Below are 72,089 nucleotides of genomic sequence, written 5' to 3'. Positions count from 1 at the left end.
TAACTCCTAAATCTCAATTGATTCAATGTTACTGCTTTATTAAGTCTTATTGTTCAGATCTGGAATTGATTCAATTTGCACATGAATATGTACTGTCATTTCTTTTGTGTCTCTTAATTTAGGGTTATCTTTTACTCGCTCACCTAATCAGGTTTAAGAAAGCTTTTCTTGTTTACTTTCTCGGGTTCAGTAATTAAAATATAACAATTTATTGTAAAAAATATATATTTATATCTAGTAATTTCATCAACCAGTCTGTAACATTTACTTGTACAAATTAAGGTTGAAAGAGGATTATACCTTATAAAGTTGTCTTTTCTCTTGTTTTTAATGTTCTTTCAGTTTGTTTCTCATGACTTCATTTTTTTTGGGATTTATCTAATCTCTTTTCATTCATACTTTCAGATACATAGAAGAAAATTATTCTAAAATCCGTGATGTTGAAAGAGAACTAGCAAATCTTACAATGGAGATGAAACTCACTGCTGGGCCTAAAAAAGCAGGTTGATGTGTTTTTGCCTGTCTGAAATATTTCTTCATTTATGTGTATTTTTCTATAGCGGACTGATTCTTATATTGCAAAATGCGTGGTACATACCTTCAGCCCTTGAACATATGAGAAAGAAAATCGAAATGTCAACTGAGAGAATACGTATTGCCAAGCAGAAGGAAGAACAAGCTCGAAAGGTTTGTGCATTCTTCATCTCTCTCTCTCTTTCTCTCTTTCTTCCAAGTGTAAGTGTGCTTGCATCAGGATTCAGGCCTTATATCTAATCTTTTCTTAATCGAAATAGAGTTGTCAGTATTATAGTTCTGCCTGTTTAGGACAGAGGTTAATATGGTAACATGACGTAGATTGATATAAGGCCTGTAATTGTAGATTGATGTAGATTTTGGAATTTACATACATAATGGTTGTGGTTTTATTTGAATCGATTAAGGCCTAAATTGATTTTTTTGGATTTGGTGGAGACTTCTGAATTATTTTTCAGTTTCTTTTACAATCCATTTTACTAGAAAGTACATTGACTTCCGGCTTCAGTTTTATCAGCTCTTTTATATGTATTTTAGACTTGGGAAGCAGCAGTAAAGGCTTTGACTGATGAGGAAGCAATGAAGCAGAAGTTATGTGAGGACTTAAAAAATCTGGTATACTTCTTTGCAGTAGGTGGATAATCATGTCATGCATTAATGCACAGTGCAATAATTGGATGCCGTTCATTTGATAGGTTCAAGAAAGCAGTAACTCTCAGTTTGCCCGACTTGAGGAGTTGAAAAGGCGATTGGAAGCTCTGAACCCAAGTAGGGCATCCACTTTGTCTTCTCATGTAAGATTTCTTCTCATGTAGTATCCAATAAATATATGCTGTTCGATGATAACTTCTTTAAAATAGGCATGTGACCTGCTGAAAAATGGTTGTCTTTTACTGTGTGTTCTGCCTGTGATTTTCTATTGCTGATCGTTTTTGCATTCACTATTATAAACTGGATTGATTAGGAGGTCTCGTATTGAAATGGAAAAGGTATTCTTGTGTCTGCACATTTACAAACTCAAGAAAGTTTCCTGACCATCTAGTTTAGTCCTTGTTGATTATTTGTTAATGTTTGGTCCCCTTTATTGAATTGTTCTATTAATCAGTCCAAACCGCCCTTTATTTGTAATAAAATAAAGAGGGGGTGGGTTAATGAAGAGAGATTGAAGTCTTAATTTGCTGTTCTATCTGAGATCATGTTTGTTCTAATATAATAAACTACTCTGGAGTCTAGATGTATGGAAATTGGTTTCAAGAATGCCAGCAACAATTCCCTGAGTTGCTCACGTTGAGTCATTTTGTAGACTCTATTCTCAGGCATTATTTTGTTATGCTTTTTATATTGTCAGGGTTTTGGATTTTTTATGCTGCGGTATATGTGTACATCATAGAATGATTTTTGAAAGATTTTGCCTTGGATCACGTTTAGGACATGAAAGCAGTTGGAGTAACACAGGGTGGTGTGAATATATATCCTTCCTCAGTGCCTCAAACAACAAATCCAGGCTCTACTGTTTCTGAGAATGCACCTAATCTAGGTAATGGTGGAAATGTTCCAGCCGCTAATGTGCAGAATCAACTGCCCCTGAACTATGGAGAACTAAAAGGAAAGAAGAAAAGTCATTATCATGGAAGAGGAAAAGGGATTGGTGCCATCCCAAGGGTCGAGGATCTACCGCACCCGGGTGGACAGGATCAGGGTTCGACGTGGATGGTAGAACCTAGGAGCCATTTGAGGATCAGGGTTAGAACAAATTATCAAGTTGGGGGTATCACCGGTCTTTCTCCCCCATCTCTTCCCACATTTCTATCCTTTCAATTGCATATAACTTGTTGATATGAGTGATGCCATTCGGCTTTTCTTTCATGAACAGATACGTGTATCATTTAGAACCTAGCAATGATAATAACAAGTAATAAACTCTTGTTTTGTTATCAAAGGGTGATGCCATTCGGCTTTTCTTATGGTATTGTGGAACTATTATTCTGTAATGGAATTTAGTAGTGTGTAATAGATTGAGGTTTTAGTGCATAAAGGGAAAGCAAGCATGAAGAATTTGGCATGCTTACACCAGAAGCAAATGGCAAGTGGAATTCCCATAGTCCTGACACTGACACACAGTTAATTTATAGTAAATGGATCATGGTATTCATGGGCATCCATCCCTTTGTCGGAAATACTGCGCCCACCACGCGCTTCCGGTCATTCATGCTTTAAAGTATACATTCTTAAAATAAAATATGTTTTTTGGCCCATATAAAGGGCGAGTAAAACTCGATTTTTTTTACTCGAGATTGAATACTCACCCCCTACCCATATGTTGTCCAAAAAAGCAAATGATTCTCAAAATATGTTTCTTTTGGATGATAGATTTGCGTTTATAGAGAGTCAAATCAAATCGAGTTCTTTTCTTTTTTTTTTGATGATTTAGATTTTCGAGTTGATATTGATCTCAAATCATAATCGGATAATGATAACTTAAGCTAAGTTCTTCTCTCTCTGGGCTTTTGTTGATTTAAATGTTTGAGTTTTTCTCACTACTTATGTCAATCTGATTTTTGGATTGATATAATCTCAAAATCATAATTGTTTTAGTCGATTGAAACTTGTTAAATTCAAGTAAAATGTTTATCTCTATCCTCCATCTATTTTTCCTCCTCATATATCTGTTCATTATCCTTCCGTGAGATAAACAAAAAAATTTATGTAAAAAAATACAAATTTTTAAAAAGTTATAAAATTAAGAAATTTAAAATCATGGAATTAGATCATAAAAGAAGATATAGAATAATTTTATTTTATTTTTCAAAACTTTTAACATCTCTCCATCCATGTTTATTTCAAAAAGAAAACAAATGAGAAAATTCCAGACATGTCATGGAAATAGAGGGAGACAACTATAGCATTACCAAGAGCAAGTGGTAAATAAGAAAGGATGAGTTATCTAACACAACATCTGTCATGTAGAATTCTAACATATCACATGATCTATCTGATCACAACTGATATTAGTTTCTTTTTCCTTTTAACTATTTCAATAAATTAATATAATGGGGGTAATGTCTGATATGATGTGATGCATGTGCCATGCACCGGGTCATTTGGCAAAATAATAATAATAATAATAATTCAGATTGTATTATCATGCAAACCATCCTAACTTTAAATTTAATATTAACAATAGAAAATAAGAATATATTTATTAAAAAAATTAAATTAATTTTGATTATTTATTTTTATTCATCCAATAGTCTTAAATATATGTAAATTAAAAGAGTTTTACATTGTGTAAGTGTACGGATAGACCCAGGGTAAACAGTGAGAGTAATCACTCCTAAAAATTTAAAATTATCGTATATTTTAATTTTTCTGTATATTTTTTTTACTAAAAATATGTTTTTGCCCTCCTTAAAATTGTATAAATTCGCCTAGAATCTTAGAAGTTGTTTCTTCTAATCATGTTTATTCATATATAAATGAATGCTAATTATAAACAAATGAAATATATATCTAAAAAATTTCTCTCTCTAATTTTAGATTTGAGAGGCAAGTAGAGTGAAGCAGTCAGTGTGAGTCAGGAGTAGGCAAGAAGGAATCTTAGAATATATAAATGAATCTCTCAATATTATATTCTTATGTGCTCTCACCTCATCTTCCGTTTATATTTTGGGTCGACATTAAGTTTTTCTTTTCTTTTATTGAATTATTGATATATAATTCATTAATTAATTAAATGAAATAAGATATCACCTAATTTTTTATTGCTCCATTTCCCAAGATGCTTCAATTTACGGTTAGGATTGATCAAAATATGGCTATGAATGAGATTTTAGAAAATGAGTGATTCTCATTTATATTTATAACTTTGCAATTTATATTTCATAAAATTCAAAAAATCAAGAAGTATCAATAACATCAAAATCAAACATTCACTCGTACAACAATCAAGAAGTATCAAGTTTTTCGACACGCGCCTTCTACTTTGAATTTATAATTGACAACAAGGATGGAGCCAATTTGTTAGGTGAAAGGAATTATTCCCCCAATTTTTAATATAATAATATTTAAAGTTTTTATTAATTTAACTTTTTAAATAAAATACTTATTTCTTACAATTTTAAACTTAAATATTTAATAATTAATTTTTAAATTTAAATATTTGATAAATTCAATCGTCGTGAGAGAAAGAAATTGATCCAAAAGTTGATAAAAATGTTATAAAAAACATAACATTTTAAGTCGAATACAACCGAAAATATTATAAAAAATAAACATTTTAAGTTCAATCAAAATTACTATAAAAAAAATATAACATTTGAAGTTTTACCTAACAGTTACAATTTTTAATAATATTTTCAATTACATTTATTTCTATCGTTTTCCAACTTTTAATTATTAGGTTTCAATCACATAACTAGTCGGAAATTTCAAAGTATTTGAGTGGGATTTGATTGGATTGCAATTTCATTAGGCTTTTGGTTGTGAAAGTTGAAACTTTAGCTGCTTAGCTCTACAGATACCATATTTCCTGTATTGTCTTGTCAACCCTTTTTTACTTTCATCGATCTCTACTTTAATTTTGCTTTTGGGGAACTTTACAAGCACAAACTTCCGTGACAAAGACCCAAATCTAACGTACCCAATAATACAGACAGTACACAAGTTTGAATTAATAGTGTTCAAGATAAGGAAATGAATTTTCACCACTTTTATTTGGTTGAGTAGTGAAAAAGAAAGGAATGCTTCATTTTTAAAATTTGCGATTGCTCTATATTTAAGTTTTCTATTAAGAGTTGAATCTATCGAATGAGTTAAGGTGATTAAAAGGAATATTGTTCTTCATTTATATTTTAAGTTGGAGTTATGTTTGGAGAATATACGTAGTGTCATAAGAAAAATCTTGAACAAATACTTTTTATAATCAATCCAGACTTAAAAAAATGTTCTATTCATCGTTTAATATGTTAAATATCGATATAAGATCCAAAATTGAACTACCAAAGATTGTGTCTCTAATGTATAAAATTCAAAATTGTATTTGAAAAAAAAAGATTAAGGACATGTTGGGGGCAATACGCTCTAAAAAAAAGTAGGAGCTAGAGTAATTATTTAATCAATTATTATGATATTTTTAATTTAAATCGAATGTTTAAATATATTTTATTAATATTATGTCTATTTTCAGGGTAATCTGCTATGTGACATTTAAAAATACGGTTAAAAACGGAGTGATCAATTCTACTGGTAACAGTTATCAACCTAAAATATTATATATACTGAAAATATTTTCGATTACAACCTAAAATGTTATATAAGTTTTTAAGTTGGTTTTTAACTTAATATTTCACGAAAAATATCAAAACATTAATTTATGTTGCAAATAAAAAATGTTACCAAATATATAGCATTTTAGATTAAGTATATTTCACGAGAAGTATCAAAACTTATGTTATGAGTTTCGATACTTACTAAGCAAACTTGAAATATTATATATATTGGTAACATTTTAGGTTGGATTGGTAAGTATCAAAACTTATTCTCTTAGGTTAGACACTTATCATTTCCAACCTAAAATATTATCATTATATATAACATTTTAGGTTGTAAATTGAAAATGTTATACGTTTGGTAACATTTTGTGTTGTAAATCGAAAATGTTGTGTTTGGTAATATTTCAAGTTGTAATTTAAAATATCTTTAATATTAAGTTGAAACCAATTTAGAAAGATAATATTTTTAGGTTGAAACAATTTTTTTTATTAATTTTAGGTTAGTATGAATAACATTTCAAGTTGATAATCGATAACAAAATACCTCATATTATTAATCGAAAATATTAAAAAATTACAAACTTAATAATAATTTCGATTATACCAATTTTAAAAATTATTCCATTTAATAATATTTCCGATTGATAGTAAAATAACCTTAAATTAAGGCGCTACACGTCGGGCTCACCCCAATTTGCAAATAAAAAAGTCGATACATTAGTGAAAATTATGTACAAAATTATGAAGGAAAAGAAAATTGGACATAAATCCTGTCATAGCTGTGTTTTTAACAACCAATGAGAAAGCGAGTACAGTCGCGGGTACCACAACAACAGCCATCGGTTCCACGTGTATGGTCCCAACGAATAGCATCTCATCACGTGCTTCACCCATGTGCCCTGTGTTTCCTGCCTCTCTCATTCTCAAACTGAAACCGTACACCAAAATCCACCGCCGTATCTAGCAGCGACTCCATTATCCCCTCCTCTATCTCAACCACAATCCCTTCCCCTTCTTCCTCGTACGCCATTATACTTTGGTGCTTCATTTCTGCCAAATCTTTTTCAATTAACCCATCAATGTCTTCTAAAACACGACAATCAGCTCGAGGAAAAGTTGTAATTTTGGAGCACAATACGTCTGTTAGTCGACACCGGGAAGAGGACAGTGGGGTACTTTTGTTTAAGCCTATGCGTCTTAGTATTCTACCGATGTACTCGTATTCTGCTTCATCACCGACGATGGTGGTAGTACCAGTAGCAGCACTGTTATATCTGTCGTCTCGGTCAGTTTGTACGTGCGTCGCTTCTTGTTTGTTGTACATTTGGCTCGAACAACTAGATAACTGTGAGCTGAGTTTCCGTTTTTGAGCATCTATGACCTGTTTTTGAGGGATTTTTGCACGATCTAGCTCGTTTGACAATGTGGTTTTCCTGCATTTCTTGTCTGGAATGTTAAACCTGTTGACCGTGGAAGGACGAACGAATGGCTCCTCTTGCCTTTTCAGTCGTGAAATGAACTTTTCATTGCATCTGCTAGCGGCTTTGAGTGGCTGCTGCTTGTGAAGCTCATCAATTGGCTGATCAGCCCGAGCTTTAGGAGAGGATGAAGATGATGATTTGCATTTGAATCGGGTAACAAGCTCTTCTTTGTTTCGAACTGTGTTGGTTATGTCCGAACCAACTTTCCGGCCAACACTTTTTTGTTTAACCTGCTTCACCATCAGCCTAGCTAGGCTTCTGTTCTCTTCTTCATGCTTGAGCTCTTTCTTTTTCAACGATGAGAGACGGGAAACGACCAGGTCTTCGATAGGGCTCATGTTTTCTTTGTTGATTTGAAGGGACAGGCGGTGGTGATGGTGGTGATCCACGTCTGACCTTCTTGCAGACGATATTCTCGGAGTCGCTGGCAATGAACGAGTGCCGCAGATGTCACCGTCTAATGATTTCCTGTGACGGAAATTTGGTGTGGAAGAAAGAGAGGGCGAAGGGGTTTCCTTTTGAGGAAGAAGATCAAGTCCCATGAGCCTAGCAATCAGTGTAGGCGTGTTGGTCCCTGGGGAAGACGTCTCATTATCTGCAGCTCCAGCGTTTGGCCTTGTTGTTTTGATCCGAATCCAATTCTGCAATTTAAATGAAGATGATGATGCTTCCTCCTCAGACTCCAAACTGTTCCTTGGCGCCTCTGCACCATTAATGACGGCGGTTTGTGGAGAGAGGAAGGAGTCGTGGGGTTTGAAACAACCACAACCCCCGCCACTGCCAGTGGCAGTAGCAACACTTTGGCGGCTTACAGGGAAGAGAAAATGATGAAAATCAAACAAGTGAAACACAGCAGAGAAGCAACCGGAGGGATGAGTGTTTCTCTTGGAAGTTTTAGTCCCACTTCCCCAGTAACAATCTCGGCCCATCTCCTCACAAACAATGGCAGAAGAAGTTTTAGAGCGTTGGTTTGAGGAAGAAAGGTTGAAAATTAGGTTATAGGACGCGGGTGAAGCGAAAAAGCGGACCAGCATGAGTATTCGATTGGGTTGATTGAAGTAAAATTGACGATTATTATTTTATAATTTTAATTTAATTTGAATTTTTTAATATACTTGAATTTATGAAATTTGGCATTGAGTCAAAATAAATTATTCGAGTTTTTATTTAAATTTAATTATATATATATTTTATATTTTTTTATGTGATATATGTCTCATGGAGAGTTGATAGATTCAACTCAAACTTAAAAATTAATTAACTAATTATTAAAAATTTTGAGTTATTCAAATCTTATTTTATACTTTAAACTTTATTTAAAAATATTCGAGTCAAATTTATAAAATTATGACTCGAATCAAATTAAAAAAAAAGTTTGATTTTCTAAAACCAAGTCAAAGATTTAATTACCTTATCCCCGAGGAATAAAACACGCATAGTTTTAGGAATTCAAAGTACAAACAAACATATTAGCATACCTATTGGAATCAGATTACTCGGTCACTCCAAGTTTTACCATGGACTATGGCTAAATGAGCAGGATCACTCACTTTCTGTTCCAGTTTTGGGAATGGGTAAAACTAGACTAGTCCTCATATAAAATTGCAAACACTGAAATGCAGTCACATTAATAAATTCGATTTACCAACCCATCAATTGATCTTAATGCACTACAGTAAAACTATACATTTGCGGCGCTTTTTTACCTATAGCGGCGTTTTTAAGCGCCACAAAAAGACCTTGCGACGATATGACAAACGCCGCAAAAGCGTCGGGAAAAATAACACTGCTAAAGTTCGTGGAGTTTGATAACAAAAAATGCCGCAATAGGGAATGACATATAGCGGCGTTTTCCCCACAAACGCCACAATAGGTGTTGAGATTTAGCGGCGTGTTGAGATTTAGCGGCGTTTACCATAAACGCCGCAATAGGTGTTTGAGGTTTACCGACGTTTTTCCAACAAACGCCGCAAATGCGTAAGTATATAGAGGCGTTTTTCGGATACAAATGCCGCAAAAGGTCTGCTATATAGCGGGGTTTTTAGGTTGCAAATGCCGCAAAAGGTATGGTATATAGTGGTGTTTTTTGTTACAAACATCGGTATTGTTTTTTATATTTAGAGGCGTTTTTCTACAAACGCCGCTAAAGAACACATAATTTAAACAATTTTAATATTTTATTCGATTACCCCACATCTATTTTTTTAATCTGTTCCATTATCCAACAAGCATGACACCAATAACATCAAATTGTTTTTTGGAGGAATTAATATATTTTCCTAAATAAAATGGCAACCCCTAATCCTATTCCACAAAACAACGGCATTCAGCCGCCGTCTAGCTCTGTGGCCATAGCAGTCTCTCAAAACGATGGGAACGTTGATGGTAATTTCATTGGACCTGAAGTATTGGTATCTCCTCAGTTGGAAAGGTCGGGATCTCCCTTCATGGATGAAGATCAACGCGCGACGAAGAAAGTTCGTAATAAGGAAGAAGTTGACCGTATGGAGGAAGACCATGCTGATTTGGAGGCACAGTCGAATACAGATTTCAATGATAAGATAGCATGGAACCATGGAAAGCTTTCATATGCTAGCGCGGTAATGGGCAACTCGAAGACGACGGTAGATGTGGTTTCGCTCAAAGCTATGGACGAAGTGGAGATCCTAGATGGTGAATGTATTGTAGACAACAATGGTCCGTATCCGGTGATCCACTTTGCAGACCAAGTTCACGATAGAATTGACTATAGCATGCGACGTTCGGTGATAGTTCGGCTTCTCGGACGTGCCATTGGTTATAAAACATTGCTGAATCGTATTGGCGTTCTATGGCAACTGTAAGGTCAGTATCAACTTATTGATCTAGAAAATGACTATTTCCTAGTGAAGTTTGAGAGGGAAGAAGATTATGTACATGTCTTGATGGAAGGACCATGGACAATATTCGGGAGCTATCTGACGGTTCAACCATGGAGTCGTACATTTTCCACATTGGAAAAGCATCCATCACAAGTTATTGTATGGGTGAGATTACCGGGTCTTCCCTATAGATATTATTCCAAAGCGATATTTCGTCGGATTGCTATGGTTATTGGTCAGGTTGTGAAAATTGACTATAGCACGAATTCGGGGGAGAGAGGTCGTTTTGCTCGCTTAGCGGTATTGGTGAATTTAAATAAGCCACTAATTCCATGCCTTAAGATTGATGGCTTTTGGCAAAAAATCGAGTATGAAGGTTTGCAGCAAATTTGTTTTCAATGTGGAGTGTATGGGCATTCGAAGGAAAACTGTGGTTCTGTGGAAGGGAGCACAAGACATGAAGGTTTAGCAGGCGAGCCTAGCGTGGTACCAAATAACTCGTTAGGAAGCGAAGACACTGGGTTTGGACCTTGGATGATTGCTGAAACTCGCAAAAGGAGACCAAAGAAAGTTGTGGAGAAAAACACCAAAGGAAGTAATGTTGAAGCTAGAGGATCTCGGTTTGGTATTTTAAATGAGATAAATAATGGTCAGGAAGAGGTCACTGCAGTAGTTTCGGATGCACCAGCGGAAGAACATAACAAGAGGAATGGTGAGGTTTACGCTTCTCGAATGGAGAATCAGGCGAAAGGGAAAGTTGTTACGGATAGTGTACCATTGGAGGCTAGTCCTGGAAGGCGAACAAATACAAACAGGAAAGAGGATGTTGGGGATAGTCGGGCTCTTAATCAGATAAGTGTGATAGCAATGGAGGAAGGCGCGATTCTGCAGGTAACGAAAAGTCGACATATTACAGCTGGTGGGAGTCATTCAGTGGTTTCAATCTCGGATGATAGCAGGAACAATATCATTAAGAGGAGTAATCGGGGAAAGGGTAGTCGAAGAGAAGTGGGGGAAGGTAATAAAGGACTTAAAGTGAGGAAGAACAAAGATTTTAGTTTCTCCCCGGCAGTGCTTACAGATTGGCTGAAGAATGTTAAGGTTAATACAAAACATGACAAGGTTACGCTGCATGATGAGGGCTCGTCAGTTCAACGTGAAAACGAACATGAGGAAACACTCTCGCATGCAAAGGAGACTCTGAGTACAATACTTGAAGAAGACATTTCTCTCGAGAGGGAGAATGTCAATCCGAACCTCCCTCAATAATTGGGGTTCTCTCACTTAGATATCTTTATGGTTAATTTTCTTTTTTGGAATTGTCAGGGCGTCGGAAGCCCTAAATTCAGACGTCATCTACGGGAACACTGTCGGGAGAGTCGACCTGATCTAGTAGCGTTGTTGAAAACTCGGATTAGTGGTATTAATGCTGATAAAGTCATCCGGAGATTGGGATTTCAGAATTCTTTTAGAGTTGAAGCTCATGGGTTTAGTGGTGGTATTTGGATTCTTTGGAAAGACGGATTAGACGTGGAGATTTTAACCATTTCAAACCAATTTATTCATGGCATATGCTGGTCAGATAATGAAAATAGATGGTTGTATTTTACTGCTATTTACGCTAGCCCACAAGTAGAGAAACGAAAACTTATTTGGAAGCACCTCACGGAACTTATGCCAGGTGAAAATGAAGCGTGGTTGTTGGGGGGTGACTTCAACTCCATTCTACGGCTAGACGAGAGGGAAGGTGGTTTAAGTCGTGGTTCAGGGGTGAGCCAATTGTTCGTTGATTTTGTTTTTGAAATGAAATTATTTGAGGTGGATTATCGAGGGCTACAGTTTACGTGGAGAAGAGGTAATTTATTTAAACGTCTAGATCATTGCCTTATGAATAGTTGTTGGGCTAATATTTTTCCTGGTACGATGGTGATACATCTTGATAGAGTGGGTTCGGACCATTGCCCTCTTGTGCTAAAACCTCAGAGTAACATGAGTTTTCAGTCGATTCGGCCATTTCGCTTTATTGCGGCTTGGCAGGATCACCCTCAATTCAAGGATTTTTTGTCGGAAGTTTGGAGGAATGATTTGGATGCGCTAACTAACGTCAATTCCTTCCAAAGTAAAGCTAGTGAATGGAATTTGAATGTGTTTGGGCACATAGAGGAAAAAACGCGAACTATTGGCTCGGTTACGGGGTATTGATAGAGCGCTTATTACTCGATATTCACAACGTTTGGTGGACTTGCAACACGTGCTGGAGTATGAACTAGAACAAGTCCTTCAACAAGAGGAGAGTTTGTGGCTGCAAAAATTGAGAACTCAATGGGTTCTTCATAGTGACAAAAACACTAAATATTTCCACGCTTGTACGATGATGAGACGTAGGCGTAATCATGTGGGGGCACTTAAGGACATCAATGGTAACTGGGTGTCGGAGTAGGCCACTCTTTGCTCGATGGCAGTGAATTTCTATAAGGATTTATTCACTAGTAGTAATGAAGTTGATTATGGGTATCCGTTTCAGGGATGTTTTCCTGTTCTTTCTAATTCTGAATTGAACGGACTCATACGACTGCTACTTAATGAAGAGATCCGTGAAGTCTTATTTAGCATGAGTCCGTTAAAAGCTCCGGGAGTAGATGGACTACATGCGATTTTTTTCCAGCGGAATTGGGATACGGTAAGCACCAGCGTATGTCTGTTGATTCAAAGTATTTTTGCAGGAAAAGCGTTCGATAAGGATTTCAATCGAACACTCGTGGTTCTTATTCCTAAAGTTAAAGCTCCCGAATCCTTCAGTCAATATCGACCTATTAGCTTGTGCTCTGTGTTATACAAACTTGTTACAAAGATAATTGTGAATAGGCTGAAATCTTTTATGAAATTTTGGATATCGAAAAACCAAACAAGCTTTGTTCCTGAACGTTCGATCATGGATAATGTTATTATAGCGCAAGAGGTAATTCACTCCATGCGATTGAAGAAAGGTAAGGTTGGTTTTATGGTTATCAAGATCGATCTTGAGAAAGCCTATGACCGCCTTGAGTGGTTATTTGTTGAGGACACGTTAAGAGAGTTGCATATTCCAGAGAATCTTAGGAGACTTATAATGAGATGTGTTTCTTCAGTCTCGACGCAGGTACTTTGGAATGGTGTTATGTCTGAATCCTTTAAGCCAACCAGGGGGTTACGACAGGGTGATCCTTTATCGCCTTATTTGTTCGTTATGTGCATGGAGAGGTTGGCTCATGCAATCTCTATAGCTGTCAGGAATGGACAGTGGAAACCTATCCGACTGTGCCGTAGTGGTCCTGATCTTTCTCATCTATTTTTCGCGGATGATTTGGTCATGTTTGCTGAGGCGTCTATTGAGCAATGTTCTGTAATAAGGAGCATTATGGATCTTTTCTGCAGGTTCTCGGGTCAGAAAATAAACATGCAAAAAACAACTATTTTTTATTCTAAGAATGTGGATTCGGGTTTGAAGAGTTCAATTAGCTCTTTATTTGGATTCCAGGAAGTTCAAAACTTGGGTAAGTATCTTGGAGTACCTCTGCTTCACTCTCGGGTTACGAGATCTTCGTTTAGTCACATAATTTCGAGAGTCCGAGATAAACTCACAGGATGGAAGGCGAAATCTTTATCTTTGGCCGGGAAGATTACTTTGGCTAAAGCAGTATTATCGACTATTCCTTTCTATTCAATGCAATCTATGAAGCTTCCGAAAGGGATTTGTGATGACTTAGAACGAATAATTCGGGGTTTTATCTGGGGTCGGACTGAGGCGAGAAACGGCATATCTCTTGTTAATTGGGAGAATGTTTGTAAACCGATAAGCAATGGTGGGCTTGGCATGAAGAAGCTAATCGATCAAAATGATGCTTTTCTTATGAAATTAGCTTTTAAATTGGCAACAAACTCCGACCATCTATGGATTAAAGTATTACAATCCAAGTATAGGTGGAGGAATGATTTACCCGATTTAATTGACAGCAAGAGAAACTCGCATGTTTGGAAAGGAATCTCTCACGTGTGGAGCGAGGTACGACAGAGTTTGGTTTGGAATATTGGTAACGGGTGTAGGGTGGACTTTTGGGGGGATCCTTGGCTTAGTGATATGGGGCCTTTATATATGCTTGTAGATAATCAAGTGGAGAGATTCGCACTACCAAGGAGGACGGTGGCCTCTATGGTTGATACTAATGGTCAATGGCGATAAGAGTTGATATCTAATTTAGCTCCAGACAGTATTCAACAGCGGCTTGCAGCAATAATGCCACCACGACAAGACAATAGGAACGATGCGTTAGGCTGGAAATGGACCGTTGATCGCTGCTTTTCCGTTAAATCAGCGTATTAAAGGAGACAGGGAACTCCGGATACTAGTCCACATAAAGTTTGGAAGGTGATCTCGAAATATAGAGGGCTGCAACGGATTAAAGTCTTTTTGTGGTTAGTAGCTAATGAACGTTTATTAACCAATACGGAATGAGTCAGACGACACTTAACATCAAGCAACTGTTGTGGAGTATGCGGACAGCAGGGGGAGACTATAGATCATTTATTTCGAACATGCCATGCGGCCTTGACTGTTTGGATAACGTTAATTAAAGCTGAAAAATTAGATGAGTTTCTGTCCAGGGATATACGAGATTGGTTGCAGATTAATATTGTTAATCCGGGAATCTATGCACGGATGATTGTGACTGGGACTTACTTTTCAGTTCGATACTTTGGTTGATTTGGAAGAATCGTAATAGGAGAATTTTCGATCCGGATTACATCGAACAGGAGTCGATATTAGCACAAGGTAGGCGTCTTTGTTTTGAGGCTAGGAGAGCAATTGAAACAAATTTGCAAATGAATCCGTATTCGTTTCAAAGGATTAGTATGCCTAATCATTGGACTCCGCCTCCTACTAATTGGTGCAGGGTAAATACTGATGGCTCCCGTAAACTAGGAAATGGATTTGCTACGTGTGGGGGCGTTATTCGATCTTCGAACGGTGGATGGATTCTTGGTTTCTCTAAAGTACTAGGTATATGCTCTATCGTTGAAGCGGAGTTATGGGGAATACATGAAGGTCTCTCGCATGCGTGGAATCTTGGCGAAAGACAAATAATGGTTGAAGCGGACAGCTTGGAGGTCATTCAGATGCTTAAAGGAAAGACTAATAAAGGATCAGTTTTTACTTTGCTCGACCGGGTTAATGAGTTATTAAAGCAGGAATGGACGGTTACTTTGAGGCATATAAATCGGGATGTAAACAAGGTGGCCGATAAACTAGCCAATTTAGCCATAGCAAGAGGCTCGGATCATACGGTTTTCTACTCTCCACCTTTGGAAGTACTTAGCTTGTTACAACAGGACTCATGTGCTTGTAATTTGATAGAAGAACATTGAGTGTTAGCTCCCCTCTTTATTTCATCAAAAAAAAAATAACATCAAATTGTATATCCATAACAAGCAACATCAAATCCAATATAATAAATAAAAGTTTTCATTAACGTAATATCAATTCAGTTAAACACGGTTCAGTAATATTAACAGACTGTTGATAACATAAATGAGACTATGATGGTGGATTCTGAGGTTGCGTTTTCTGTAACATCTGCATCATAGCATCGAGTCGTTTTTCAAATTCTTGACATTTCTGCTGATATGTTGCTTCTCTCTGTACTGCCGCTGCTTCTCTCTGTGCTTCCGTTACTGCTCTCTCTGTGCTTCCGTTACTGCTCTCTCTGCTTCACTTGCTTCATTTTCGGCTTTCATGTTAGCCATTTGTTGATCCATCTCAGCCAACTTTTGTTTTAAACGACTAACTTCTAATTGAGAAGAATGAGACTGTGATGACTTGTACTGAGATGAACTGGATCCAAAATATTTCGTGGGAGTAACGAATGATCATTGACAGCGCACCCGACCATATCTTTCAGGACCCAAAACGTCATTAACAACTTGGTTTTCAATGTCATCCTCATTAAGAAGACCTTGACTCGAAGCCGTAGCTTGATACTTCACCCTTTTCTCCTTCAATTTTTCCTAATAATAAAGTAAATAATTAATTCAAATAAATATGTCATGCTACATATATCAATAAAAAATAATTCAAAAACTGTATCCAATAAACGTACCATAATTTCTGCAGCTTCAGTAGTCATAGGAGTGTCATCCTTCTTTGTATGTGTCATGTCGAAGAGTTGGATTCGACCAACTTTAGAACCAGATGTATTTTCCTACAATGTACCATAATATAATTAGTTTGAGTTAGTATGTACATGGAATACAAATAACTATATGAATAATCTATAATACCTCCTCATTAGCTATACAAGCAAATCTCTTCGATCCAGCCGTGTGCGTAAACTTTTGTTGTTGTCTGCTAGCAACACCAACATACTTTTGGTCCTGCAATTTCAAACAGCCACTTTTAATGATGATTTATAATTCGATAAAATGTATTTATGAAAAATACATCATACCTATCCTTTTTGTGAACTCCAAAATCTTATTGCATCTTCTCATTGTTACCTGAGCATTCCAAGTGGGACAGTTTGTATATTCTCTTCAAGGCTGAGATCATTCTTGAAGTATTTTTTTTAAGGAGCTCTTGTGGTCTCTCCATCTCTTCCCTAACGCTAGCTTCACATAATCGTCAGAGACCTCTAAAGAAAATTTCTCCTATACATAAAATAAGTGTTCAACGTTAGTATAAATTAGTATTTAATTGTTATAGAGTATATATTATAATGACATTATTACATTAACAAAATCCAACGCCTGATTTTTATTACTATTAGGAATATCACACCATGACTCGTAATTGATCGGCAAAAGATTAGCATTACGTCCAACTATGCTTAAGTAACCGACTAGAAGACGTGCTTCTGGCCCAATAGGTTGACCGATATCATTTCTTGAAACTTTGACACGGTGCCCAGGAGAAAGTTGGTAAAATTCCTTTAACGTTGTACGTCCTCTACTCTTGTGCGTTCCAGCATTTTCAAATATATAAGAAATTATTAAATGTAAGTTTTGAAAATGAACAAACTATTAAACAAAGTTTCGAAGATTACCTTGAATTTTTACATCTTCTTCAATAGTTTCAAGAACTTGGGAAGAGTCAGATGCATTCGATTCCTCGTTATTTTTTTGTTCATGTTCTTCAGAAGCTCGAACAACCCGCAAATCACTTATTTTTCTCCTCGGCATGATATCTGTAATGTCGCAACCGTCTTTCGGTTGAGCCACGGAATTGGGCTTCGACTTGAAAAATGTGGATTGGAGTCGCCACCGATTATTTATTTACAAATAAATAGGTTAATCGGATACCTTCTATCTTACCTGATCTGCGTCTTACCAAAGATATGTCGGATTCGGGAGTCGGTTACAGCTAAGGAAGGATTAGCACCCTTGAACTGCCCTTTCGGTACTATGTAATTTTCAGTTGTCTTTAATTAAGAAAGTTGTAAATTTAAATTAAAATGTAAAATGACGATCCAAATTACTTACCTTAGATTGCTTAAATTGTACCCTTAAAAGATCAGGACATATATTAGATAAGGAATGCAAATAAAACACCTAAGGTAAAATGGAAAACAAATAAGATGAGGAAAATATAGAATATAAAAATGATGGTAATAATAATAAAGATATAAAAAAAAATAAAAAGATATATATAATAGTAATAAAAAAAAACTAAAAAAACTAAAATAAATAAATAACTATAATCAAATATGTGCAAATAACATAAAAAGGAATAAATAAATAAATAAAACATAATAAAGGTGAAATAAAATAACATACAAATTTAAAGTGATAAGAATTAAATAAAATGTCCATATGTATATAAAAAATGTAAAATAATAGCGTATAAGGTAAAATTAATAAAAAAACATATAATAATATTAATTCCATATATATATAATAGCTAAATATGGGAGAGAGGGAAAAATATATAATAATAATAGAAAAATTAAATAATGAAGATAAATATAATAAGAAAAAGAGTAAAGAAATAATAAGATAAAATACAAAATGTATACACATATAAATAAATAAAAATACATAAAATAATAGCATGTATTAGATAAAACAAATAACTAGGAGCATATAAATATATTTAATAATAATAATAATACTAAATAATCAAATATTAGGGAAAAAATATTAATAATAGTAGAAAAAACAGAATAATAAAAATATAATATAATAATAATAATAAAAAAAAGGTAAAAACGGAAAGGAAATGTAAATATATACATATATACATAATATACCATAATAATAAAAAAATAAACGTAATATATTAAATAATAAGAAGCAAATGGATAAATGAAATTAAAAACTAAAACGTTAATTGATCTTAATCAGGGGTTAAATTGAAAAGAAGGACGAATCCAGTGGCCAAATTAAAAGAAAAATCAGGGTTCAAATTCAATTCTGGGATCAAAATGGAAGTTTTGAAAGAAAGCGAACAAAAACGTGATTCACCCCTTTTCATCAAAACGCACCGGTTTAAAGGAGATTGGGTCGGGTTCCAGGGTTGGTTTCACGGGTTGTATATATGTAAATAAATGTTTTTTTAAAAAAACATTTCTCTTCTTCTCTCGCCGAGCCCTTCCTTCTTCTCTCCCTTTTCTCTGGTTTTGTTCTTGAGTTTCAAGAACAGGCCACCGTGGCCTGAGAATGGTGGCCACCGCCTCGCCGCCGCTCATCGGCGATGGTCCACCCTGAAACCTGTTTCTTTAAAATCCGTTCTCTTCCCACAACCCAAAAATCCCAGTAGATCTTCGAAAATCGCCTTAAAAAACGCAGATCTGGGAAATAGGTTTCGAAGATAAAAGCCTCACTTCGTTCATCGGCCAAAACGTTTTTTTGTTATTTGTGTGGTTTCGAAGTCAAATCTCAAGCAACACTCAACATGCAACAGTGAAAGACGAGTGAACAGAGGTAAAAGATGCTACCTTCTTCTTATTTCCTTTCCGAAAGTGTTACAAAAGGCTTCGAAACTGCTTGATATCAATATTTCGTATGACTTTCTTTCCAAGTTCGTAGTGATTCCTCCCTTTTCAGCTTCTAATTACATGGCTTTATAGTGATAACCTAGGCTATTTTTAGAGTTTTAATCCGAGTAAAACTCGGTTTGTTTGTGGTCACAATCCATGACTCTGACTTGGTTGTTTGTCTTGGGTGTTCTATGTGGTCACGATGCCGAGAAAACCGGATGTGGGAAACCCTTGAATACCATTTGCTGTGGACCGTTGGATCTCATCTAGATCCAACGGTCACCATTGTTGGCGGCTGGGACAGGAGCGAACTAGGGTTTCTTCAACGTGGTGGGCTACTCACGTGGTGTGTGATGATTTTGGGCCACGTGTTTGGGCCTGCAAGTGTAAAATTTTTTAATAAAATAATAACATATATGTAATATATATGTAATATGTATATATATATGAAAAAAAAGAGTGTGTCTACAGCTGCCCCTCTTTGCCCATAGCCGTGTAACGGGGATAGGGCAAAGATTGAAAGACACACTTAACATGTACGTATCCAGATTTAACACCAATCATGTAGGGGTCAATTCTTATCGGATATCCTTCGCTGTAAAGTTGAAATCATGACTGATATGTTGATTTGGATGGAATCACAAAATGACTCCTTTATCGCGCGAGGTTGAGTCGGCACTAGGGCGCTTTGAGCACGAGATCCTTCGTCATGAAGTTTGAAATCGAACTCAGCGCTCTTTACGAGTGGCCTCAGAATCGTCTGTCTGGTTCAAGATACTTCGTCGTGAAGGTGAAATTTGACCTGAAGACTTTGGGGTTGTGGTGTTACAGATGACCCAATCGTCATGAAGCTGGGTCGATCTGTTAGGGTATGATACCCTTCGCTGTGAAGTTGTATATGTATATGGCCCCTTCATTGTGAAGTTGAACCCGAGAATTGGATGTCCTTCGTCGTGAAGTTGAAATCCAATTAAGTTGTATTGTTCCGAGTCCAATATCCTTCATTGTGAAGTTGAAATTGGCTCTGAATTTGAGACATGTTTGTTGACAACCAGCGGTCCCTTCGTCGTGAAGTTGAACTTGCGTTGTCTGGAGTCCAATATCCTTCGTTGTGAAGTTGAAATTGGCTCTGAATTTGAGAAATGTTTGTTGACAACCAGCGGTCCCTTCGTCGTGAAGTTGAACTTGCGTTGTCTGGAGTCCAATATCCTTCGTTGTGAAGTTGAAATTGGCTCTGAATTAGAGAAATGTTTGGTGACAACCAGCGGTCCCTTCATCGTGAAGTTGAACTTGCGTTGTCTGGAGTCCAATATCCTTCGTTGTGAAGTTGAAATTGGCTCTGAATTGGAGAAATGTTTGGTGACAACCAGCGGTCCCTTCGTCGTGAAGTTGAACTTGCGTTGTCTGGAGTCCAATATCCTTCGTTGTGAAGTTGAAATTGGCTCTGAATTTGAGAAATGTTTGTTGACAACCAGCGGTCCCTTCGTCGTGAAGTTGAACTTGCGTTGTCTGGAGTCCAATATCCTTCGTTGTGAAGTTGAAATTGGCTCTGAATTAGAGAAATGTTTGGTGACAACCAGCGGTCCCTTCGTCGTGAAGTTGAACTTGCATTGTCTGGAGTCCAATATCCTTCGTTGTGAAGTTGAAATTGGCTCTAAATTGGAGAAATGTTTGGTGACAACCAGCGGTCCCTTCGTCGTGAAGTTGAACTTGCGTTGTCTGGAGTCCAATATCCTTCGTTGTGAAGTTGAAATTGCTCTAGCTAAAACCTGAAAAAGTTATGCATATATGTGATGCTATGGATGCAATGCTCTTAGGTGTGCCTAAAATGCATATGCAATATATGCTATCTTGGGGCTCTGGAGAGTAATCTCGATCTCCGGTGGCCTGTCGTTGTTGACTCTTGAGCTTGAAGTTCCGATCTCTGATCTTGAATTCTTCAAATGTTTGATGATTTTTTTTGAAGATGCTCCTCAACTATCTCAAGCATGTGCATGAGCCTTGATCGGCTTCTGGGTACCTTTACTTTTCAATGAATCTTTGTACAGTAATATGCGATTATCTTTCATAAAAATAAATAAACCATTAGGTTTAAATCTAATTCAAGATGCTCAAAAGGAATTGGAGGAAAGATGGTCTTTATTCATAAGGGAGGAGAAGAACAAATAATACATGGCAAACATTCTAGAAGACGAATACACCATGATGTGTAAATGAATGTCTTAGATCTCGATAACGTGGGCACTTCTGAGTTGAAAAGCCGTTTGGTGACTTTGAATGCAGCCTTTGCCAAAGGATCTTTGAAAATGCGACAACGTTTGGGAGGGTGCAACATTTCTCCGATTTGTTGAGTTCGTAGAAGATTCATGTGCCGGGATGTTTCCATCGTTGATATCCAAATCGCCCTTTCCGGGTTTTCAACTTGGACCCATCCTTAGTTGCAAGACGCCCTTTGCGGGTTTTCATCTTGAACTCACCTTATCTTCTCTTCTTTTTTCCTCTTTTTTCTTTTTTCAATTTAGGGCGCCCTTTCGGGTTTTCACCCTAAACGTTTTTTTTAAACTTAGGACGCCCTCTCGGGTTTTCATCCTAAGCAAAGTATTTCTTGACTGCGTCCGAGTTAATGGGATGTGGCAGCTCAGGTCCGTCCATTTCAGCCAGGATAAGGGCTCCTCCGGAGAAAGCCTTCTTCACGACATAAGGTCCTTCCCAATTTGGCGTCCATTTTCCTCGGAAATCTTTCTGGACTGGCCAAATTCTTTTTAGCACTAGATCCCCTTCACGGAATATTCTCGGGCGCACCCTTTTGTCGTGTGCTCGGATCATTCGTTTCTGATAGATTTGACCATGATGAATGGCTTTCAGTCTTTTTTCATCTATCAGATTAAGCTGATCATATCTGGATTGTGCCCACTCTGCATCATCCAGTTTGACTTCTGACAAGACCCTGAGAGATGGAATCTCGACTTCAATGGGTAGCACTGCTTCCATTCCATAGGCTAGTGAAAATGGAGTTGCCCCAGTCGATGTACGTACCGAGGTTCGATAAGCGAACAAAGCAAAAGGCAACTTCTCATGCCAGTCTTTGTAGGTTTCAGTTGTTTTCTCCACTATCTTCTTAATATTTTTGTTTGCTGCTTCTACTGCTTCGTTCATCTTTGGTCTGTAAGCAGTGGAATTGTGATGTTTTATGTTGAACTGTTCGCAAGCAGCACTCATCATCTTGTTATTCAAGTTTGTTGCGTTATCAGTGATAATCCTTTCAGGTAGACCATACCGACATATAATTTCTTTCTTCAGAAACTTGCAAATAGTGGATTGAGTGACACTGGCGTATGACGCAGCCTCTACCCATTTCGTGAAATAGTCAATTGCTACGAGAATGAAACGGTGACCATTCGAAGCCTTCGGATGGATTTGCCCGATAACGTCCATGCCCCACACAGAGAAAGGCCATGGTGACGTCATTACATGAAGCGGATGGGGTGGAACATTTATCTTGTCTCCATAAATCTGACATTTATGACATCTCCTAGCATAGTTGATGCAATCACTTTCCAGTGTGGACCAAAAATATCCGCATCTCATTATTTGTCTTGACATCATATGCCCATTTGCATGTGCTCCACAAACCCCATCATGTACTTCTTCCACTATCATTTTTGCCTCTTCAGCATCGACGCACCTTAACAGAACTTGGTTATGGCTTTTCTTGTATAAAACCTCTCTGTCAAGGACATATCCAGCTGCCAACCTTATAAGGGTTCTCTTCTCGATTTCAGTGGTTTTTTCTGGATAATTCCGATGCTTGATGTACTGCAGTATGTCGTAGTACCAAGGCCTAGCGTCTTTCATTTCTTCAATTTGGTAACAATGAGCTGGGTACTCATACGCCTGCATGTTAATTGGCATCATTTCAGACTCCCCGCCAGCCTTGAATGTGGCTGCCAAGGTAGCTAGAGCGTCAGCCATTTGATTTTCTTCTCTAGGCACGTAGTGGAAGGTGACTTCGTCGAACTCTTCGAGCAGATCCAACACTAGTTTTCGGTACTCTAACAACTTTATATCCTTGGTTTCCCATTCTCCTCGGAGCTGATAGACTACTAAGGCTGAGTCTCCATACACCCGTAAAGTCTTTATATTTTGCCCCAGTGCGGCCCGAATTCCCAAGACACAGGCTTCATATTCTGCCATGTTATTGGTACAATCAAAGTTCAGTCTGCTGGTAAATGGATAGTGACTCCCTTCTGGGGAGACTAGAATTGCCCCGATGCCATGTCCTAGTGCATTTGATGCCCCATCGAAGTGCATTCTCCAGGAACCGTCCGTTAAAATGCTTGCTTCCTCTAAAGATATGGCCATTAAGTCCTCGTCCGGGAAATCAAAGTCCAGCGGCTCATAGCTCTCATCAGTTCTGCTTGCCAAAAAATCGGATATGGCGCTGCCTTTTACCGCTTTTTGGCTCACGTATTCGATGTCAAATTCGGACAAAAGCATCTGCCATCGAGCTAACCTTCCGGATAGAGCAGGTACACCCATCATGTATTTTAGTGGGTCCAACTTGGAAATCAACCAAGTGGTGTGATACAACATGTATTGTCGAAGTCTTTTTGTAGCCCAAACCAGGGCACAACAAACCTTCTCAATAGGAGGATATCGGACCTCGCAATCGGTGAACTTCTTGCTTAAGTAGTAGATGGCTCTTTCCTTCTTCCCAGACTCGTCGTGTTGACCCAGAACACACCCCATGGAGTTCTCGAATATGGAGAGATACAAAAACAGAGGTTTTCCTGGGATAGGGGACATCAGGACAGGAGTGTGAGACAAATACTTTTTTACCTTCTCAAATGCAATATGACAGTTTTTATCCCATGCTCCAGGGCTATTCTTTCGGAGGAGGCGAAAGATGGGGTCACATTTGTCGGTTAATTGAGATATGAACCGCGCTATGTAGTTTAGTCTGCCCAGAAAACCTCGGACTTCTTTTTGGGTTCGTGGTGGAGGTAAATCCTGGATAGCCTTAACCTTATCAGGATCGACCTGTATGCCTCTCCTGCTGACTATAAAGCCTAATAACTTTCCGGATGTCACCCCGAAGGTACACTTGCTAGGGTTTAGTCTCAGTTGGAACTTTCTCAATCTCTGGAAGAGCTTCCTCAGATTCTTGACATGTTCATTCTCGGTTTGTGCCTTGACAATCATGTCGTCGACATAAACCTCGATTTCTTTGTGCATCATGTCATGAAACAGGGTCACCATAGCTCTCTGATATGTTGCCCCAGCATTCTTTAATCCGAAAGGCATCACTTTGTAACAGAAAGTTCCCCACATTGTGACGAAAGTGGTCTTCTCCATGTCTTCGGGATGCATCTTGATCTGATTGTACCCCGAAAATCCATCCATGAATGAAAAGTAAGCGTTCCCGGCCGTATTGTCCACCAGAGTGTCTATGTGTGGCAGAGGAAAGTTGTCCTTGGGACTGGCCTTATTAAGATCCCGGTAATCGACACACATGCGTACTTTCCCGTCCTTTTTTGGCACAGGCACTATGTTGGCCACCCACTCAGGGTATTTGGCCACTTGGAGAAAACCGGCATCAAATTGCTTCTTGACTTCTTCCTTGATCTTAAGGAGCATTTCTGGTCGCATTCTTCTCAGTTTTTGCTGCACTGGTTTGAATTCTGGTTTGATTGGCAGTTTGTGAACTACCATATCTGTGTCTAGTCCCGGCATGTCTTGATACGACCAAGCAAACACATCTTCGTACTCTTGAAGTAAGGCTATCAGGTTTTTTCTTGCTTCAGTCGAAAGAGTTGTGCCGATTTTAACCTCCTTTCGATCTTCCTCAGCGCCCAAATTTAAGATTTCGATCGCCTCCTCATGTGGCAGTATTTGCTTTTCTTCTTTTTCTATCATTCTCAACAATTCGGTAGGCAAGTTGTACTCCTCTTCATTATCGCATTCATCAAATTCCCCAAGACAAATGGTTGATTCAAAATCTACCTTCGAATCAGGATCATCAGTGCCCCCATTATCGTTATCTGGGAACCTGAAAGGAGGAAAATGTGTATGTGTGAGAGGATAATATCCCACACGGAATGGTCAAGAACTAACTTTGAGAGTAACTGGAAATGAGGTACTGGAATGAAAGAGATAGATAATGAATAAAAGAAAATTTTATTTGCCATGGAGAAGAAAAATGCATCTTTTATTAAACTTAAACCAAATGTTTATTTACCCTTACAAAAGATCACCTATTGCCCCGGGTATAGGCAAATAGGGATAGTTCGAATATTACTCTGAAAGATTCTTGTAAACCACAGGTAGTTCTTCCACCGACCAACTGCTAGGTACGAATCCATGCGGCAGAGGGCATATCCTGGATCTATCTCCGTTGTCAACATCTTCTGTGGTCACGGCATTAACGTTCAGATCTTCCAGAGCCGTTTGTAACTCGGACATGGTGGTCTCAAACACATAACCACCTGACTTGAATGTTCTGAAGAGCGGCGGGAATGTCATAGGCTTCCATTGGAGTTCGTTTCCAGTCAATCTGGCTAACATTCTCTCCCGGTTCTTTTGAATTTCCTTTCTCTTTTCATGATAATCGGGCTGAAAACCGAGCCCAAATTGGTCTAATTTTGGGATAGGACGGACAGGGTTGATCATTCCTTGCAAATATTTCCCAAAACCTCTCCCAGTTCTTGCGCCTCGGCCTAGGGTTTGCTTGATCTCCATCCTTGTGCATTTGGAGAGTCGAGGTCTTGGGATTCTTTTTCCTTCTGCCACGAATGTGGCATTCACAAATTCCAGGGAACGGAACAAACATTCTACCGCTTCCTCGCCTACTTCGATGTATGGAGCCTCTGTGGTCACGCTTGCCACGATATCTTCCTCAGCATTGACAATTACTAAGGCCCCATCAATGACAAATTTAACTTTCTGGTGCAACGTGGAGGGTACTGCACCTGCTTGATGAATCCACGGCCTTCCCAAGAGACAGCTATAGGACGGCATGATATCCATCACAAGGAACTCAACATCATAGGTGGCTGGTCCGATGGTCAATGGTACCTCAATCTTTCCGATTACCTCTCTTTTGGTCCCATCAAATGCTCGGACCACATTCTGACAAGCCCTCATATGAGAGGTATCTATTGGTAGCCTCTTCAATGTAATCGAAGGCATCACGTTCAGGGCTGAACCATTATCGATTAAGACACTTGGTAAAGCGTGCCCCTTACAGTAGGTAGTAATATGTAACGCCTTTGTTCGGCCTCTTCCTCCGGATGGAATCTCATCATCTGAAAACGAGATGAGATTATCAACTTGAATATTGTTCACCAGTCGATCCATCTTGCTGACTGGTATGTCTTGTGGCACGAACGTTTGATTAAGGACATTTAACAACGCTTCTCGGTGTGCTTCCGAGCTTAAAAATAGTGCTAGCATTGAAGTACGTGTAGGTAAGTTGTGGAGCTGTTCTACAATGTTGTATTCGCTGTGCTTCAAGATCTTGAGGAACTCTTTAGCTTCTTCCTCCTTTATAGGTTCATTGACGACTAGCACATCTTCTTTGAACGGCTCCAGTGGTCTCTGCCCCACTTTACTATTACCCCCTCCGGAAGTACTCACCTGACACTCGTATTTCCATGGCACTTGCCGATTGTCCTTATATTGAAAAGGCCGAGGTGCGGAGATTACCACCTTGGCTGGTGTTGTTACTGTCATGCTTGCCTTAGGGGTAATTATCAAAGGACTACCCCTACCAAATTTTCTATCTGATGATTCTCCGGTGGCACAAACATCTGCTTCCAAAGAATCTTGAATTTCTTCGTAAAACTCCAACTCTTTCTGGTTCATCATGAGTTGGACTAACGATCTGAACTCTGGGCAATCTTGTACTTTATGTCCTTCTTCGTTGTGGTAACAACAATGGTTACCATCTTCATTTTCTGTCGTATCTGGATATGGTGCAAGAAGCCCTACCTTCACCATTTGGCTCCATACCCAGGCCAAAGGAGATTTGATCTCTGAAACACTCGATTTAACTTTCCTGCCCCCTTCGGTAGTAACGGCATTGATTCCTGTCTCCTGATGATTGGGCAAGGGATTCTGGGCGACGTTTGGTGCTCCGGAGTTGAAAGTGATCCAATTTTTGTTTCGCATTCGTTGCACAAGTCTTTTGAATGCGAGACAACTTTCAATCGAATGCCCCTGCACACCGCCATGGTATTCGCAGTGAGCGCTCTCGTCATACCATTTCGGGTAGGGGGGATTTATTGGATTCATAGGATAAGGCGACACTGCATGAGTGTCGAAGAGCTGTTGGTATAATTCTTTATACGACATGGGAATGGGGTCAAACTGCTCCCTTTCCCTTTCTCTTCTTGGTTCTCTCTGGTTCTGTCTAGAAGTACCGGATGGTACAGCTGCTGTGGAATTTGAGCTTGAGATCGTAACCCCCTTGCTGACACTGTAGGTGTTTACATTGTTGATCTCTCGCTCTTTGTTCTTCATGGGAGGTTTTTTACTGGAGTCTCCTCCCTCAATCTTTCCTTGTTTAATGGCCAACTCGATCATTTCACCGGCCATGACTAAATCTGAGAAACTTCCCGACGTTATTGCTACCAAGTGCCCGAAGTAAGGTGCCTTCAAGGTCTGTACAAACAGCTTTCTTGTTTCCTTTTCATCTAAAGGTGGATGAACTTGCACAGATAAATCCCTCCATCTCTGTGCGTACTGTCGGAAACTCTCATTGTGTTTCTTCTCTAGGCTTTGTAACATGACCCGGTCTGGTCTCATATCGTTGATATGTTTATACTGCTCCAAGAAAGACTTGGCTAAGTCTTTCCACGTCTTGATATGAGTTCGGCTAAGCTGGTTGTACCACCGAATAGCTGAACCGGACAGGCTCTCTTGAAAACAATGGATCAGGAGTTGGTCATTCCCGCCATATCCTGTCATCTTTCGACAGAACATAGTAATATGGGCTGAAGGGCAACTGTTCCCGTCGAACTTCTCAAACTCAGGAACTTTAAACTTTGGTGGAAGCACCAAGTCTGGAACTAGGCTCAGCTCCATTGCGTCCACTCCATAATAATCATGGTCTCCCTGGACCATCTTTATTTGATCTTCTAATATTTTTATCTTTTCTTCCATCTTTTTAGCTTTATCTTCCTCGTCAAAGTCTGGGACGTGATAATCATCCGGATGATCATCAGGGATGATTGTAGAAGTTTGTATTTTCACAGCAGGTGCAACTTTCGCTTTGGCAACGAATGAGTCCCCGGGTAGTGCTGCTTTCCCTTTAGTAGCAGATGCGTCCCCGGGTAATATTCCGGGTGAGAGAACCACTTGCGGGGTTGGTGGTATGGCCACCCCCTCGGAAGAGATGCCCCCTGATGCACTAGCTTGCTGTAGACCCGATAACTTGGCTACGATTTGGTCGACCAAGGACTCCTGATTTTTCTTGATGGACTCAAGAGTACTTTCACAGTTCTGAGCCATCTTATCTTCTAGTTCCTTTTGAAGTCTTGCCATGTGCTCTTCGATCTTTTCCATTCTGGCTTCCATTTGTCTTTTTTTTGCTCGAGTATTGTGCGGGTGATGTGTATCTGATGCTTGCGGTGGTACGCTCGGTGTCTGAGACATGTTCTGTTAGTTAATACGAATGTAAAAACATGGAAAATATAAAATAAATAAACATGAGATATAAAATGCAAGAAATGCAATGTATGATGTATGCAATTGGAGGCATTGATCCAGAAAAGTGTTCATTATTATAAATAATCCTTATTCAGACAAAAATGTTTTATCTTTTTTAGAGACATAAAAACAGATTAAAGGTACATTTGGACTAAATCCTCTAGACCCCGAACAGCTTCCAGTAGGTTGACAAGTCTTCTGCCTTCATCTGTCACTGGTTGAATGCCTTGTCGAACCACACCAGCTTCCCTTGCTAGGCCGTGAAGATGACGGGCTGCTTTTTGCACTTGATCCAGGAAATCTCGGATGGTTGCGTCTCGGGCCCTCACCCTTCGTTGTGCTTGTTCCCAACGGAAACGCCATTGTAGTCCTCCGTCGAAGGGCACCATCTGAAGCTCGTTTGCTTGCCTGTTGAACCCATCTATAATAGCTTCTAACTCAGCTATCGTCTTGCCATCTTTCTCATGCTGTTTCTCTAAGTCAGCTACCCGAACTCTCAAGCGTTGGTTCTGATATTAACTATCTGCCAAGCGTCTTTGGGCAGTCTTTGTTTGTTCTTTCCAAGCTCTCTCATCAGGCCCCTCGAACTTCCTTTTCAGGCTATGAGCTTCGTCTTTCCAGTATTCAGAGGTTACCTTCAACTTGGAGTTATCCTTGACCTTGTCTTGATACCCCTTTCTCAAGTCTTCGAGCTCAAAACGGACTCTTTTTTGTTCTTTTTCCAGTTTTTCTGCCCGATCTTTCTGAGAGTCAGCATCAAGCTTCCACTGATAACGTTCAGCTTCAAGTTCCTTTATCCTTTGCTTCAGCTCATTATTCACGGCTTCAAACTCGGTCTTGGCTATCTTGAGTTCAGAAGGGACATGCCTGAGATGTTCCTCCATGGTCCGGGTGTCATCACAGTCTGGCACAGGGATATTGTCATTCTTTCTCAATCTTCGCCACTCCACATAATCCGGAGTGAGCATACTTCTGGCAGCTACAACATCCATCCGGAATACTTTCATCCACGAATCGGCTACTTCTTTGATCATCTTCTTATAGCTGTCGCCGTGATACTCAAACTCTGACCTAGCTAACCCGCATGTTGCTGGGACAAACTGACGTGCTCCATATTGTCTAAGTGCTAATAGCGGAGCATACCCGACTGCTCCCCAAAGTCCAAGTAAGGTCACAGTGTCGGAGTCACCACATCGAAAAAGAACATCACTGAGGAATAACCAAGGGGCTCTCCAAACAATATCTCGGTCTTGAAGATGCGTAAAGACCTTCATCCATTTTTCTTTCGAGGCGCCTTCATGCCATTTTAAGGTAATAAATTCACCTAGAGGTGAATAGGTGGTGCTGAAACGGCGGTAGGCAACCCCGTCAGTCTTCCAGAAGTGGCTGTGAATCCAGACTTGAAGGAGCTGAATGCACCCGGTGAATCTTCCTCCGCCAGTTCTTCGGCAATGATTGAGAGATCGAAAGGTCTCAGCCAAGATGGCTGGTGCTGGATTGACTCTTCTCGAGAGTTGTTCGAATAGCTCCACTACGGTGGCATCGATGTATCCCAAGGTCTTTGGGAATAAAATTAGACCATACAGACCTAATGCAAATAGGTCTATTGTCTTCCACTCATCAGGATGGTGCTTCATTAGTTGTTTGATATGAAGCCAAGCGATTCCTTCTCCACTACCCTTACATCGAGCTCGGTCAGTTACCCATTTTTCATCAACTCCGGCAACCTTAGCTAGTGTATTTTTGAAAGGTTGACTTTTAATGTGCTTAAGGTAGGCCCGCTCGAGTTTGATGTTTTCACAATGCAGCAGTGTAGTGTACTCTTCTATGGTGGGCACCATGTCTTCCCGGTTAAAGGTGAAGCAACTGTATCCCGGGTTCCAGAATTGAACCAAGGCTCTAATTAAGGGCTCATCAATCTTAACATGAAGCAAAAGTGCAACATCACCGTACCGTTGGCTGAACTTCTGTTTCACCTCATTCTTCCAACTGTCCCAGATGTCCCGGAGCTCTTGTACGTCATTCTGCTTTAGGCTGATCGAGGCGTAGCTAACCAGCTCTGACACATAGCTGTCTTGAAGACTGTCTCCCTTTCCTTCTGAGTCTTCTCGGACCATAGTCGTACCTCAGGGTTTTTAATCTCTTGTATTACAACACCTTTATCCATTAATTCAGATTATTTTGTGCGTAATGAACGTCTTTTTAGGGATCAATGGCCTCTTGTTATGATGCAAATGCTAAAAACAAACACAAAGGCAAATGGTTAGTAAAATAAAAATAAATGGAAATAAATAAAAATAACAAGAAATAAATGGCAATAAAAACATAAGAAAAAAACAAATGGTTAGGAAACAATTGTCCTAGGTTTTGGAATGTGGTTTTGGGGTAGGCTCTATTTCTTCGAAGTCTCCTGGTTTAGGTTCTAAAAACGGTACCCGAGTTCTCCTTGCTGGTGCCCCCTTGGGCTTACCAGACCCTTAGTCCTAAACCCATCACAGGCTTGTGTGGACTAAGTTAAACTCGAGGGGACACATTCCCTTATGTCTATGCGGAGAATAAATTCACACGAAGACATAAGGTATATGAATCCCGAAGGCTACTTGCTAGGCATATGCGGTGAATAAATTCACACGAATGCGTCGCTTTCACCCCCACTTAAAGGGTTCGGAGCTCGGGTTTAGAGCCTTAGATGAAAAAAGACTTTAATGGCTGAAATCATTGAGAAAACGGTTAGTACAACTATTTACTCGAAAAAATATAATCAAAAGTAAGAAATAAGGATCGAAATGTTACCTTAAAATTTAAACTTACCCTTTTCGTTAAAAAGACAACTGAAAATTACCTTAGCCTGACTCACTTACCGGTCCCCAGCGGAGTCGCCAAGCTGTCACAACCGTCTTTCGGTTGAGCCCCGGAATTGGGCTTCGACTTGAAAAATGTGGATTGAAGTCGCCACCGATTATTTATTTACAAATAAATAGGTTAATCGGATACCTTCTATCTTACCTGATCTGCGTCTTACCAAAGATATGTCGGATTCGGGAGTCGGTTACAGCTAAGGAAGGATTAGCACCCTTGAACTGCCCTTTCGGTACTATGTAATTTCCAGTTGTCTTTAATTAAGAAAGTTGTAAATTTAAATTAAAATGTAAAATGACGATCCAAATTAAAATGTAAAATGACGATCCAAATTACTTACCTTAGATTGCTTAAATTGTACCCTTAAAAGATCATGACATATATTAGATAAGGAATGCAAATAAAACACCTAAGGTAAAATGGAAAACAAATAAGATGAGGAAAATATAGAATATAAAAATGATGGTAATAATAATAAAGATATAAAAAAAATAAAAAGATATATATAATAGTAATAAAAAAACTAAAAAAACTAAAATAAATAAATAACTATAATCAAATATGTGCAAATAAAATAAAAATGAATAAATAAATAAATAAAACATAATAAAGGTGAAATAAAATAACATACAAATTTAAAGTGATAAGAATTAAATAAAATGTCCATATGTATATAAAAAATGTAAAATAATAGTGTATAAGGTAAAATTAATAAAAAAAACATATAATAATATTAATTCCATATATATATAATAGCTAAATATGGGAGAGAGGGAAAATATATAATAATAATAGAAAAATTAAATAATGAAGATAAATATAATAAGAAAAAGAGTAAAGAAATAATAAGATAAAATACAAAATGTATACACATATAAATAAATAAAAATACATAAAATAATAGCATGTATTAGATAAAACAAATAACTAGGAGCATATAAATATATTTAATAATAATAATAATACTAAATAATCAAATATTAGGGAAAAATATTAATAATAGTAGAAAAAACAGAATAATAAAAATATAATATAATAATAATAATAAAAAAAAGGTAAAAACGGAAAGGAAATGTAAATATACATATATACATAATATACCATAATAAAAAAATAAACGTAATATATTAAATAATAAGAAGCAAATGGATAAATGAAATTAAAAACTAAACGTTAATTGATCTTAATCAGGGGTTAAATTGAAAAGAAGGACGAATCCAGTGGCCAAATTAAAAGAAAAATCAGGGTTCAAATTCAATTCTGGGATCAAAATGGAAGTTTTGAAAGAAAGCGAACAAAAACGTGATTCACCCCTTTTCATCAAAACGCACCGGTTTAAAGGAGATTGGGTCGGGTTCCAGGGTTGGTTTCACGGGTTGTATATATGTAAATAAATGTTTTTTTAAAAAACATTTCTCTCTTCTCTCGCCGAGCCCTTCCTTCTTCTCTCCCTTTTCTCTGGTTTTGTTCTTGAGTTTCAAGAACAGGCCACCGTGGCCTGAGAATGGTGGCCACCGCCTCGCCGCCGCTCATCGGCGATGGTCCACCCTGAAACTTGTTTCTTTAAAATCCGTTCTCTTCCCACAACCCAAAAATCCCAGTAGATCTTCGAAAATCGCCTTAAAAAACGCAGATCTGGGAAATAGGTTTCGAAGATAAAAGCCTCACTTTGTTCATCGGCCAAAACGTTTTTTTGTTATTTGTGTGGTTTCGAAGTCAAATCTCAAGCAACACTCAACATGCAACAGTGAAAGACGAGTGAACAGAGGTAAAAGATGCTACCTTCTTCTTATTTCCTTTTCGAAAGTGTTACAAAAGGCTTCGAAACTGCTTGATATCAATATTTCGTATGACTTTCTTTCCAAGTTCGTAGTGATTCCTCCCTTTTCAGCTTCTAATTACATGGCTTTATAGTGATAACCTAGGCTATTTTTAGAGTTTTAATCCGAGTAAAACTCGGTTTGTTTGTGGTCACAATCCATGACTCTGACTTGGTTGTTTGTCTTGGGTGTTCTATGTGGTCACGATGCCGAGAAAACCGGATGTGGGAAACGTGCTGCGCGAGGGAGCTTCGACCGGGTATTGCGGCGCTGGGGCGAGAGTCTTGCTAGGGTTTTCTGGGCAACCCTTGAATACCATTTGCTGTGGACCGTTGGATCTCATCTAGATCCAACGGTCACCATTGTTGGCGGCTGGGACAGGAGCGAACTAGGGTTTCTTCAACGTGGTGGGCTACTCACGTGGTGTGTGATGATTTTGGGCCACGTGTTTGGGCCTGCAAGTGTAAATTTTTTTAATAAAATAATAACATATATGTAATATATATGTAATATGTATATATATATGAAAAAAAAGAGTGTGTCTACATGTAATAAACAAAAATTTGTAATAAGAAAACGAATTAATTAATGAATATATTGAAAGTAAACATGTTAAAAGTTATAACATTATAAATAAATAAATAAATTAATATATAAAATCTTACGACATTCTTATGTAATTTTAGTTGTCATAAATATCTTCATCAACGTCCTCCCGAACCTATTGAAATTGTGTTGTATTAGTGATAGTTTCATCTAAGTTTTGTGGTAGTAGAGGAAAACATTCTGATATTGTTTCAATGTCATCTCTACTTCCATCCCCGATGTCTATGAAATCTCTGGGAGTATTATGGAGCACAACATACCAACCGTCATCCATTGGATCGTGACAGTAAAATACTTGTTTCACTTGAGAAGAAAATACATATGGTTCATCCATCAATCGTTGACCAATGTGAATTAATCGAGAGAAATTCACCATTGTAGACCCGAATCTATCTCTTTTTATGCCTATGTTTACATCAACCCAGTCACAGCGAAACAACACAACCTTTCGTTTTCCATAATAATCTAACTCAATAATGTCCGTAAGAATTCCATAATAATCAACATCTCCCTCATACGGATTATTGTCCCTGACACTAGCCTAACTGGTAGTTGAAGAAGTAACTACGATTCTAGAATTTTGTGTCCTCCTTAATCTTTCACGAGATTTCGTGTGGAACCTGAACCCATTAATGAGGAAAACATTATATCTTTTAACTATTCTATTCGGACATTGAGAAAGCCATTTAACTTCTTTTCTAAATTCTCTCCCACTCCAAACCTATTACACATGAATGGTGCATATAAAAGGGTTGATTTCGATATAAAAAGCAAGACATATATTATTTATAAGTATGTGGAATGATTTATTTGCTTACAGTATGGCCTAACCATTCATGAAAAGTTTCAGTGAATAACTTATGTATATCTCGCTGATGTAATCTTCGGGAGCGTGCACGAGATCTCAAGAATTCTTTAAACTCATTATAAAGTATATTATGTCGTTAAAGAATGATAAATATAAAAGATTAAGAAATTTCATTAGTATTGGGTCCGAAAGACTTACATGCGAAAGAATGATAAATATAAAAGATTAAGAAATTTCATATCGGTGTGCTTGTACCCAAGACGTGTCATCTAAGTGTGCAATTTCAACTTTCCCTAGTGGTTGCCCATAACTTCCAAACAAATAATCTTGAGCTAAGCCATTAGTACTGAACACATTATTTCTATTTGGTCTATTCCATCTTGTTTCAACATCTTCCAAATATCGGCAGAAACTTTCAACGATTATTACCTTCAATTAGGAGATCGACCATAGAAGGGTATGGAGCAATCGGAGTTCTATTCGGGTCATCATCGAGTTTCAACGGCAAGTTCAGACTGATAGCCTCCCAACGATAATTTGATCCATCGTCAGAGTAAATGCGCCACGTGGACATTCCGACGATAATTTCTCTTACGCAAGGCAACACCTGCTCTTTTTACCACAACCATTTGTTCACGTTTTCAAAAGCTATTATTTTCCTATTAGAAAGCTATTATTTTTCTATTCGAAACCGGAAAAATAATGCTCCTAACCAGTAAACCAGTAAAACACTATGTATAGATATGGGAAAACTATTATTTTTCTCAATTACATTATCTTTAAAGGTTTTCCTCATTTTCAGAATACCAACAAAAAATAAATAAATAAATTCAGTAGTGAGAGAAGGGATCAAACCGTGCAATCGTGAGATAACTGTTCGTCGGTGAGAGGGCCGATTTGGTCACCGGAGAAGATAGAAGACCACGTCGCTTGGAATCGTGTGAGGGTCACTGTTGTACCAGAGAAATCCCTTTTGAAGATAGCAGCGTTGAAATTATTTTAGGGATCAGGAAGGACAAAAGGGTCTAGCATATATTTACCCTTTGGCTGCGTTTTTAATAAAAACACCACTATAGTACATGTTTTTGCTGCGTTTTAATAACGAACGCCACTATTGATGAGCCCTATTGTAGTTTTTTTTCCTAAAAATGCCACTATAAACAACCATATTGCGTCGTTTATTAAAAAAGCCGCTACATTACTATTTTAACACTATTGCGGTGTTTTATTGATAAACGTCGCTAAATTACTATTCTATAGCGTCGTTTTTTTGGAAAAACGCCACTATAAACAACCATGTTGCGGTGTTTCTATAAAAATGCCGCTAAATTACTACTCTTTTACGGCGTTTGTTGAAAAAACGTCACTATAAAGAAATCTATACCGGCGTTTGTGCCATAAACGCCGCAAAATTACCACTCTATTGCGGCGTTTGTGTAAAAATGCCCTTAAAGTATCATTTTGTGGCGTTTGAAATGTAAATGCCGCTATATCCACAAATTTTGTGGCGTTTACTCTCCAAACGCCGCTAAAAACGCCGCTACATAACACTTTTGCTGTAGTGATGGTTAAAATAAATGTTGTTCTCCCGAAAAGTTTTGAGTTCAAGAAGCCGCTTATAATCCTTCGGATATGTGTCGTCAATGATTAAGAAATGTTATGAACGAATATTGTCTTATAATCATTTAGACTACTAAAAATCACAATTTATAACGTTGGGCTTTATGATTAAATAAATGCATGCATGCATGTATTGTTGAAGAATGCACAAGCAAGAAAAGATTCTTTGCGCTGGAAAAAAGAAACAAATGATTCGACTGAGAAACAGGCTCATGCATGAAACAATTTCATTACGCAAGAAAAAATGTTTTTACATCTTTTATGTAAAATCATATTACATATCAAATTCCCTCCGAATTCTTGCATTTCCTTTGTTTGCAGAGGAAGTACAAAAACAAAACTCGACTCGAAACAAAACCGAATTACTTAGTAGTTGCAGGTCCTGGTTGTTTGTTGCTACAAATGAAGTGAGTCAGTATTAATGGCTCTTTCCATGTCCTGCAACAAAGGAAAAAACGAAAGATGGATCAAAATAAAGATGATATGTAGCTATATATCAGAGAGGCATAGGGGAGAATTGATTAGAACAGGGAATTAAGAAAATGTATTTTGATCTCATGTACTTGGAAGGACGTTTGTGATGGCTCTGGTATGCTCGAAATCCTAATCGAAATCGTTTCTCGACTGGACTTATAGCTTGCATTCATGGATGGGTGAGAGCGAGCTGCACACGTGCTCGATATTCCTTCGCAAACCATTTTAATCTGCGCTCATCTCGGGAAGACAGCCGTTGCTTTCCATCATACCTTGGCATCTGATGCGACGGTGTGGTCGTAGGCACCGGGGTTGCGGTTGTTACGAATGCATCATCTCTAGCCTCACTAGCCTGCCAATGCCGACCATAAGAATCAGTAAAATTCTTGAATCATTATCATAGACCATTGTAATCTAGCAATTCAAAGGAACAAATTTTCACCATGATTATTAATTATTAGAAGGCTGACTGTAATTACTAACAGACATGTAGCATGCTGAATATTTGCAGCAGCAGCAGCTACCATTGGCCTTAGGATCCCGATATCATAAGCCGGTGTTAAATCTGGTCGGAAGAGCCCGAAATACCTCTCACATGTTGGCCCTGGCTTAAGATCTTCATCGAAAAGCGCAAATATGTAGGTCTCGAAAGTTCGGTTCGGCATAAGGGGTGTGCCTACACCGGATGTAACATGCCGTATAAGATTGCCATTGTATTCAGCTGCAGTCTCTGCATCAACACCGACTTGGACTGGATCCCCCATTGATGGCCAACCAGTTTCAGCAATGACAATCTCAAGATCATCAAATCCGAGGAGTTTCATGGCCGAATAGACCGCATCTAGTTGAGCATCCAACATATTTGTGTAAAACAACTCTGTGTTTTCATCGAACACTCCGGCATTGGGCAGGAACAGGGCGTAATCAAGGGTATCCGGTGAGCAGTCAAAAAATGGATAGGGGTTCACCATGAAGGGTGAATTGGTGTCTCTAAGGAAGCTAAGCAATGGCTTGAGAACATGCGTGTCGTAGCCTTGTCGAAATTTTCCGGTGGATGGTGGGGTTGAATTCGAGAGAATGCCTAAAGAGTGAGGCGTTGAGACCTGGATTCGACCGTCTAAAGCTGCAACAAGGGCTGTTTGGAGGGTTTGCATGGCTGGAACAAGACTGACAATTAACAACCTGTCTGCTGTTGATATAACTTCGTTGCCTACTAAAACTCGGACTATATTGGTAGCTGGTATGTGAGGTCGGATATAGTCTTCCACCCATTGTTGAGCAATATTTGGCCTGGTAAGGCCAGGGATTTGGTCATTTGGAACGGTTACCGTGACCGCGATGCCGGTGTGGGCAAAGGCTCGTAGAAATTCAGGATTCGCGTCGAAGAGCCTAACGTGGTTTATAACCGTGGACTCCTTAAGGAACTTTGCTACTCTAGGTGGTGGGGGAAGGTTGTTTGCGAGAGTGCCATAGTTGACCCCGATTGTCCCTTCAACTCCGACTCCGACGAGTGTCAATGCCAGAAATAGCAAACGTACGGCCACGGATCTCGAGGAACACATGGAGATGAGTTCCTTGGACATGGCTTTGATGCTGAATGATGGGGAAACTGTGCCTGAAGAAGTGGATAGGGAGAGATTCTTTTCTTTGTGAATGGAGGGGGCATGAAGCATATTTGCAAGAATTCTTTGTTGCTTGTGACTGTTGCACTCATGTTATTCTGCATCGATCAAGTCTTTGGTTTTTCCATGAGCTTAATTTAGTTAAAAAGATGGGTATAAAAGAAGCACAAAGTGGTGCTTGTATGTTATTTCTGATTTGTTAAAGTGGTGTGTCACCGAAGGGAATAATGTTTTCTTGCATCATGGAGAATGTTTTATTAAAGGGTTTGCCTTGAGTTCCTTTATTAGCTTAAATTATAAGGAAGGAGTGTTTAATGAGTTAAAGCAATTCATGAGTTACTTGAATTCGACTTGGTCAAATTCAATTAATGCTCGACTTGGGTTGATTGACCGAACTCGTGTCAAGACTTTAACGAGTTGAGTAAGGTTTAACTTGGATTAATAAATTCGCGGGCAATTCATTAATTTTTAATTGTTACCCCAAAAAAAGTATTCTATTAAAAATATAATTAATAATTTATTAATAGATAATAAGAAAGATGCTAAATTACTTTAATAATTATTATTCCCTCCGTCTCACTAAAGTTATCTCTTTTTAATTTTTTAAAAGTTAAAATTTTTAAACTTTGATCACGGTTGTTTTAAATATTTTAAACAATTAATTTTATAAAATATATATTTAAAATATACTTAATTGAAGATTTTAAAATATATATTTTTATAATTTTATTAATAGTAAAATTTAAATAATAATGAATCAAAGTTTAAAAGAATTGACTAAAAAAATTAATAAGAGACAAATTTAATAGAACAGAAATAGTATGATTTATTAATTTACTAATAAACAAAAGAAAAATATTGAATTATTAATTAATAATTATTAACTTACTAAATTTTACATATAACTAAAAATAAGGTAAAAATTATAGTGAACTTAATCGAACAACGAGTCGAATAACAAGTTCTTTTAATAAACAGGAGCAAAAAAATTAAAATTAACGAGCAATAAGTTAAGTCGAATAAACTTTTTTTTTTAAAAACACACTATGCAACTTACGCTCAACTTTCTATAAATATCACTATCAAGAAGTTGTCTGAGATTCATTATGAAACTAACATCTTATAGGGCCACACTCATCATTAAATGATGAGAAAAAATAGTATAAAAATATAACACAAGTACTTATATATCTATTTAATACAAAACAAAACAAAATATGAATATATAAATATAGAATAATAAAATACAGGAATACATGAACTCGGCTGATATCAGACACATTGTTGCCAATCATCTATAATTCCCCAACATTTCCACCTCAAAGGTCTACCAGAGACTGATGAACTTCAACGATGTATCCTTCTATTAAGTATGTTCAAGTAATTAAAGAGGAAAACCTAAGTTAAAGGGAGTACTCGTCTCTCTAAAGATTCTAAGTTTAAGCAGTTGCGGCTGTAGAGTATGTGCGTGTTTTAAGAAAAAAAGATTATGAATAGAGATTATCTTAAAATTACCTTGAATTATTAAAAAAAGACAATGATCTTATTTCACTACAATATATTATTTTTAGGGTAAAACTTCCACGATAATGCATGGGGAAAACTTTATTTCCCAAAATAATGTTGTAATGAGATTATTTCCCCAAATGAGGCGTTTTACACAGGAAACATGATCTCTCGACGTCTTTACCAGATTTCTCGGCGTTCTTCAAGTTTGCAAGGGATATGTCGGCGTGTTCAACATAATTTGCATGCAAAATGGATCTCTAGGCGTCTTTAACACAATTTGCATGGAGGCATGGAGGTCTAGGCGTCTTTAACACAATTCATGGAGGTCTCGACGTCTTCAAATTCAAACTTGGAGGGCTTGGCGTCTTCAACACAATTTCCATGCTCGTTAGATTTCTCGGCGTCTTCCATTGGTTTGGCAGCCATAGATTTTGGAGCAAAATGAGGAAACCATGGGAATATAATGGGTTGTAACAATAAGGATAGGGTTAATGATTTTAGTGCAGCTCGGTCCCATAAAACAACACAAAACAAAGTAAAAGTAAAAGCTTGTATGTGACAATGGGCAATAATCCATCGAAAACATAACACAAAATAGCATAAAACAAAGAAAAAGCAAAAACAAAGCATACATTTTAGAAAAGTTAATCAATAATGCATCGATAATGGGCAATAATGCAGAGAAAATTTTGCATGGGGTCGGGCTGGAAATCACTGCATGCATGTGAAGTAATAATAGTTTCGTAATAATGGACCAAAGATTTATAAATAGAGGATAGTGGGAGGAGAGAAGTGTGAGTTCGGGGAGAAGTTAGAAAAGAATAGAAGAAAATCTTGCATGTTCGAGAGTTATTGCGGGAAAAAAAGGAGAAAAAAGTTCGAATAAAGGAAGAAATAAATCAAATATTTAGTAAGTTTTATGTAATTTTTATAATTGTTACATTATGTTAATTTTAAATAGAAATTAATTAGATAAATTTTTTTTTTAATTTTAAAGAATGAACTATATTTTTTGTTTTGTTAATGAGTAGGTTTAGTGATTGGTGGTTATTAATTATCCATTAATATACTGGTAGGTTGGTGGTTGCATGTTATTAATTATCCATTAATATCCCGGTAGGTTGGTGGTTGCAGGTTATTAATTATTCATTATAATTATGAATGTAATTTATTCTGAATATCTTTATTTTAACGTGTAGAGAAAATGAACAACAGATTTTTCACGATTGTCCATTACAATGGACATATGATGGAAAATGAGGTCGGGGTTATTTTTCAGTCTGAAGCACCTATAAATATGATGTTTAAAAGGGACATCATATTTGTAGAGATGAAGGCGAGGATAGAAAGAAAAATCCATGCTAAAGTTGATGGTTTGAGGTACAGATTTATGGTATGTCCCAATCTGGTCAAGTATGCTGCAGTACCAGTTGAAGAAGAAGATGATATTATAACTATGATTGAATTACATGACTTAAAAAAAATTCCAATTATTGAGTTATTTGTTGAGTTGTGTAATATATCTAATGTGCCTGGGTCATCGAGAAATGCAGTTGGAACTTTATCTCAAATGGGTTTCGAGAAATTTCGATAACCCGACATATAGGTGATAAACAACTTTATGACATTGTTGGAAAGTGCAAATGAAGTTGGTGGAACATCTAGAGGCGCACAATATGACGCTGAAAACCGATGGGAAGAAATACTTGAAGATTCCAGTGAAGATGAAGAAACTAAAGAACCTCATTTGGCTGAGGATGACGCCATGTTCGATGGTGATGAAGTTGATATCAATATTGGTGAATATTCGATACCGTATCAACATACCCCTCACATGAAGGAGATTGATTATGAAGCAATGAGGACACCTGAATTTCCAGAGATGCCACATTTAACTGCATGATACATGACTAAATCGTCCGATAACTCTGGTGAATTATCAGTTGGGAAGAATATAGAGGAAAAAAAGAAGCTACACTAGCGATTAAAGAGTATTGCATAAGAGGCCATGTAGATTGCAAGGTTGTAGAGTCCAACCAGAAAACTTTGTACGCGAAGTGTGTTAAATATGGGCCTGAGTGTAACTGGCTGATCAGAGTGTCCAAAATACAGAGGCAAGATGCTTGGGTCATCAAAAGGTACAATGGTTCACACACATATTTGTAAAACTCTATCGAACAAGACCACCGACTACTGGACTCCGATGTAATTTGTCAATATGTGAAGGTTTTGGTTGAACAAAATCCAAGGATCCCTTGCTCGGTGTTAGCTGCATCTATTCGAGATCAGTTGAGATACAATGTAAAATACAAACTCGTTTGGCATGCGAAGGAGAAGGCAAGGAGGTTGATATATGGTGATTGGGATACATCATACAATGATTTACCTGATTTGTTATGAGCTATGAAACAATTCATACCTAGGACCATCGTGAAGTCTCAGACCATGCATGCATACAAACGAGAAGGTCAACTTGTTTTAGGGAAGAGAATATTCCATAGACTCTTTTGGGCATTCAAGTCATGCATAAAAGGTTTTCCATTTTACAAACATATGGTCCAAGTAGATGGTCTGTGGTTATACGGTCTATATAGACATATATTATTGACAACAGTTGCGCATGATGGTCAACGAAATATATTCCCAATTGCATTCGCCATCGTTGAAGGAGATACGACAAAGGCTCGGGACTTCTTCTGACTAATCTACGTAAGTATGTCGTTTGAGAAGAAGGAGTTTCCTTGATATCTAATCGAGGAATAGGCCTTTTGGCAGTAATTGAACATCGGGTAGTCGTTGGACACCTCCGCACGCATATCCCGCATATTTTATCCGTCATATTAGTAAGAATTATATTGAGAAGTTTCATAACGGCCGTATTTAGGGAGATAGTCAGCATGGGTAAGTTTTATTTTCAGCATTTGTACCCATTTATGTGTTTGTTTATAAATTGACTTTAACAAAATATCTATTTTGAAACACGATATGAACTACGCCAACCAAATTTCGACAAGAGATTGGAGGATTTGAAGGCCATAGATGAGCGTGTTTAGAACTGGGCGTCGAAAATCGAGCGGGAGAAGTGGTCACAAGCATACTATGGTGGTCAAAGATACATACACATGACTACAAACCTTGTTGAGACCATTAATTCAGTACAAAAAGGTACACGCCATCTCCCAACAACGAGTGTGGTGAAAGAGACATACTTTAGGTTGGCTAAAGTTTGATATGATAAAGGGAAAGAGATCGAGTGTCAGATAAATCAAGGTAAAATCTGGGCTCCGACGGTGGTAGAAGCAAAGGAAGCAAATGAGCGTATGGCAACCTCAATGTTTGTTCATGACTTCGATCGAATTGGACTACTTTTTTGTCATCGCATACATACGTCGCAATGAAGAGCAGATCGAGAATTATTTACTGTTAATTTACGACAAAGATGGTGTGATTGTGGTCACTTTCAGGCATGGAGATATCTGTGTGCTCATGCAATCGCTGCATGTATGCATACTGGAATCAATTCATACACTTATGTTGATGAGTTCTTTTACCTATAGAGGATATTAAATATATACAACCATGAGTTCAGATTTATCCCAAATGAATCTTATTGGGAGAATCGAGATCATGATGAATGGTTTCCAAATCCACTACTTCGTAGAAGTCTGACAGGTCGACCGGAATCTACTCGTATTCATACCAGTATGGATATCCATATTAGAGAGAAAGGCCAACCGAAGAGATGTGGATTATGTAGAGGTGATGGTCATTCAAAAAGAAATTGTCCAAACATTCCACGGTACAGGCCTCAACAATAATCTTATTATTTTATAAAATTATTAAATAATTTTTATAATTTTGTAGATTATATTTGATTCAATTACTCGAGTATATATACATATTTATTACTAAATTATTCGAACTGAAATGGTAAAATTTAATGATTTAATAATAATGATTTAATGATTATTAAATTTTAACTTTAATGATTTGATACTAATTATTAGTTAACTTTAATGATTTAATAATAATTAGTAGTTAACTTTAATGATTTGATACTAATTATTAGTTAACTTTAATGATTTAATAATAATTAGTGGTTAACTTTAATGATTTAACTTTAATAAATTAACTTTAATGATTTAATAATAATAATAATTTAACTTTAATTATTTAATAATAATGATTTAATAATGGTAATGATATTCGATTCAATTACTTCAATTTGATACAAATAATTTAAATAATGATTACAACTCTTGACGGTGTCGGGGTATTGTTGAGTAATAATGTCGAGACGCACGTCGGTTTCGTTGTGGTCGTTGCACTTGTTCAGGAGTTTATTCATCATAATCAACCTGCTCATTCATCGAGGGCATAAGTTCCGGTGTTGTAAATATATGTCCACCACAACTATGCTCTCCCATCTGAGGACAAATATTCGTACTTGCCATCATAGTTGTCATCTAATCAAAATCATTTGTTGCCCCAAACATGGGAGATAACATGAATGATTGATGAGGAACATGCTGAGGAGTGTAGGGTGTAACACCAGAATCACCAACCACTTGACTAAATGATCTTGTGTGATCAAAAGATTCTGCTCCACAGTTAGAAGAACTGCCACTCCCACTCCCAGTCATTCTTGGTTTCTCGGGTTTACCAAATTTTTTCGTATACTCTATAAATTGTCGTCTTTCTCTGTTCGTTGTCAATAACGACTTTCCATGTTCCCAAAAAAAATTCAAGTAATCCGAACTTTGTAAGTTAAAATCATCCGCTTGTATGAGAGTGAGTGTTGGCAAGTATGAACCCTGTTGTTCCAATGATTGATATGGTTGACATGCCTCACCGACCAATCCTCACCGACCTTACCCCGCCCATCTAATCGATGGAGAGCGTCATGATTTTCTGGAATAATTGGAATAGGTTGGTAGGAGCCGAACTGCCTCAACACTCTATCAGCAAATTGGAACTCCACAAATGCGAAATGGATCATTGTGTAACATCAGACCAATATTGACAACCCTCCTAGACATGTTAGGTACGCACAACATAATTTCTCCATCAGCGTACGACCTCCAAATAAACTATAAAACAAAATTATATAGTTATTATTTAATTAAATCATTATAATAATCAACTAAATAATTAAAGAACAATATTATAATATAAACATAATAAAAAATAAATTCGCTAATTAATTTTATATATACCTCAACTTTGCATTTGATGTCAATCGTAAACCTAAACTCTTTCACGTTATTGTGCGTCAACTCCGTTATTTCTATTTTATGCCTCCATCTGTATACTAATCAAAATAAAATTATGTAATTATTTATCATTTATAAAATATTCTTTATTTAATTTAAGATAAAATATTTTAAACCAATAAAATTACCTTCCGGCAAGAGGAAAGTCAACTGCAGTTCATTTAATCGGTGTTAACCATGGAATTCTGTACCACGCCCACGATTGTAATAACATCGTGCATCCACCGATTTCAGTCGTATACGCATCATTTACAAGTAATGACGTCTTGCACATCTCGCGATACAAGAACGCCAAAATTGTCGATCCCCAGCTATACTGACGGGTCATAAAGAAGTTCTCAAAAAATGGAAGATATTGTATATGGACAAGATTACTGGATTTATCCGGCATCAATATTCCGTCGATCAACCGTAATATATATGCTCGAGTTGTATATATAATGTCTTGCTCACTACAATGAGGATCGAGCTTAAACTCATTTGCCAACCAGGATAATCTCAGCCGTGACCCTTTTGCTAAATCTTTATCTGGTACCTTCCCAAGGTAACGCTCACATATTACAAACACGTCAAGATCGGTATTTCCCACCACTGCCATTCCATTTGTAGGAACCCCGAGTTGTAAAGACACATCCTCCAAAGTGATTGTACATTCATCACATGGAAGATGAAAAGTATGAGTTTCTGGTCTCCACCGTTCAATTAATGCACTGATCAAACCGGGGACCAACCGAAATTCTCTTACAAAAGCAACATCATAAAAACAACCATTTTCAAATTATCAACAATACTTTGATCTGGCATCTCACAGTTGATAAGTCGAGGACAAATGACTCGTTGTTCGTCATCCTGCAATTTGTTAATCAATGTAATTAAATTAATTCACCGTTCTCAAATAAAAAAATAAGTCGATCATATTATCAGTTATTCCAAATGACTCGAAATGTGTCGACCATCTAGTCTCAAAAGAATATTTTCTTCTATCATGTTTCAACAAATCTAGACAAAAAATTTAAATATTACACTCAAATATTACATTGTTTTATTCAAATAATCAATTGCATGTTATCTACTTTAATAAAAAAATAAAAAAAACATCAAATATAAAACGATCCTTAATTACTATTTGATTCTCAATATTTTCAAACTTTGCAATTTAATCCTAAATTTATAAATTTTTGTTTAATTAAGCATACTAATACTAAATTCCAGCATAGTATATCAACTTTTAATAATTTACTCTTATTCCTTAAATTCCTCAAATTTTACAAAACGGTCCCTAAAACTTTACAATGTTCCAAAATGATCCAAAGCTTATTTCAAATTAGGTAACAACGTATAAATCATTATTTCAGTGTGTAACAACATATAATCACAAAATTAATAAACTTATGAAACTAAAATTATGAGATCAAGATGAAACACTAAACCTTTAAAACAAGAATAAAATAAGATCTAGGGCTTGAGTTTAAATTACCTCAATTTTTCGACAAAGATGATGGATATGCTATGTGATCTCTTTGCTTCTGCTGATCGATATCTCCCTCTCACAGGAACTCACAATGAATTGCCTAAAGCCCCGAGCACTCTTATAAACACATTTGGAACCCATCCCGTGCATACATTATTGGACCTATATGTGAAGAAGACGTCGAGAATTCCCCATCACATGAAGAAGACGCCGAGAAATCCTTATCCTAATGCGAAGAAGACGCCAAGAAATCCTCTAATAAATTCAACACATGCATGCACGATACAGACGTGTAGGCCCCCCACATGCAACTTTCTCTGCTCACCTTGGGACATGCAACAACATCTCTCTGCTCACGTCGTGATTTCCCACGTCCAGTCTCACATGCACAGCTCCCACACCACTGAAGACGCCGGGAGTTCCTATAATGAATCCAACACCATTGAAGACGCCGAGAGATCACATGTCGCCTATAGCAAACACCCCATTTGGGAAATAATCGTTTGAGTGGATTATTTTAGGAATTAAACATTCTAAGCAGCATTATCTCGGCAGTTTTGCCGTATTTTTAGACCAACTAAGATATATTGTTTTAAGATCATCATTTCAGTACAGGAGTAGAGAATTATTATGTTTTTGGAAAAGAAAGAAAAGTACTTTATACAACAGAAAAAGGTTGAAGAAGAAATCTTTCAACTCCCTCCATATGTAGTCCACTCTACCATATTTTGACTAAGAATGGAATTACACATTAAACATGACTTTAATGGCATTGCTGCCACCGGCACTGGTTTGGAAAGCATCTTCTATACCCTTTTGAGTGAACTCGAACCTATGAGTAATGAGCGGCTTCACATCGATCTTCCCGGTGCTCAAGAACTCGATGCAGAGCGGCCATGTGTTCCGGTACCGGAATATTCCAATGACATCAATCTCCCTGTCAACCACACAACCTGACTTATGCTTGATTCATGAGTACTAAAGCCAAAGCATGGGAAGGGATGCTTAGCACACAAGCAGTGTCAAATTATCAAGAGTTTAATTACCTCACAGCAGCTGAAGTGAGAGGGATCGTTAGGTCGCCCTGCGCTAATCCGATGAGACAGACTTTGCCGCCAGCTCCGGTGGCACTCAAAGCAGTAGACATGGTTTTGTTGAAGCCAACACAATCAAAGCTCACATCAATGCAGAAGCCATGGCGTTTTGAATCTTCACCACTTCTTCATCCACATCCTGGAGAATGATCGGTTCCAGTGTCTCGTAATGACTTCAAAATCTAAATCCTAGACCATATGGGGATTGGACTTACTTTAGGGGTCAAGTAAATATGAGAATTACCTGAATATTGGTTGACACTTGAACAGACTCATCTGCACCAAGTTTCTTTGCAATCGAGAGACGACAATCATCGACATCGACAATGACGATTCTGGGTGCTCCAAATGCACGAGCAGCCAATAAAGTGACAAGGCCTATGGGACCTGCTCCAACGATCAACACATTCGTTTCGGGACCTACTTCTGCCCGGCGACAAGCATGGATTCCGACGCTGAGCGGTTCGCACATCGCACCTTCTTCCAGGCTCACATTGTCGGGTAGTTTGAAACAAAGATTTGCAGGATGTACCACCTGATAGCACAGAGCACAATTTGTCAAGTAAACGGCATATGTGACAAATATGGTGGATAAACTAAACTGTGATCACCTTATTGGCAAGAGCACCATTAGTTGGAGGAGATCCAAAGAACTTCATTTTTGGACAAATATTGTAACGACCGTTTCTGCAGAGATTGCATCTTTGGCAACTGATGCCGGGCTCCAACGCGACGCGATCTCCGATGGCTAGGGACTTCACTTGGCTCCCTACTTGTTCTATGATCCCGGCACACTCATGGCCGAGGATCATCGGCTTTTTCATGACGAAATTCGCGTTCCTCATGTTCTACTAACATGCATGGCATTAGAGGCTGGCCATTAATGAACACAAAACAAGATATGAAAGAGCAATTCACCTTGAAGTAGTGAACGTCACTCCCGCATATGCCTAGAGCTTTTATACGTACTTCCACATCATGAGGGCCTAAGAAGACGGATAATATCAAATCCAACGTGTTATGCCTCCGGATAATTTTTAAAAAAATATCAAAATTTCATCAACAAAGACATCCGGAGGATTATACCCTTTGAGCGGAATCTACAGAAATTCTATGAAGATACCATGTCATCCCTAAAATCATCCTCCCCGGAATATTATCCGGAACCGTACTTCTCAACTTTTTGACAATTACATTTGATGGTTGGTAACATTATCTACATAACTTGTTAGCCTATTAATATACATGATGATCTGACACCAACCACCTTACAGTTGGGATATTTATATATACTCCAAGAGAGTTCAAAAGAAGGACTTCTTTTCAGGCTCTATCCGACACCGACCGTCTCTTTATCTCCTATAGAACTATATCAGCTAACGGTTATTCTTTTCCCAACTATGATTTTCCGTCTAAACTAATCAACGCAAAAACAAGCAGTTGACTAATAATTGAAAAGGTAGGAAGAAGGTACCGAGTGGAGGAAGAAGGTAAGGTTGGATTTTAAGGGTTCTGATTCCAAGTAGCCAAGCTGCCATATTCGTCTCTCCGTCGTCATTCCTGCAGATCTTAGTTTCACTAACCTCTGTCATTTCTGATATCATTGGCTCTTACTTCCTCCTGTAAAGATAAACTGAGCTTCACACTCCATACTCTTTGAAACACACATCCTTATCTATATTCCACGCCGCTCACGTAAACTCTTAATCAAACTGACACGACAACACCCAGAATACTTTGCCCTGATTGGTCAATTCTTATCCTTCTTCTAGGTCCATTATTAATAACTGGAATGATTGGATGCCTAATGGTTTTTTTTAGTTAAATTCAGGGTTTTAAATAACGGTCGTAATCGTGATAGCGTCTGCGAAATAGCGGTAGTACTGCCTTTTGATATACCTGCTATACCCGCAATAGAATCCGTTATGACCGCAATCACAGTAAACGAGACATGACCGAAAACGCGCCCGCGATTTGAATCCCTTATCAAATCTACACGTAAATAAGAATAAAAAAATAGGATAAACTATATTTAGTCACTTTTCTATTCCTATGATTCTGTTTTTCATTTTAATAATCATACCTAAAATATATTTTTATTCCGTTTTAGTCATATGCCGATATAAATAAATAATATAATTAATGACATAGTATTATCTTGTGGTACACATCACCGTTACTTTTTTAATGATAAATGACTAAAACATAACATTAGTATAATTTTGAAGAAAAAATTGATAAATAACAAAACATAATCATAAGAATACGTGGGTAACTAAATACGTAATTTATCCTAAAAATATATATGATATCGTATATGATTAACGAGTCATTTAAATTGGAGAGTCAATATAATAACATTATAAATAACTAAATTTAAATTTAAACAATTATATTCTATACGAGCGAATAAAGTATTTCTATCATCTTTGTTACAACAATAGTTCCTCATACGACCTGCTATTATCTTTTCTATACAACTGTTTGCCACCATTGCTGCCTCTTACGACAAACAACACATTTTAAAGTAAAACAGCTGCCCATTAACTTTTCCAACTCATGTCCTTCACCCTCCATAACTGAGTTATCTTAGCATTAAGCCACTAGTTAAGGCAGAAAGAATTGGCAATGGAAGTCAATGTTACAACTCACCCTTTTTTGTGCGACTCCACTAGTTTAACAAGATCTTGCTCTTCGACTCCGTCTTCATTCGGAAGGTATCTACAGAATCCGATATTTATTCGAACGCCAGCCTTTGGGTGTCGACTAATGAAGCACATCGCCCCTTCCTAGCCAGCAATTCCATATGGGATCCCAGTTCTGCTATCTGGCCATTTGAACATAGAACAATTTGATGGGCATTTTGAACTGTGCTTAATCTATGAGCAATCACTAATGTTGTTCTGCCTTTCATTAGATGATTCAAAGCATCCTGGACCAGGCTCTCGCTAACCGCATCCAAAGCACTTGTTGCCTGCAACAGCAAAATATTTTTTAAAAACACATGCATTTACATATTCATATGCTTGCTAAATGCGAATGGAGTTCGATAACATATCAAAAAGTAATTCAGCATGCCTTCACGAAGAAACACAGAGGCCTGGCATTGTAATGCTCTAGCTTCAAGTCTTCGATCAGGTTGAGAATGACCAACATGGCGAGAACGATCAGATTCATAAGGCAAATGAAAAAAAAAATCACCTCATCAAGAATCAGGATGGGAGCATTCTTGAGAAGAGCTCTTGCAATAGCAATTCTCTGAAGAGAAAAGTAAGAATCAATCAGCGCTGTTCGCCTTTCATCTCATCCATACATACATCCACACACCTAGATAATCTAAAGTATGGGACTAGCTCCATGCATGTCTAAATAATCTCTTAGCACAGTACCTGTCTCTGTCCTCACTCAGCAAGCCTCCACGCTCACCAACCAGTGTGTCGTAGCCCTTCCAATCCAAAAAAATTAGAAGAAACAAATGCTTGCAAACTAAGAGTACAGGTGCATAGATCAAATCGACAAACCTGAGTAAGAGATTATAAATTCATGAGCATTGGCAGCTTTTGCTGCCTTAATAATGTCGTCCTTGGATACAACATCATCTGATAAAGCAATATATATTTTCTCCGACAGAGACCGAAAAGAGAACAGGTTCCTGTGTCATTTTCTCCATATGAATATCGAGAAATGCAATAATATATGTCTGATAAAGCAATTCCTTAACGATAATCAGCACCACTTGTTTTCAGTTATAAAAATTTTATGTTACATCCAAGTTTAACCCACCAAATCCAACCTGTTCCTTAAACCTACAACGCCTGCTACATTAATCCACCATGAAAATGCTATGAATCCAATCCACGCTCATTTCCAGGCAGATCCAGAGAACAAAAGAGGGGAAAATTAATAAATTTAATAAATTAAACTCTCCAATCCTTTAAAGTGAATTTTTCGGGTCCCCAAAGAAAGGCTAACTACTGCCGAAGCAAGAAACAGAAGAAGGTACAACGTGAGGGAGTTTTGTCTGATCTTGGAGGCAGATTCAGTTATGATTCCGATTTTCCAGCTTTGGGGCAGAGTCTACAGAAGGAAGAGAAAGGTTCCTCACAGATCGGGAATGATTTGGATTTTCAGGTTGATGGGTCAGTAGTGACATTGATTTCGGAAGATTATGGCAGGGGAAGTATTGTTAGTTTCAGGTGATTCACTTTGGATTTTTTGTTTTTAGGAGTTGGAGGTTCGGATGGTCTCCATCGACAAGACGAGATTCAGTGGCAGAAAGGCGTTTTGAGTGTTTTTGTTGCTTGGTTTTCTGCACTCTTCATGTGGAAGCTCCTGGTGTAGTGTTTTATTTTAGCTTCTATGGTTTCAGTTAGCTGTTATTTTTGGCTTTTATTTTAGGTGTTTTCTTTTGGGGTGCCCTTCAGGCCAAGGTTAGGCTTTTAGTCGGGTCAATCCTTTAGAGGCTGTTGTTGTAGCTATGTTGGATTAGGCTGAGCTACTGTTGCTGTTTGAGGTTGTTTTTGGTGTTTTGTTTTATGTTGGGGGTGGATCTCTGGTTGTATCTTGGTTTTCTTATGTTTAATAATATCCTAAGGCACTTTTTCCTCCTTCCGCTGATTAAGGAGCTTCTCTATAAGCCCCTCTAATCAAGAAAGAGGTTTTTAATGAGGCCTTCAATTCCTATAAAAAAATATATATGCATATATAATCATGGGTAGCAGCCTCGACTCAATTGTCTATTCTGATTGGTATGAACTGTCATATTTCCTTTCTGTAAACTAATTCAGAAACTGTGATATTATTGAACATATCATTCAAATCTTTGCTTTCTAACCTGAAAAGGCATTATTTTATGAACAAGTTGAATGGTCAGCTTATATAGCAAGTAGAACAGATCAGTTGATTAATAATGCTAAAGTTCAGAAGGCATGAATGTTTAGTCTAGAAGAACCATGCATTCATTTGAAGAAAAACTATTTATGCCTGGATATTTAAATATATACTTGATTCACTATTGAAACAACACGGGCCCATTCACTCTTGTCAGATGTCCGTACATCCTCTCCAGAAGTTGTTATACAGCCCCTGGTTGGCTGCAAGGACAAAACATCAATTTGTTTGCATTGCATAGTCAGTAAACAGAAACCAACAATTACAAGTTTCTTGCTAACCTCATAAAAGCGTGCCAATAGTAGTACTACTGTGCTTTTGCCTGCACCACTCGAACCAACTAGGGCAGTCACAGTTCCACATTTTAGGGTTAAATTAAGTCCATTAAGAATTTCCACATCAGGCCTTAAAGGATAAGAAAAGTGTACATCTGCAGGACAAGCAGGTACATTAGATTGTGCAACATGATATTGTATCTATAATAATTGTTCCAAGATTATATTTACCAACAGTGACTGAGACAAGCTTAGCTGTTTTGATGAATTTTGTGCGCAAAAAAGAAAGTATGATTACAGATTACTTGTATGATACTTGCCTCTTAGCGAAGACTGACTTCCTCATTTTACTTTAAAAGGTAAAAATAGAATTTTATCATGCGGAAGGGAAGTAGCTTAAACTGAAGCCAAATGGAAAAGTGCAGTCAATATACATTCAAGAGCAACATCGCCTGACCAGTAATGTGAATCTAATTGTTGACTTTTCCCAAAAGCACCATTGGAGATGAACAATTTGATATTTTCATCATCGACTTCTTTCTTCTGGATTTCCTTTTCCAAACCATAAGCGAGGGCTTCATCAATTTCTGCTCCAGATATAACAGAGTTAATCCTCTCAACAGCAGCAAACGTTCCTCGAAGGTCTCCAAATGTATTAACTGGCCCTCGAACCTGTATGATCATTACATTAGACAACACGTATCAGGTGTAATAAGGGAATGCAGGGAAAGAAAAGGAACTCACAGCGAAGGTTAAAGTAAAAGTGTATCCGATGAATGAAGCCACCGTTCCAACAGATAGTTCACCCTGAAATCAGCATATGAGACAGAGGAGGGAGGAGAAACTTGGTACGAAAAAAGACAAAATATTAAGCTCAGAGCAAAATGGTCAAAGGCACAGGAAATTAGAGTGAAGGGTGAAAGGTAAATCTAAACTACATGGACATTTTGGCTTTGGTTGGGAGTGAGGATGGAAATTTGTTAATCAAATAGTTAAGATTCATAACAACTTCTCTACTTTGTAACTTGACCATTAGATTAACAAATTTCAATCTTTACGTCATACCAAGCAAAGCTTTAAAGAAATGGTATCCCAAGATTGAAATGCTCACTGCCTTCACTTTGCTTCCTCCAAGACAGTACAAGGCCAGTAAAGAAATATAAACAGCAATCCTGGTCAAAGATTCATTTATGGATTTGAAAGTGCAAAGCTTTATACCACTTTTCTGATATGCAAGAACCTGCCAAAACCCTTGAAAATCAGTGTTATGTGCACAGAAGAATTCAACAAAGTTTATATAGAGGTGATAAAAGCTTAAGTAATACATAAGAGCGTCAGTGACTAATATCTTACCTGACTACCAAACATTAACATTTGACGTTTTCCCCCACCAAAAGACCTTACCTATGACAACGAAAGTTATTATTTCAATGATCAGACTTACGTCAAAGCTTTTACTCACAATGATTTCTTAACGTAAAACAAGGATATCAAGTGATGGCATTGCCTATTTTGAAGTACAAGGAAATCAAGTTTCCACCAGCAGATATCCATATAAGTAGGTAAAAGCCAGAACATTTAAAGACCGTGCAGTTCGAATCGCAGAAAATGTTTCAATTACACAGTCAGACATAGAAGCTTGGGCTATTCCATGAGCTTTAAACACAGGTACAGTTGATCACTTGTATGTGGCTAGAAAGAATCAACCATCACCATCAGAAGTATATAAAAAGACATAAACAAGCATATGTATGTGATATGTGTCCAATTGCAAGGAAAGTATGGGACTTGACCCCACGTAGGAAAGTATAGGATTCACTGTAGGGGTTCTATAGACTTTTGGGGTGTGATTCTCCAAAGGTCATATCAATTGATGTTAGAGCCAGCCACTACGTGGTGTGGTTCTTCAAAGGTCGTATCAATTGGTATTAGAGTCATCTACTATGTCCCTTAGTGACAATCTTGTAGAATGGCTGGTGATGTCGGCATTACAGTGTTCACTTGACGGTAGAGGATTCTAACTAGTGAAAGTCAACTTGTGGCTCAGATGGTGGTGCCGGTATTGTAGTGTCATCCAGGGTTAGATTAAGTTAGTGCAAAGCCAACTAGAGTTGGCATCAGCACTTCAGAGTGTGGTGGACTGATTTATGCCCCAATTGCAAGATATGGACTTGGATCCCGCATAGAAAAAAAAAACCAAAAATGTGTAGGATTTCCTTATAAGGTTTTATGCGGACTTAGGATATCCAACCTCAACAGCTAGTTTTTAAAGTGTGGTTCTCCAAAGATCCAATATGATAAATTTATTTACAAAAGGAGCAAATGAGCAAGGGCTTAATTTTATCAACAGACCAAATTTAGGTGATGTCAAAAGAAGCAGGCCTTAAGGAAGAAAAGTGTATATTCATATTTTTGAATCATGACAAGTGGATAATTATAAAGAAAGGCTAAACTTGTAATAGCCTACAACATAAAACTCTCAAAACCATTGATAACCCCACCTTCCACAGCAAATTGATGAGTAAAGTATCACAAAGTTTTGGGAGTAGGTCTCCCTAGTATCTATTACTGTACAATAGGTAGAAATTTTAGGTGAAGGAAATAAACATGGATCTGATACTGTGAGAATCCTGATGAATATTAAACACGAGAAAGTAAAATAGAGGATGATGACAATACCCCTTCATACTTATTTGGTAAAAGAATAAACTCAAACAATGAATAAAGATGCTAAATAAACACGATTTGCAAAGATAATGCATTTACCAACTGTAACGGACACAAAAAGCATCAACAGGCCCAGAATTGGAGCTAGTTGGGGGGAGAGGGCAAACAGTATGCAAATCGTCCCAACAACCTACAACATGAATCGACCAACATAAAGTGAGATAAAATCATAAATGATCCTTTCAACAGAATCTCACATGAAGATTTCCTAGGAATGAAAAGGTAAACATAATATTAATTCTGCTAAAATTTAGAAATCCAAGAACTTTTAACTGTAATATTAGTGAAGGAAGAACTAAGTCCATTAGAGTCAGATAATTCGAACTACTACACCCTCAATTTTAGGCAACATCCAGCTCACTTTTACTTTAGTGTATAGTGGCTTGCCTCGGAAAGTGCCCTGAAACCACGATCCCTCGAAATGTTCTCACTGACAACATCTTTTAAAGAACCCAAATCAGATGTCAGCAAACCACTGAGCTCACTAATCTGTAATAAGCAAAATTCAAATACTAAACTTTCACAAACATCCACTAACAAAATAAATAAACACATGTTACTTAAAAAGAACATTCAGAAACCTTGTATCGATTGAAAAACTCCACCTGCATCAACAAATAAAAAAATTCAATTAGAAAAGGTAGCACTACTACTATTACAATTAAACTGACAAACCATTGAGAAGATGATTCAAAATATTCATAGGTTAAGCATACCTTTTGAACCAAAACACTTCTAAAAATCTGAGCTCGAAGTGTTGACATAACTTTATCCCATATGGTATTCATATTTACCACAAAAATAACAGTGAAAATAGGCTCTAATGGTATAAAAGCCCCACTTTGATGAGCAGCTTCCACAACGGCTCTGGTCTGGCGCCTATGAGAACTTCGAAGAATCGTCCTGTACATTTTCTCAATCTTTATTAATTAGCACAAGCAATTAAGTATATCCTATTTCATCTTAACTTAAAAACTGAAAGAAATTACTTACCAGAAAATATAGGCATTGACAGAGTACACGTGGTGCCGCCAACGAGAGCCAACACCGAAAGACTGAGTCTGAGCTTGTGCCGGGCAAGGAGACTCCATAGAAGCTTCCGGCTTATCAAGTTTGACGCCTCAGTCTTATCGGAGTCGGCCTCCAGATCGTCAATCCTCGGGTCGGATTCGGTCACAATCGGAGGACCAGTAACGTATGCGCGAGATACTGAACTCGAGATGTAGTTCGATCTTGAAGTTGCGGGGAGTGAAATTGGCGGGAAAGTGGATGGTGGTGAAGAGGGGCATTTAGAGAGAGACTGGGTTTGAGTTTGCGGGCGTGTTGTGTCTTAGTGAAGAAGCGCGTGGGGACGATTTGTTGAGGGAGGGGAGCAATTACAGGGACGGAGGCAGTAACCATGGGAATGAGGAGAGAAAAGAAATGGAAGAGAGAGAGAGAGATAAAGGGCTTATCACGTGACGTTCACGTCGAAGCAACGGATGGAAGACGGTACAGAAAACGACGACGTATGAAAAGGAAAGGGGGTATTCTAACCTCTCGTAACACTAAAATAGCCACGGACAAATTTTAGCCTTTGATATTAAAGCATCCAGCAATTGTAATTTTTAAAAGGCATAATAAACAAATTATCTTCCAACATTTGTATAAATCATTATTTTGTTCTTTTAACTTTTAAAAATATTTTCGTCTCTAAAATTTTAATTTTTTGTCAAAATAGTCATTGTTAAATAAAAATTGTTAATTAACTAAGGAATCGTTTGGTTCACGAAATGTAATATTATCACTGAGTATAAGATTATAAAATATAACATTACTCGATATATTGTTGGGAACGTTTTACTACCTTGTTTGATTAGTTTGACAGAAATATAAGATTACAGTGTTTGATTAAAGAATATAAGATGGAAATAATGTATATTTTACTAAATTGTCTTTAAGATATATTTTATTATCAATAAATTGAATTCTCAAAATTAAAGTAAAAAAATATGAAAGTTCATTGGAAATATAATTTTATTTATTATTTTTAATTTATATTTTTATAAAAATAAACGTAAAAATTAATAAACAAAATATCAATTCAAAATATTTGACAAAATTAATAAAAATATATTAAAAATTAAAATACAGAAATCCTTTTATGAAAATTAATCGTAATAGAATACATATAAAAAATAAAACTTAAATCAAACACATATATAATAAATATTAAAATAAATTAAAATTTTGATATATTTTTGTTTTACTTTTTATTTTATATGAATCATATTATTTTATAATAAGTATTAAAAATTAGAACTATTAAAAGAATAAAAAAATATACTCGTGTAATTATGTAAAAGGAAGGATCATTTCAAAAACACTATATTATTTTACGAGTATTCTTGTCATAAAGGGAAGAAATTATCTAATATCTAAGAAAATAAAGATAATGATATTATGCAAAAAAAGCCAAAAATGCTACTATAGGGAATATTTTATTACTCTATGAGAGAATGCTTTTAAATCAAATGTGGTATATGATTATAGAAAATATTATTTTATTAGTAATGATCTTTTTCGTGAACTAAACGGTAAACATATTGATGTGACATTTTACATGTGTTTAATTGATTATATAATATATATCATGTCATCATTTTGGATGACGTGACACATAAAACAACATCACTTTGATGATGTCATTACAATGAAAAAAAATAGTATATATCTTCACTTTGATGAAATGTTTAAATTTTATATTGAAGCAAAACAAAAATTCAAATGTTACAATTGAATAAAAAATAAACAGTGATAAAATAATATAAATCTTAAAGTTTAAAGATATCTAATGTAATTTAACCTACTTTTAACACACAATAATTTAAATTTAACATGTCATGCATTATGATTGAAACAAAAATTTTAAATGATTTATTTATCTTATCCCGATTAAAGTGGAGACAATATATAAAAAAATAACCCTATAAGATGTTATTAAATTAAACCAACATAAAACAAAGGATTGTGTTGGAACATCTTTCGACTGGGCCCAAAATTGAGCTTGGACTTGAATAAAATAATTAAGTCGTCACCGATCATTTTAAAAACAATATTTAGGTTGATTGGACACCATCTTACCTGATATGCACATTACCAAAGATATGTCGATTAGGGAGTCGGTTACAGTCAAGGAAAGATTAGCACTCTTGAACTGCCCTTTCGTACTAATTAATTTCCAGTTGTCTTAATTAAGAAAATTGTAATTTAAATTTAAAGATAAAAGTTCGATCCGAATTACTCACCTTTAATGGATTTAAAAGCATACTTTTAAAAAAGTCAGAAAAAATGTTAGCTAAAGTAAAATGCAGAATCAAAAAAGACAATAACTAAAAAAATGGGTATATAATTGTTTCTTCTAACAATTTGGGCGCACGATAAGGATTTCTCTGGGTGCACGTTAGCAGGGCTAACGAAAATCTAAAATCTCGTCACGTCTCCGGTGTTCTCTGTTCTTCTCGCTGCGTTCTTAGTATATCGTTTCTCCTGCATCTAAACTGGTTTATTTTTCCTTTTGAGGGTTCCATGGATTGGAGGAAACTTTTTGGATGTACTGCGGGGTAAAATCTGGATTTCTTTTCGCCTAGGGTTTGCGATGGGGTCACAACCGTCCATCCCCCTCCTGAAGTCTATGAAGCTGGAATATCTGAATGGAGGCTTTCGCTTGTTGGGCAATTCCTTGGTATTGCGCCTAACTTCACTGCTATGCAACGCATCGTGGATAATTTGTGGATGAAAGCACTGACAGGAAGTATAGTTCAGGTTAGCTTTGCTGGTAATAACCTGTATGTTTTCTCTTTTTACTCTGAATCTGCAAGAGATTGGGTCCTCGAGAATGGACCATGGAATATCCTAAATAAACCGTTGATTCTTAGAAAATGGGAGCCTAATTTGACAAGATTAAACTTTGATCTTTCTAAGGTTCCTGTCTGGGTTCATCTTTATAATGTCCCACTCGAATTGTTTTCTAGGGCTGGCTTGAGCTATATTGCTAGTGCCATAGGAACCCCTTTATCCATGGACACTGTAACTGCTGCTAAATCTCACTTAGAATATGCTAACATCTGCATTGAATTAGGAGTAAACGATGATATTCGAAATATGTTGAGGTCATTCTTAGAGATAGGAATTCTACTTCTGTTGTAGTTGAGGTACCATGGCTCCTTCTCGTTGCAAGAAATAAATGTCTTTGGTCACTGTTATAAGAACTGTGTAGTAATTAGAAATACAATGTCTTTGGTCACTGTGATAAGAACTGTGTAGTAATTAAAAATACAACTCCTGTTAAAATACAAATCTGGAAAAAGAAGGAAGACATTTCTCCTATTACAGTAGCCGAAACTGATGTTGGTGGTATTGAGTTTTTATAGGAAAATGAATCACATGTCTCTAAAGATACGAATGAAATTAGCAATAAACCTAGTGATTCTGTGGATATGATTAAGAATCCTGTTGTTGTGAATAATGACCCCAATAAAGAGAAATAAACTACTAACTCTGAATCTGTAGACCTCTTCCTGATGGAAAAACTGTTTCTAAACCTTTGTTCCTAAAAGGGGTAGGGGAAGACCAGAAAAGAACAAATCTAAAGTTGATATTTATGGATCAAAAAATAGATTTGAAATACTCAATAATGTTGATGATATTCCTACTGCTTCTGAAGGCCAACAAAGAAATATTAGAGTAGCATCCTTAGGAGTATCTAGTATTGTTAATGAACTAAAATTAAAGAAGAAAGACAAGCTTACAAAAGCTAACAATGTTGAAGTAGGTGGTAGTGGAGGTTCTCTTGATATCTCTTCTCAATGATCATTGGCTTCTGGAATGTTAGAGGGATAAATTGTCCTCTTAAACAATAGATTGTTATAAGAAGAGCAAATCAGAATAAGATGGATGTTTTTTGTTTGTTGGAGACTAGAGTAAAAGCTGAAAAGTCTATAAATATACTAGGAAGAAAATTTGATAACTGGAATGTTTGCATCAACTATGATTTTGCCATTAATGATATGATTTGGATCTTATGGAGGAAAGGCATTGAGTTTTCTGTTTGTCATGTATTTGAGCAAAATATTACTATTAAAAGTCTTCATCTTGGAAATCCCATTGTCATTATTATTGTGTATGGCAGCAATGATGACAGAGTTAGAAAATTTCTTTGGCAGCAACTCCATGATTTGGATAGAACTTATGGTCAACTCCCTTGGATTCTTGGAGGAGACTTTAATGTAATCATTAATTCTAATTAGAGGTCTGACTTTGAAGTCCTAGGTCCTTATATTTCTCTTGATATGAGAGATTTTAAGGATACCCTATCTGACCTTGACCTCTTTGATCACCCTTACTTTGGCCCTTCTTTTACTTAGAGCAACAAACAACAAAATTCCTACCTTGTTAAGAAGCTTGATAGAGTGCTTGTTAACCAAAACTGGGTGAATTCCTTTTCTTCTTCCCATGTAGAGTTTATGGCTCCCTGCACTTCTGACCACTATCTTGATCTTCTCTGGCTCTACAAAAAGGTCCATGATAATTGCCCTAAACCCTTTAAATTCTTCAATTTTTAGACTCAACACCCAAATTTCTTAAATGTTGTTAATCAATCTTGGCAATGTCCTTCAGTGGGTAATCCAATGCAAATCCTTTTTACAAAGTTGAAGCGCTTGAAAGCTCACCTTAAGGACCTTAATCATACCTTCTACAGTGATCTTTCTCACCGGGTAAACCAGAAGAGAATTGAATTAGAGCAGAATCAACTTAAGACACTTAGAGGGGAGGCTGTTATTGAGGAGGATCTTTATTTGCAAAGAGAATTAAAGACCCTGGAAGATGCTGAAGCTATGTTTTTAAAGCAAAAAGCCAAGGTACAATGGCTAAAGGAGGGTGATAAATGTACTAAGTTTTTTCACTATGTTGTTGCTTTTAAAAAAAAGAGACACCATTAAGTTCTGGTGGATGAACAAGGGAACAATTAGAGACTTTTGATAAAATGTCCTCTGAGGTGATTATCTTCTTATCTAAACTGATTGGCTCCCCTGATCCATGTGTGAAGACTCTTGATCCGCATCTTCTACAAGATCTTCTTCAACCTTCCTTGCCTACTAATTCCACTACTGACCTTATTAAGGATGTTTTAAGGGATGAAATTAAAGAAGCTTTCTTTATCCAAGGGAATGATAAAGCCCCTGGACCTGATGGGTTCACTCCTCTTTTCTTCAAAAAGTCCTGGCCTATTATTGGTGAAGATACTACTGCTGCCATTAAATAGTTCTTCCAGGAATATTTCTTGCTCCCTGCGTTTAACGCCACTGTAATCACATTGGTTCCTAAAATTCCTAATCCAAGTAAGGTCAAAGACTTCAAACCTATTTCCTGCTGTTCTGTGGTCTACAAGGCAATATCAAAAATTCTAGTCAGCAGACTTAATAGACTAATTCCTGACCTAATCACTCTTAACTAAACTGCTTTTATAAAAGGCAGAAATATTGTTAACAATACTCTTCTGGCTCAAGAATTAGTTAGAGGTTACATTAGAAAATCTATATCCCCCAGATGCTCTTTGAAAATTGATCTTCATAAAGCCTTTGATTCTTTAAATTGGGGTTTTATCACTGCTATTTTAAAGGCTCTAGGTCTTTCTACTACTTTTATTACTTGGATTGAAATCTGTTTTTCAACTGCCAAATACTCTATTTCCTTCAATGGGAGCTTGATTGGTTATTTCAAAGGTGCAAGAGGTGTTAGGCAAAGAGACCCACTCTCCCCTTTCCTATTTTTCCTCTCAATGAATGTTCTTTCAATACTTCTCAACTTGGCTGCTGCTAAAGGTACATTTGGATACCATCCAAAATGCAAAAGAATTTCCCTTACACATCTCTCTTTTGCTGATGACCTTTTAATTTTCGGCAAAGACTCTGTGAATTTTGTAATTGGTGTTACTACTGTCCTGGACTTATTTTATGAAATGTCTGGTCTGAGACTAAATGCTTCTAAATGTGAATTGTTTGCTGCTGGTGTTCCCTTTATTGATCTTGAGGAAATTAAGTTGATTACAGGTTTTAAACTTAGCAGTCTCCCTGTTTGATACTTAGGTATTCCCTGATCACTAGAAAGTTTCTGAAAAAGATTGCACTTCCTCATTGATAATATTAAGGCAAGACTTCATTTCTGGTCTGGTAGGATGCTAAGCTATGCAGGCAGATTGGAATTAGTTCGAGAAGTGTTATTTAACATCGCTAACTACTGGTGCAGGCAATTGATCCTCTCATCCTCTGTATAAAAAAGATTGAATAGCTCTTGTTGAGTTAATCGATCGACGGAATCGGCCAAGAGGGGGTGAATTGGCAATTAAAAATTTCGGTGGAAGCTTTTGTAGAAAATTGAAAAGATTTGCACAGCGATTTAGAGTGCTTCGACTTTCTCAACCAAAGTCTACATCCACTACCTTAGCTATCCACACTAAGGATTTTCTAACAAATTCACTAATTTGTTCTTTCTTTTGAGGCCAAAGAGATAACTTTACAACATCCTCAAGAATATACCACAATTCTTGAGAACACTCTTTCTCAAAGAGAATATTACAAATTTGTAAACTTACAAGGAAATCCTCACAAGGTAAATTGTTTGCACAATTCTAGAACAAAGAAAAGAACACTCAAGAATGAATACAATGGAGTACAAGTAGTGTTCTTGAAAGCAAAATGAATATTGAATGAAAAATAGGCTTGAAATGCTCAAACTTGAGGTTTGATGTTTTCTCTTTGATTCTCTCTTGATTCTAGTTGCTTGTTGTTTCTTGTTATTGATCAATGGCTTCTAATCTTGTTTAAATACACCTTCAAATGATTCTGAACGTTGGGGATGGTTAGTAGAGTCAATAAAGTCGTTTAAGTGTGAAAATAATTAATTAAAGCAGTTGGGAGCGTCAGTGCATCGATGCATACCCTAGGTGCATCAGTGTAAAATTCAAATATTTTGACCGTTGGACTCTCAGTGCATCGGTGCACTAAGAGTGCATTCGATGTTTCAAAATAGCCAGAGTGCATCGATGCATGGCTAGTGCATCGATGCATCAAATGCATTCGATGTTTTCATAAAATCCTCAGTGCATCGGTGCATGGTATGTGCATCGATGCATGAAATGCATTCGATGTTCAATTTAATTCATGGTGCATCGATGCATGGATTGGTGCATCGGTGCATCACTCTGAAAAATTGATTTTAGGCTTGATTTTGGTTCAAAATACTTTGTGAAAATTGTTTCAAAAATATATTAAGTATAAAACACAATTTTACACATTTAGTAAGGTTTGAAATTGATCTTAAAAGAATTGGAGTAATAATTTGATATTCGATTAATTGAATCGAATATACTTAGAAAATCATTTGTAAAATCTTAAAATTTATTTAAACTAGTTTGTTATATCGAAACACAAAAATGTTTTCAACAATCTCCCCCTTTTTGATATAACAAAACATTTGTGTTATTTTAAGATTTTCTAAAAATTTGAAATCAATTTTGAAAAATAAAAATTACTCCCCTTACTATAACACTTATCCCTTTTAAAACATTTTAACACTTAACATTTCTCCCTATTTTTGTTAAATCAAAAAGATTTAAAAATCGATTTAAACAAGGTTTTGAAAAACATAGCCAATTGATTAAATATATATATATATAGCTTAAGCTGCTAAGATCATAATCAAAAGAGAGATTAGCCATTAGTTCCATAAACAATATTCATAAATAAATGTGAGATGGCATAATTGATCATATATATCTAATGATGCAAAAAATAAGAAAATTCAACCAAACCAAATATATATATAAATTAAGTTCAAAATCTAATCATCCAAACCATAACAAATTCAAACATTAAAAATCCAAAACAAACAACTCCATGAAAAAGGTCAAATCCATAGGAGGGTCGGGAGGAGGAAGATAATGAGCTCGAACTTCAAGAGTGAGTGTGTCCATACGTTCACGCATCTCCCGCTAAAACTCAGTAATCTAAGACTCCATGGAGGCAAACCTCATATCAAATGACTCCAAGAAAGATCGAAAATATGGTGGCATTTGATCTTCTTGTCGTGCCGGTTCGGTGCAGGCTCATCGTCTGGAACGTGATCGTTATATCTTGCATAAGTTGATGAAACTCAGGATCATCGTCAGCAGTCGGTGCCGTAGGAGGAGGAGGAGCACGAGAAAAGCTAGGAACAGCTCGTGAAAAGCTAGCTCCCGGAGTTTGCTTTCCGGGTCTAAAACCCATTGACCGGTTTCCTCGTCTTGTTTCCACTCAGCCTTCTTTAACGAGGTTAGATTGATTGGGTTTTGGAGAGGAATGGATTATCAAGAGAGACGTCTAGACCAAGTTTGATAAAGAGGTTACTAAGAAGACATCCATAAACTAATGTTTTTATATGTTTTGAAGGAACAATATTTATGATATCTACTAGTTGGCTAAAAATAATGTGGGATAGATTTATTTTGATTTTGTTCTTAATACAATACATCCACCATAAATCCCTAGCACGAAGAGTGGAGTACCTACCAGCGGATGGTCGAAACCACCACGAGATTATCAAATGAAGAAAACGATCGTGATAAGAACGAAGGTACTAACACTAGCGTTTGGAATATAGGGATAATTCACATTTTCATTTTCATTATATGACCCATCATCATCTAACCCAAAACGTGAGGCTATAGTCGAGGGGTCAATATTAATATATTGGCCTAAGACATAGGATCTAATAGCAATAGTCCCACATTGATTATCATTTTGAATGCACACCGCATTAGAATAGAAAATGCGGACTAACTGATGAAAAATGACAGGTTTGAGATGAAACAATTTATCAAACTTCCAAGTTTTAAGAATTGGGAGGTATTCAAAATCAATGTCAATTATGGCTTGAAGAGAAGGAATACGCTCTTCCTGAATTTATAGGATTGGAAAGACTCCATATACCAATGGTACAGGTCATCTCTACAACGTTCAGGCATGTTGAAACAAAGTCCTATAAGACTAATAGGATGAGGAGGAATGGGATTTGGAGGTTGGTTTGAACGAGAACGGCTCGATGAAGTTCTAGGGCGTTTGGGATTAGACATAGTTTAGGAATGTAACCTGCAATATGAAACACATGTATGCACAATAATCAATCCCAAAACTCAATTGAGTCCTCAATAATTCAAGGTTTCTAAACCGAATCCTAATGGGCAATATTTTGAAAAACTATTTGAAAATAATATTTGTAAATAATATGTATAGTTTTTCATGAAATCAATATAATTAAATCAAAAACATCAAATTTATAAATTAAATTTAGATTTTTGATTTTTTTTATTTCGAAAATTCACAAATTCATTGAAAATTTGTGAGTTTTTTATTAAATTAGTTGTAAAAACTAGTTTGTAATCATCAAACTATCAATGCCGATATAATGTTCATCCTAGAACTAATTAAAACTAGTCCTAAGATCAAAAATTAATAAAATAGGGTTTTTGAAATATTACCTTGAAATTTTCGGATTTGAGAGGAATGTGATGTTGTTTTGCATGATTTGATGATAAATGCAGGATTAGGAGTTGAAAAACTCGAAGATTCTAACAATATTTCGTTGATTTTAAGCAAAAGGAGATTTTTGAGTGAAAGAGGGATGAATGGCGGGGTGTTTTGAGGTTTAGATATTTGAAAGAATGAGAAAATAGGGTTTTAATACCTAAAACCCGATGGATGCATCGATGCATGACCCTGTGCATCGATGCACATTCAAGGCGTGCATCAACATGATGAATTGATGCACATTCAAAGGGATGCATCGATGCACTGTTAAGTGTATTGATGCATGAAGCACAAAAATATCAAAAATCCATTTTAAATACTTAAAATGCTAAATTAATTAGCTCTAGTGGTATTGGCAACTCATATATTGAAAATTAATCATGTTCAATCAATGAAATTACTCTTTAAACAACATTTGAACATAAAATTAATTTTCACCAAATAACATAAACTCCCCCTAACTAATAGCAATGAATGCAACTATTATAAGCAATTTTCATTTATTCTTAAAAGTGCTAAAATTATTTTAAACACAAAGTGAATATAGGTCAGTTAAACCTAATTCTATCCTAAGTGTCCAAAATCTTTCATTGTCTAAAGGTTTTGTAAAGATATCCGCTAATTGATGCAAAGTATCAACAAATTCTAGAACTATATTTTTCTTAGTGACATGGTCTCTAATGAAGTGATATCCTATTTCAATGTGCTTAGTTCTAGAGTGTTGGATGTGATTTTTAGTGAGACAAATAGCATTAGTATTGTCACACTTGATAGGAATAGTACTTACTTCAATTCCATAATCAAAAAGTTGTTATTTCATCCATAAAACTTGTGCACAACAACCACCGGCTGAAATGTATTCTGCTTCAGTGGTAGATAATGCAACAAAATTTTGTTTCTTTGAAAACCAAGAAATCAGTATATTTCCAAGGAATTGGCAAATACCGGAGGTGCTTTTCCTATCTAATTTGCATCCTCCATAATCCGCATCGGAGAAGGCATGCAAGCTAAAGCTAGAGTCTCTAGGATACCAAAGTCCTAAACTAGAGTGTCCTTAAGGTATCTAAAGATCCTCTTAACAACTAGTAAATGTGATTCCTTAGGGCATGATTGAAATCTAACACATAGGCAAACACTAAACATAATATCCGGTCTACTTGCAGTTAGATAAAGCAAAGAACCAATCATTGACCTATAAAATTTAACATCCACACATTTACTTCCTTCATCTAAGTCAAACTTTGTTGATGAGCTCATTGGAGTGTCATGAGGTTTCCCATTTTCCAGTCGAAACTTCTTGAGCATATCTTTGACATATTTAGCTTGATTGATGAAGATGTCATTTTTTTTGCTTGATTTGGAGTCCCAAGAAAAATGAGAGCTCCCTCATCATGCTCATCTCAAATTCACTTTGCATTAGCTTAGAAAATTCTTAGCAAAGAACATCATTAGTAGAACCAAATATTATATCATCAACATAAATTTGAACTACTAATAAATTTTTACCTTTATGCTTTAAAAACAATGTAGTGTCAACATTCCCTTTTGAAAAACCTTTTTCAATTAAAAAATTTGACAATCTTTCATACCAAGCTCTAGGAGCTTGTTTTAAACCATAAATCGCTTTTGTCAATTTAAGAACATAGTCCGAAATTTTGAATCTTCAAAACCTGGAGGTTGTTCCACATACACTTCTTCTTTTATAAAACCATTTAAAAATGAACTTTTAACATCCATTTGATATAATTTAAATTCATGAAAACATACAAATGCTAATAACATTCTAATTGCTTCCATCCTAGCTACGGGAGCGTATGTTTCATCATAATATATGCCTTCTTCTTGAGTATAGCCTTGAGCAACAAGTATAGCCTTGTTTCTCACTATATTACCACTCTCATCAAGCTTATTCCTAAATACCCATCTAGTACCTACAGTAGATTTATTACTAGGCCTTTCAACTAATGTCCATACTTTACTCCTCTCAAATTGATTTAACTCTTCTTGCATAGCCATAATACAATGTTCATCTTTCAATGCTTCTTTAATATTCTTAGGCTCTATGCATGAAATAAATGCCACATAATTACAAATATTTCTAAGAGAGGATCGAGTTGTCACCCCTTTGGATGAATCACCTATAATCTCACCATCCTTGACATAGTTGTATTCCCTTGGGTAAGAGACTTCCTTTTATTCAATGGTTGGATTCTCGAGAGGATCATGAGTTTCCTCATTTTTCGTTTCTTCCTTTGATGATGGTTCTCCAACATCATGTCTAACGTTATTTGTATTTATAACACCTACATCATCATTCACACAAGAATCCTTCCTCAGAAGGAGATTATCATCGAAAACAACATGTATAGACTCTTCTACCACCAAAGTTCTTTTATTAAATACCCGATAAGTTCCTTCATCACTTTTAGCATCAAATTTGCCAAGATTGTCTTTACCGTTGTTTAAAATAAAACACTTACATCCAAAAAGATGAAAATAGCTAATGTTAGCTTTTTATTTTTGAAAAGTCATATAGAGTTTTCTTTAAAATAGGCCTAATCATTACTCGATTTATAACATAACAAGCGGTATTTGTGGCTTCCGTCCAAAAATATTTTGGCAAATTGTTTTCACAAAGCATAGTTCTAACCATTTCTTCTAAAGTTCGATTTTTCCTCTCAACAACTCCATTTTGTTGAGGGGTTCTAGGTGCTGAAAAATTATGGCTAATACCATTAGAATTACAAAAATCAGTAAATCCAAGATTTTCAAATTCAGTTCCATGATCACTCCTAACACTAGTTATAGAATAACCTTTTTCGTTTTGGATTACTTTTGAAAACGTGATGAATTTTTCTAATTCATCTTTAGTACTTAAAAATAAACCCAAGTATATCTAGAATAGTCATCTACCAAGACAAATGCATATTGTTTTCCACCCAAGCTAGTAGTTCTAAATGGTCCAAAAAGATCTAAATGGATCAATTGTAATACTCTACTAGTTGATACGTCATTAATGGATTTAAAAGAAACTCGCTTTTGTTTTCCTTTAGCACAAACAACACAGATTTTATCATTATCAAATTTTAGTTTAGGCAGCCCTCTTGCTAAGTCTCCTTGAATTAACCGTTGCAAAACACTCATGCTAGCATGTCCTAGTCTCCTATGCCATAACCAACTATCATGCTCATCTTTTGCAACTAGGCATAAATTAGTCACATTAATAGAATCTAAATGCACCATGTAAATGTTTCTTATTCTATGACCAACAAGCATAATCCGATTAGATGTAATGTCAATAACTTTACAACCATTAGTTTCAAACATGACACCTTTATCACAAAATTGACTAATACTCAAAATATTATGCTTTAATCCATTCACATATAAAATATTCTTAATTTGTATGGAAGAGGTATTACCTATAGTACATATACCTTCAATGTGACATTTTGAATCATCACCAAAAGTCACTTCTCCTCCATTTTTGGTGTTAAGCTCAATGAACTGGCTTTTGTCACCGGTCATGTGTCTCGAGCATCCACTATCAAGGTACCATGAATTTGAATTTGTTTCTCGTGCCTTGTAGAAATGCTCATTTTCCTACAAACATAGATTAATTTTTTATTTTTGGTACCCAAATTCTTTTGGGTCCATATTCATTAGTTTCCAAAATCCTAGTCCCATTAGGTATCCATTTGTGTAGGATATCTTTATCTTTAGTAGTAATGAGTTCTTTAGGAACCCACATACTTCTAATGATTTTTCCATTAGAGGTTCTTCAGGGACCTCTATGATTGTAGTTTTTAAAACTTTTTCTAACAAAGTTGGTTTTTGAATTTTCTCATTTTTCAAAACGTTTTGTTCCAACTTTATCAAAAGAAGCTTTAAGATCATCAATTTTCTTTTAATCATCATTAACCTTTGAAAGTAAATTTTGCAAATCCAAATTTTCTTTTCAAACTCTTCTAGTTTGATTTGCAAATATTTGATTTTACTTTCAAGATCATTGTTGGTCTTGGATATGAGTTTATTTTCATTTTTCAATTTTGAAATATCATTTTTATATTTTAAAAACAATTTCTCATAATCCGAAGCCAACCCATTATATTCCTCTAATAACTCATCATACGACAAATCATCTAATTCAGATGAGTTAGAGGTTACCTTAGAATCTTCATCGAATACCATCAAACACAAGTTTGCTACTTCTTGTTCCTCTTCATCGGAACCTTCTTCATCACTCCATGTAGCCACATGAGCCTTGTGTTTATTCTTTGATTGACCATTTCTCTTCAATTGTGGGCAATCATATTTGACATGCCCCGACTTTTTGCATTCATAGCAAATGATTGGGTCTTTATCTTTTGGTTCATTTTTTAGGCCTTCATTTCGTTTGGATTTTCTTCCTCGGTAAGGTCTCATCATTTTTCTGAACCGTTTGGAAAACAATGACATCTCCTCGTCATCGTCATCTTCATCCGAATCACTCTCATCTTTTGTGGATTTGAGAGCAACTCCAATGTTTTTCTTCTTCCCCTTCTCCTTTGGTGTCTTTTCAATCTTATTGAGGTCTACCTCATCTTCAAGCATCATTTCATGAGTGAGGAGGGAACTGATTAGCTCTTCAAGAGTTAAGGATTTTAGGTTCTTAGCTTCGATGATTGTCGTCTTCTTGGATTGCCATGATTTTGGAAGTGAGTAAACTAACTTCCTCATAAGCTTCTCATTTGGAATGATCTCTCTATATGATTTGAGACTATTGAAAATCGTTGAGAATCTATCCGTCATAGCTTGATATCTTCATTTGGTTTCATCCTGAAATTTTCATAGCTATGTGTTAAAGACTTATTTTAGATTCTTTTACCTCGTCGGTGCCTTCATGAGTGACTTGTAGTTTATCCCATATTTCTTTGGCGGTTGTACAAGATGAAACTATTCCATATTCATATGGTCCAAGAGCACAAAATATGATATGGATGGCTTTGGAGTTGAGCTGGAACATTCTTGTCTCTCATTCACTTCACAATCTTGGATGAGTGAGAGGTTTGATATATCTATCTTCTACAACATTCCATGCTCCATGTCACTTGCTTGAATGAAATACATCATCCTATTATTTCAATAGGCATAGTTAGCTCCATTGAAGAAATGAGGCTTTTTGACGGGCATCGAATCGAGACCAGAGTTGACGTTTGAAGTAGAGGCCATTGATGACTTGATTATCAATGTAACTCTTCCCAATCGACTCAATAGGCGATTAAACCTTCAAATGAGTGAGGCTCTGATACCAATTATTGAGTTAATTGATCGACGGAATCGACCAAGAGAGGGTGAATTGGCAATTAAAAATTTCGGTGGAAGTTTTTGCAGAAAATTGAAAAGATTTGCACAGCGATTTAGAGTGCTTCGACTTTCTCAACCAAAGTCTACGTCCACTACCTTAGCTATCAACACTAAGGATTTTCCAATAAATTCACTAATTTGTTCTTTCTTTTGAGGCCAAAGAGATAACCTTACAACACCCTCAAGAATATACCCTAATTCTTGAGAACACTCTTTCTCAAAGAGAATA

General features: G+C 36.7%; 4 protein-coding genes and 2 pseudogenes across 5 annotated transcripts; 2 read left to right on the top strand and 4 right to left on the bottom strand.

Annotated features, from left to right (window-relative positions):
* LOC120139856 overlaps window positions 1–2,333 on the top strand; it is a 3,092-nt pseudogene extending 759 nt beyond the window's left edge.
* A 4,357-nt stretch (window positions 2,334–6,690) lies between these two features.
* LOC120140026 lies at window positions 6,691–8,319 on the bottom strand. The gene has a single exon (XM_039155091.1). It carries the CDS (start codon window positions 8,317–8,319, stop codon window positions 6,691–6,693), a length of 1,629 nt encoding a protein of 542 aa, XP_039011022.1.
* A 29,034-nt stretch (window positions 8,320–37,353) lies between these two features.
* Window positions 37,354–38,632, bottom strand: LOC120139907 (glucan endo-1,3-beta-glucosidase-like). Of its 2 annotated transcripts, XM_039155008.1 has the most exons (2): window positions 37,492–38,632; window positions 37,354–37,392 (listed from the first exon to the last, which is right to left on the bottom strand). In XM_039155008.1, the coding sequence occupies exons 1-2, from the start codon at window positions 38,630–38,632 to the stop codon at window positions 37,388–37,390; spliced, it is 1,146 nt and encodes a 381-aa protein (XP_039010939.1). In that variant the 3' UTR covers window positions 37,354–37,387. The 2 variants fall into 2 exon arrangements, with proteins under 2 accessions (XP_039010939.1, XP_039010938.1); XM_039155007.1 differs by lacking the exon at window positions 37,354–37,392 and having other exon boundaries at window positions 37,452–38,632.
* Window positions 38,633–47,611: 8,979 nt separating this feature from the next.
* Window positions 47,612–49,677, bottom strand: LOC120139874 (L-idonate 5-dehydrogenase-like). Its single transcript, XM_039154984.1, is given in 7 exon segments — window positions 47,612–47,861; window positions 47,971–48,112; window positions 48,115–48,157; window positions 48,263–48,553; window positions 48,630–48,866; window positions 48,937–49,004; window positions 49,493–49,677. Coding segments are annotated over 7 exon segments (1,104 nt in total). The 5' UTR covers window positions 49,623–49,677; the 3' UTR covers window positions 47,612–47,668.
* Window positions 49,678–50,446: 769 nt separating this feature from the next.
* On the bottom strand, window positions 50,447–57,333 carry LOC120140065 (annotated as a pseudogene).
* A 3,508-nt stretch (window positions 57,334–60,841) lies between these two features.
* Window positions 60,842–63,030, top strand: LOC120140024. Its single transcript, XM_039155090.1, has 5 exons — window positions 60,842–61,177; window positions 61,316–61,468; window positions 61,514–61,810; window positions 61,999–62,185; window positions 62,423–63,030. Exons 1-5 carry the CDS (start codon window positions 60,842–60,844, stop codon window positions 63,028–63,030), a joined length of 1,581 nt encoding a protein of 526 aa, XP_039011021.1.
* Window positions 63,031–72,089: the final 9,059 nt, after the last annotated feature.

Source organism: Hibiscus syriacus, unplaced genomic scaffold (genome assembly GCF_006381635.1).
Source record: "Hibiscus syriacus cultivar Baekdansim isolate YM2019G1 unplaced genomic scaffold, ASM638163v2 tig00110777_pilon, whole genome shotgun sequence".
NCBI classification, from domain to species: domain Eukaryota; kingdom Viridiplantae; phylum Streptophyta; class Magnoliopsida; order Malvales; family Malvaceae; genus Hibiscus; species Hibiscus syriacus.
The sequence above is the reverse complement of the archived record's forward strand: the minus strand, read 5'-3'. Positions and strand labels throughout refer to the sequence as shown.

Coding starts and splice junctions, on each gene's coding strand:
- LOC120140024 (XM_039155090.1), top strand. CDS start 60,842: ATGGATGTTTTTTGTTTGTTGGAGACTAGAGTAAAAGCTGAAAAGTCT. Junction 61,178..61,315: donor TTCTTGGAGGAGACTTTAAT/GTAATCATTAAT, acceptor TCTTTTACTTAG/AGCAACAAACAACAAAATTC. Junction 61,469..61,513: donor TTCTCTGGCTCTACAAAAAG/GTCCATGATAAT, acceptor TTCAATTTTTAG/ACTCAACACCCAAATTTCTT.
- LOC120140026 (XM_039155091.1), bottom strand. CDS start 8,319: ATGCTGGTCCGCTTTTTCGCTTCACCCGCGTCCTATAACCTAATTTTC.
- LOC120139907 (XM_039155007.1), bottom strand. CDS start 38,632: ATGTCCAAGGAACTCATCTCCATGTGTTCCTCGAGATCCGTGGCCGTA.